Source organism: Humulus lupulus, chromosome 1 (genome assembly GCF_963169125.1).
Source record: "Humulus lupulus chromosome 1, drHumLupu1.1, whole genome shotgun sequence".
Classification (NCBI taxonomy): domain Eukaryota; kingdom Viridiplantae; phylum Streptophyta; class Magnoliopsida; order Rosales; family Cannabaceae; genus Humulus; species Humulus lupulus.
In genome coordinates, this window is record NC_084793.1 from 272,069,474 (window position 1) to 272,141,562 (window position 72,089).

Sequence of the window (72,089 nt, forward strand, 5' to 3'; positions counted from 1 at the left end):
GCTTTGCAGTAGGCTTTCAGAAGTTTTACCCTCTATTATTAGTCCTAATCAAGGAGCTTTTATTAGAGGGAGATCTCTTGCTCATAATATCCTTATTTTTCAGGATTTTATTAAGAATTACAATAGAAGGAATGATTCCCCAAAATGTGCTTTGAAGATAGATCTTAGTAAGGCCTATGATACTATTGATTGGGGTTTTTTAGAGAGATTATTAATTAGCTTGAGGTTTCCTACCAGATTTATTAATTGGGTGATGGTTTGTCTCAGAGGTACGTCCTATGCTGTTATGATGAATGGTAGATTGCAGGAGGGGTTTCAAGGAGTTAAGGGGCTTCGACAAGGAGATCCTATCTCTCCTTTACTTTTTTTCTTAGCTATGGAATATCTGTCTCGGCTGCTTCAACTTGGTGCTTTGCAACATGATTTTCGGTTTCACCCAATGTGTAAAAGTCTCAAAATCATCAACTTACGTTTTGCTGATGATTTAGTGATTTTTTGCAAAGCTAACCGAAGTTCTGTTCAGATTATACAGCAGATTTTTGAAGAATTTTGCCATAGTTCTGGAATAAAGCCCAATTTAAGCAAGTCTCAAGTTTTCTTTAGTGGTATTTCAGCTCAAGATAAATGCCAGTTACAGCAACTATTACAGTTAGAAGAGGGCACCTTCCCTCTCAAGTATCTTGGAGTCCCTATGAGACCTACAAAATGGAAAGAGGCTGACTGTGGAGAAATTCTTAAAAAAATAAAGCTTAGACTTCACACTTGGTCTAGTAGACATTTATCTTATGCAGGGAGGGTTTAGCTTATTTCCTCTGTTCTTTTGGGGCTGAGAAATTACTGGATGAATATTTTTTATTGCCTCAAAGTATAATCAAAGAAGTTGACAAGCTTTGTATGTGGTTTCTCTGGGGTAATAATGGTACAAGGAGCAATTTTCATCTTACATCCTGGACTACAGTTTGCTTGCCTAAAGCTTTTGGTGGATTGGGTTTTGGTGAAGGTTCTAAGTGGAACAAGGCAATGCTTAGTAAGTACATATGGGCTATTAGCCATCAGCGGGAAGCTTTATGGGTGAAATGGGTTCATGCAGTGTATTTAAAGGGGCAAAACTTTTGGCAATACCAACTTAAGGCTGATACCAGTTGGTATTGGCGTAAAATATGTCAATTGCGTAAGTTGTTTTCTCAAGAGGAGATTGAAAAAGCTGGAAGTCAAGGGAGGTTTAAAATTAGGCAGCTGTATACTGGTCTTATTCATCATATCCCTGTCAAATACCAGCAGTTTTTTTGGAACAGAGTGAGTGTTCCCAAGCATAGGTTTATCACTTGGCTAGCGGTCAATTCTAAGTTGTTAACAAGGGACCATTTACAACGAGTGGTTCAGCTTCTTGATTCAACTCTTTGTCCGGTTTGTGATCAAGGTGAGGAGAGCCATAGTCATTTGTTTTTTGGCTATTGCTTCTCCCAGCAGGTTGTCCATCAGGTTCATGATTGGTTAGGCTGTACATGGCCTCTAAACTTCTCGGACTGGTGCAGGTGGATAGAAGACATGAGGAAGGGGGTTAGAGCCTCTATAGTGGCAGCTGTGTTCTCATCTACTGTATATTATTTGTGGCATAATAGAAACACTTGTTTTGTCCATAATTACTCTCTTAGTGTTATGGCTGTAGTTGAATTGATTAAAAAAGACATTAAGTGTAGACTTAGTTATTTTCCTCTTCAGAAGATGTAAGGCCTTGAGCCTTTGTAATTGAGGTTGGGGTTCAGGTCTTGAGCCTGTGGTTTTGTTTGTCCGTTTGGATTGTTTGGTTGTATTGTGTTGTGATCAATAAAATCTCTTTTCTTGATAAAAAAAAACAAACACATATTATAAACATATTCCCAAATCAACATATTATTTATCTAGCCTAACATATATATAATTCAAAAACATATTTTATTTAACCTAACATATATACATTTCAAAATAAAAAATTAGTCTAACCTAACAATTTTCTTGAACTTATTATCAAATTAAGTATAAAATTAACAAGCATACAAATTTAATTTAAAAACTATTTATGTATACAAATTAAACAAAAAAATATTAAAAATTGGAAACAATACCAAAAAGCAAGAGATGATATCCAAAGAGTCCAATGTAATATGAAAAAACAACAAAAAATTTAACAAACATTTTGTTTGGGTTTTATGCCCTGATTAAAACTCAATTTCTTTGTAATCTCATTTATTATCAATAAAAGAATAGAAATCATTTTTTAACTTGGTCAATCATTTTGCTCACATTTTTTATTTTCATGATTATTTGTTTAATATAAACTTCTATTAAATCCCGAGCATAAAGCTAATCGTATTTGTAGTGACGTAATCACAGTGGAATATAAATAGGATTATATGTTCAAAATTAAGTTAGTCCTAAGATTAGTCAGTGCACAAGATTTACACTAACTTGCCAATCTTTGATATGATCTACATACACATTGTAGTGTTATGTTCTTTCCTAAACATTAGCAAAGTAGATAAGATCGGATGTATTTGTGACATCGGACTGGACCGATATTGACACTAGAAAGGATAAGAAAACATAGCATTATTATCTATTCTAGTCATATCATATAGTTGACCATAGGTCAATTCAATCTCAATTCTGAGTGGTTAGTATTCTAACTGATTGTATTATTTGAGTTCTTTGACTTGTTCGTTACTAGCTTACCCTATGGACTAGCCCATACTTACATCTTGGGAACTTGGTAGTATAATTGAGTGGGAGTGTTAATCATAGATATGAACTATAGCTTCTGACGAAGAAGTTAAATGATGGTTTCCTTTTAGTTTTTTTCAAAGTGATAAATGATAGAGATCTCATTTCAGTAATTAATATTAGTTTACTGAAATACCATTTACAAGGAACTATGTGTTTTAAGAATAAAATACAATGAGGGTAAAATAGTATTTTAGTCCCATCTCATTGCATATAGTCTATAGAGGATTGAGTGACAATTATGGTTGTAACAATGGATAATTAACAACGTATCTATATTGCTTATAGAGCGTTCTATGATTCAAGAGTGCAACTCTGAGTCTTTTTGTAATGCCCCAAGTTTCCTAATAAGGTTTGGGACCTTGATTAGGAGGCCGGGAGGGCCATAATTGATTTATTATGCTATTAAATGATTATATGCATGTTTAGGTGTATTAAATATGCAAGTGAAGCCATTTTTGATTAATTTGGTGATTTTCATATTTTGGCCATTTCGGGCATATTTGGCATATATGTGATATGTGTGTGGTGCTTTATTATTGTTTGGTTATGCTAGGGTTACTCAGCACAAGACGATCCTAGGAGGTAAGCTAGTGGGAAAGTCACAATGGGATTTATGCTTGACTTGGAGTGAGTCAAGGGGTATTTAGTTCATTATCGGGATATTGGGTAATAGGAATAAATATTTGATGATAAATTGGGAGTTAGTATGATCAGGGGGAAATTCTGGAGGTGTGACTATTTTGCCCTCGGGGACGTTTTCGGGACCCCGAGCGTTAGGATTTGTTTGAGGCTACTTATGTAGAGTCCAAGAACTTTACTTAGCTAGTTAGATAGTAGTATTATAGTATTAATAGTATTATTTTTATAACTCTGGATTTTTGGTTCAGACCGGGATTTATTTGGACACTCATAGTAGTACTTGTAGATTTTCTAAGTTTAATCTATAGTTTAAGAATATTAATTTTAACCTAAGGTTTGATTAATATGACTGATATTGAGGATAATATTTATTATACTATAAGGTTTAGATAAGAACCAATAGGATTTTAAGCACATGTTATGTATGGGTGATTAAGGATTAAGTATTTAGAGGATTAAATTTAATAAGGGTAAACTTTGAATGCTCTAAGGTCAGTCAGCAGCTTTGAATACGTTTGAGGGCTTAGTCAAGGCTGTTTACTCAATTTGAATTAAGTTAAAAATGTGTAATTTCTTGTTTAAATAATCAGCGTATGCCGATATATCGCAGCACGTAGATACGGAAAACACGAAACGATGCACATTTGCCTTGGGCATAATGGTCCAGGCGATATATCGCCTATAGGGGGCGATATATCGCCTCCTTCAGCATATTTTGAATGTTTTTGAAATCATTTTCCATTCAACCCTTCAACCTCTTGATAAGTCCAGCATCTTTTTGAACGAGTCTTCAGCCTCTGCTGAACGATAATTCAAATTATTTTCACTTAAAAAGCCATTATTTTTATTCAAGTTAAATTAAGATCCTTTCATTCCTAAACTCTATAAATAGGACCTAGTACCCATCCATTATTCATCTTTTGCTCTAAGTTCAGAGGCTGCAAGTTGCTAGGTGAGTGTGAGAGTGTAAACACTTGGGTTGGGAATCATAAGCTTGATCATCATAAGCTTATCAAACACTTGGGGAAGTAAGGTTTTATAGTATTTTTGTTCGAGGTTTAGATTGGTCTTACAAGTCTTCAAGGTATTTCCACACCTTAGTTCAGTGGTATTATTTTATTTTAAGTTCTCATAGTCTTCTACTCAGCCTTCTAACCTTAATCTTTATTTTGGTTAGGAAATCTAAGAACTTGCACATAAGTTTTTGGTTAGTATTTTCTCAATGGTTCAGTCCATCCATTCCTTTTGTTTCTCTTCTTCACTATACTCACTCTTTTTCAAATGGTTCTTAGGAGTGTTCCAAAGTCCCAACTCTGTCCTCTTATCCCGGTAATTTTGGCAAGGAAAATAGGATAGAATTCATATGTTATATGTTTTATATGTTATCTTATGTTTTTTTATGTTATGAAATGTGTTATGTTATGTATGTATGTAGGCTTGGGCATATGACCCATATGACTAACAAGCACCAAATGGATTATGGGCATATGACCTGCTTAGCTAGTAGGACCCCACTAATCTAATGGGCATATGACTTGTTTAGTCTATGGGACCCCAAGTAATAATGGCCATTATAGTATGTGTATGATATAAGTGTTATGTTATGTTATTATGTTTCTTATGAAATTTATGTATATGTACTATGTGTTAGATTTTCCTTGCTGGGCATTAGGCTCATTCCTTTTTGTTTATATGTGCAGGAAAATAGCTATAGTGGCGGGTAAGGTTCGTGGATGCTTGGGGAATGTGTATCGGTGATGAATGGATTCAAGGAGTCGAGAGTTCGATTTCGAGGATGTAGTCTTTATTTATGGTTTATGTGTATTTTTCTGCACCTATTTATGTAATCTCTTTTCATTTCAATTAAGATATGTTTTTTTTTTTAAAACAATGGGATCCCATATCCTGCTTTGAGTTTATGTAAGTTTAAACATTGGTTTTTACAAGTTTTTAATAAAGTATGATCTTTTTCACTTGTAAGCTCTATTAAAGATTAGGGTCTATGTATAGTTTTCGTTAATGGTCCAAAGTCTAGAGTAGTTGGGTCATTACAACTTAAGCTTGAAGTAACCTATTAGAATCATAAAATAATGTTCAGAACGTTCTCTCTCTCTTTCAAAGTTCAATTTTTGTCTCCTGATCGCATTTTCGAAGAAAACTTGAGTTCTAGGACTTGGAGTCAAGTGAGGATCGAGGCATAGCGATTCTAGCGAAGATTAGAAGCTTATTAGCTGAAGGATTTAGTTGGGAAACAACTCAATCGGAGGTAATCCAAGTTTTAAGTTCTAAGTTTTCACAGTTTTTAAGCTTGAATTGGACTTTGTGTTTTGATGAGTTTTTGATTGAATTGAAGCATGAGTTTTGTTGGTTTTGGATCATGGGGATGTTTGGAAACTTTGATTTTTGAGTTTGGAGATGTTTGGGTAGGTTTTAAAATGTTAAAAACGAGGAAAAATGGTTGGTTCGAGGTTGGGCTGCAGCCCTGTTCTAGGGCGCCGCGGCCTAAGCTTGCTGAAGAAGGAGGAAGGCTCTATCTGGGGGGCGGGCTGCAACATGGTGTATGGTGGGCCGCGACACTTAAGGAAATTTTTGCCCAGAATTATGTTTTTGTCATGGGAACTTAACTCTAAGGGCCTGGGATCGATCCTACTACCTAGTTGAGTCGGATTCGACATCACGGAGGCTTGGGTTGGGTTTGGAAGTATTTATTTACTCATTTTGATGAGGTTTTATATTATGGTTATGACTAGGTTATCACTAGGGGCTTGGAATCAGGATCGTGCTTGTGGCTCGTTTATTGGTAACCTGTGCTTGGACCAAAAGTAAGAAATCTGCACCCAGTATGTGATGCATGTGATGCATGAGAAATATGTGAATAGGCCATGCCATGAATGTTGAATATGAGATTAATCAGAGCTTAAGTCTCTATGTTTATGCATGATCATAATTATGCTAGCAACTGTTAAGTAAGCATGCTGAATGCCCTACATTTGGATATTTGACATATGATATATGCCTGGTAGCAATGCTTACTTGTGCATGCACTGACTAAATAGTCAGAATTGGCAATGGTATCAGTATTAACTGTGAAGTTGTGACAAGTTCAGCAGTAGTACTGAGCACTGGTCACATGGTATTGACTCATAAGTAATGAACGGTTTTAGCGTGTTTAACGTAAGCCAACAAAGATTAGATCTAATCGACATTTGCATTGAATGACTCAAATGAGCATTAGTGCCGGACCGACCTCAAGTTCGATGAAAACTAAAAAGCACTTGTCTAGCCTATGGCTAGTTACTTAGAGCCAGGACCAAAGAGCTCCAGTGACTGTTTAGTCACATGGCTATGGGTGTTGAGCCCGTTGTGACTTACCCAATAGTCATTCATTTGATTGGAACCAGGGCCAGAGAGCCCCAATGACTGTTTAGTCAAATGGCTATGGGTGCTGAGCTAGGTGACTGTTTAGTCATATGGCTATGGGTGTCGAGCCTATAGTGACTTGTTCGTCAGTCACTCATTTGATTAGAGCCATTGCCAGAAAGCCCAGGTGACTGTTTTGTCACATGGCTATGGGTGCTGAGCCCCATGGTGACTTGCTTGTCAGTCACTCATTATGGTTAAACTAAACCTCAAAGTGATATTCACTCATCTGTTCAGGGCTATACGCTTTGTATGATTATAATGATCATCAGTCACATGGCTTTGGGTGCTGAGCCCCGTAGTGACTTGCTCGTCAGTCACTCATTATGGTTAATGGAACCATAAAGTTTTAAATCACTCATCTGATTAGGATTGAATTGATAGTCATCCAATCAAGAGGACATGATTTCTTATCCTAGATTCCCCAGCATTATCTGAATTTAATTGCATGCTTGATAAGAGCTATATTTGCTAGGCATGCCAGATATGAGTTGATGACATGTTATTACTGTTCATGAGCATATTGAGTTTTCTTACTGGGCTTCAGCTCACGGGTGCTATGTGGTGCAGGTAAAGGCAGAAGAAAGCTGGACCATCCTTGAGTTTGAGAGCTTAGGTGACGATTTGTACATATGTGACTGCTCGACTGCCACGGCCAAGGGTTGAAAGAGGAACTAGGGTTAAACCCTATTTTGCCGCTTAGATCTGTTGGTTGTAAACATTTTATTGTAATGAACCTTTAAATTATATTTTTGGAAACCCAATGTATACCGTAAACGTTTCAGTGAAACGTTATATCTTAACCAAAAAATTTAATCCTAAATCGCTAATCATACTTTGTTACACAATTATGGCCAAATGACTCGATTAACAAGTTTAACACTGTTTAAAAGGCACATCGTATCGGTCCCTGGAGTTTAGGGCGTTACAACTTGGTATCAGAGTGAGCCAATGTTAAGGGTTCTTGAAGACAAGCTGGGCATATACACTCGTCACTCAAGATAGCTTCACTCAGGGAATGGTAACTATTTCTGTAGTTATGTGTTTAAATGCTTAGAAAGAATGTAAATGCTCTACCTGCACATTGTATTATGGAGCATGAGATTATGATAGAGCCTGGATCTTGACTATTTGATTACATGCTCCGTGAACATATATGAATGTGATCATATGATTACCTGCTCTATGAACATATATAATTGTGTTATTTGCATTCTGGAGTTGGAGGCATAGTGTGAATGTTGGAAGAGCAGGGATTATGATTGATGTATGAATGTCATGGGCATGTTTTTAGCATTGCAGTGATTTGTGAATGTGGTGTGGTAAGATTGTTTACGTGGGGAAAGCTCTTGATATGCTCATCATGATTAATGGGTCAGGTTATTGACTGCAGATTCAGTCAGCAAGTTTGTATCCAAGGCATATAATGAGGTCTGGTGGTGGTTATACAGAGGCTGGGAGTTTCAGCCAGGGGTTGAGTTCTTCATCTGCCCCTCAGAATTTTCAACAAATTTTTACAAATTTGCAATCAAGATTGCAGAGGCATGAAATTGATATTAGGTGTTTGAAGCAACAACAGAACCTGTCGGGAAACACCTCTTCCTTTGTTGTGCCAGGAGTGGCACCGGTTTTGGCTCAGCCTAGGGTTGAGAGCAGATGGGAATTTCTCTGTGGAAGATTCCAAGAATATTACCCTCAAGTTTTTTAGGGAGGCCTAGATCCATTCAGAACTAAGGAATGGATGGGCATGATCAATTCCATTCTTGAAAGCATGGGGCTGGTGGGTCACAATAGGGTGATCTGTGCTACATATGTATTGCAGGATGATGCCCGGACATGGTGGGAAGTAGTATCCCAAACGCGAGACACAACTGTGATGTACTGGAAATAATTTAGGCAGCTGTTCAATGAAAGGTATTACTGTGATGCAGCCAAGACTGCTAAGATGAATGAGTTTCTGAATCTCGTTCAGGGAAATGCAACGATAACCGAGTATGTTAACAGATTTAATGAGTTAGCCAAGTTTGCTTTTGATATGGTCCCCACAGACGTAGCTCGGAAAGAAAGGTTTATCCAAGGATTGAATTTCAGGATAGCTCAGGGCATTAGAGTTGCCCCAGTGCATGAGATCTCTACCTACGTCAGGTGGTAGGGAAGACTCTTATTGTTGAGAGCACAGGAAATCAAATTGAGCAAGAAAGTGCTGGAGAGCACGGAGCTCAGACAGTGATGCCTCCATTGGTTAGATCAAGCAAGAAGAAGGAGTGGAAGACTGACTTAGTATGTACTCGGTGCAAGAGGCGTCATCTGGGAGAATGCCGAGCAAGGGCATGTTTCTTATGTGACATGGTTGGGCATTTCAAGAAGGATTGCCCAAGGCTAAGAAAGGATGAGCAAAAGAGGATGGACAGCTTGACTCTAGCTCGAGTATTCGTTCTGATGCAGTCAGAATTTGAGACTGAGACTAGTTGCTCAGGGGTGGCAGGTCAGCTTTGTAGTTCTGATTTTTTTGTATTGTGCTGACTAGTTTTGATGCCATGCTGTTTCTTTGTTGGTTGCATCTAGAGAGGAGTAAAGATAATATGCAGATCACATGGTCATGTTATGATGGGAATGTAATAATGTATTAGTGATTTAAGAGATGAGTTAGGTTATGATAAAAAGGACTCATTAGTGATTTTGATAAAGTTGGTTATGACTGACTTCAGTATGACTTGGGATATGGATTGGTTAAGTAATTATGGGGCAATGCTAAATGGCAAGGAAATGATAGTAACTCTTGGCCTTGAGAGTGTAAAGCCTTGTGACAGTTGGCAATGTGCATGGATTTTGTATGCTTATGACATCTATATTGAGAGCTGGAGTTTTATTGCAGGGGGATGCATAGAACTCTTAGCTAGTGTGGTAGATACCACTTAGATTGTGCTAGTGGGATCAGGACAGATTGAATTAGTCTATGAAGTGCTGGATGTATATCCAGGGGATTTGTCAAGATTGCTTTCATCCAAAGAGATAAATGGTGATTGGATTGGTGCCAGGAATGGAATCAGATCTAGGGCACTATTTTGCACGACTTCAGCAATGTTGTAAGACCCAAGGGATTCAGTTATGGGATAAGATGGTACCTTGGATCTTTAATCTGGTTAGTTCCAACTAAAGATCAGGGAGAAGGATATGCAAAAGACTAACTATTGTATCAGATAAGGGCACTGGAAGTGCTGAGTATATTTTGACGATTTGGTTGATGCCAAGATTGTTTTGATGAATCAAATGAATAGAGTATTTAAGGATTATTTGAATGGGATTTGTGATATCTTTCTTGCGGAGATTTGCCAAGGTCAAGGAACGCCTCAGAGGGCAGGAGTTTCCTTGGATGGGCAGGATATCATATGTACTTTGTGGATGAGTTCTGAGTATTCATACAGATCAGAATCAGTTAGTAGATTGTTATGACACTTCAATGATAAGGAGAAGTGATTGCCTATGCAACAAGTTGGTTAAAGGTTCTGACAAGAACTAGAGTAGAGTTTCTGGTGGGCCGGGTGGCCAGTTTTATGCTTGAGATTACTATCTTAGAGAGGATTAAAAAGGAAAATAATTAAGTGAACCACATATAGGAAAGATTGAGTTGAAAGTCTTAGCTGGATTAGCTAAGGATTAAATAGTGTCAGGTATGAATTTATTGAGGTATAATGATCAGATTTGGAATCTGATGGACACTAAGATTAATTGGGAGATTATGGATGAATCTCATGTATTCTTTTATTCTCTTCATTCAGGCATCATGGAAGTGTAATAGGATATGAAAGCTTTATAGTGGTGGCTTGAGATGGAGAGGGGCATAATGGAATATGTGGCAAAGTTCTTCATCCTGCCCTACGCTACGCCTATATCTCCAGGTGCCAAGCGCCCCTACTCCTAAAATAAAAGGCATGTTAGCAGGTCAAATCAGAATATCAGAAATCAGTAAGGCCATTGTAACCTTGAGTATTCCATAGTGGAAATAAGAAAACATCGTGATGGGTTTCGCGGTGGGGCTACCCAGGATAGTGGGCCAGTATGAGTTGGCATTTGGTCATCATGGACCAGTATTCCAAGTGAGTTCATTTCTATCAGTAAGAACGAATAATACAGCTGATCAGTATTCAGATCTCTATGTGGGAGAGATAGTGCACCTTCGTTGAATTCAAGGTCTATCTTATCAGATGAGAACTCAATTTTTATTTCCAGGTTTTGGAAGGGTTAAAGAAGGCGATGAGTATATAGATGGAATTCAGTACAGTTCATTATGCTAAGACTGATGGTAAATCAGAGAGAGAGAGAGAGTTATCCAGTATTGGAAAGGTACCTTATAAGATGAGGTATGTTTTAGAATGTTATCACCCGTTCATTGGAATGAGATGGGTGAGGTGTTGATTTTGGATCCTGAGGTAGTTCAGGGGACCATTGAGATTATTAGAGGTTAGAGCTTGGATGCTCACTTCTCAGAGTAAATGAAAATGTCTTACTGAATTAAAAAGCAGGAACATGGAGTTCCAAGTAAAAGATTGTATCTTTCTTAAAAGTATCACCGTGGAAAGGGGTGAGGAGGTAAGGGCAAGTTAAGACCTAGATTAATATGACCATTTCAATCCTGGATAGGACCGGTCAGGTTGCCTTTGGGTTGACCTCAGTTTTGGCGCTGTCAGTTGTGTACAGTGTATTTATGTATTTCCATGCTGAAGACATGGGTTAAAAGAAACTCATGAGTTGAGCAATGAGAATCTGGGGATTTGAGGCTAAGTTATCCTATAAGGAATAACTAGTCCAGATATTAAACTGAAAGACTAAGGTTTTGAGGAACAAAGTTATACCTTGGGTTAAGGTATGTTATAGAGACAGTGAGGTCGAGGGAACGACCTGGGAAAACAGGTATCAGTTGTGCGGAATTTACATTCCGGGCTGTGCAGATAAATTTCGAGGAAGAAATTTCTGTAAGAAAGGGATATTTTTAATGCCCCAAATTTCCTAATAAGGTTTAGGACCTTATTTAGGAGGCCGGGATGGCAATAATTGATTTATTATGCTATTAAATGATTATATACATGTTTAGGTGTATTAAATATGCATGTGAACCCATTTTTGATTAGTTGGCTGATTTTAATATTTTGGCCATTTCGGGCATATTTGTCATATATGTGATATGTGTGTGGTGCTTTATTATTATTTGGTTATGCTAGGGTTACTTAGCACAAGACGATCCTAGGAGGTAAGCTAGTGGGAAAGTCACAACAGGATTTATGCTTGACTCGGAGTGAGTCAAGGGGTATTTAGTTCATTACTAGTATGATCAGGGGGAAATTCTGGAGGTTTTGACTATTTCGCCCCCGAAGATGTTTTCAGGACCTCGAGTGTTAGGATTTGTTTGAGTCTACTTAAGCTTGAAGTAACCTATTAGAATCATAAAAGAACGTTCTCTCTCTCCTTCAAAGTTCCATTTTTGTCTCCCGATCGCATTTTCAAAGAAAACTTGAGTTCTAGGACTCGGATTCAAGCGAGGATCGAGGCATAGCGATTCTAGGGAAAATTAGATGCTTATTAGCCGGCGGATTTAGTTGGGAAACAACTCAATCGGAGGTAATCCAAGTTTTAAGTTAATTTTTTAAAGTTTTTAAGCTTGAATTGGACTTTGTGTTTTGATGAGTTTTTGATTGAATTGAAGCTTGGGTTTTGTATGTTTTGGATCATGGGGATGTTTGGGAACTTTGATTTCTGAGTTTGGAGATGTTTGGGTAGGTCTTTGGAAGGTTTTAAATTGTTAAAAATGAGGAAAAATGGCTGGTTCGAGTTGGGCCGCGACCCTGTTCTACGGCACCGCGGCCCAAGCTTGCTGAAGAAGGAGGAAGGCTCTATCTGGGGGGCGGGCCGCGGTATGGTGCATGGTGGGCCGCGACACTTAAGGGAATTTTTGCCCAGAATTGTGTTTTTGTCTTGGGAACTTAACTCTAAGGGCCTGAGATCGATCGTACTACCTAGTTGAGTGGGATTCGACGTCCCGGAGGCTTGGTTTGGGTTTGGAAGTATTTATTTACTCATTTTGATGAGGTTTTATATTATGGTTGTGACTAGGTTATCACCAAGGGCTTGGAATCAAGATCGTGCTTGTGGCTCGTTTATTGGTAACCTGTGCTTGGGTCTCTATGTTTGTGCATGATCATAATTATGAGATTAATCAGAGCTTGAGTCTCTATGTTTGTGCATGATCATAATTATGCTAGCAACTGTTAAGTAAGCATGCTGAATGCCCTACTGTTGACGCGGTTCTTCGGCAACAGATAATTGTATGAATAAATGGGGTGGATTAGTGCTAAATGATGAACCGTAATATGTGAATAATCTCAAAGGAAGGTTATAACTCGTTTCCTCTTTTTAGGTGGTTCGAAGGTTCAAATCCCTCTTGTCCACCAGCCAATATTATTGATATATCTCTGGTATTCCTTACAAGGGTGTTTCCTTACAATTTTGAAGCCAAACCTTTGCAACACCCAGGGTCTCCATATTTATAGGGAGAGGACACCTGGGTGTTGGCGAAGGGGGTCATCCCGTGACCTTCTTACCCATCATGTCACTTCTGTGACATTCATGATTAATTCTTAAAACCTGACAATGAAGTGTGGTCTAATCAATAGGTAAAGGGGATAATGGGCCGCATGGCCCAAACCAGTCGTGGGGTGCCTGAATACGCACGTTTATGATGCGTGTCCGAGAATTCAGGAATGGAGTAGACACGTGATGTCTGATATGCGCACGTTTACATTGCCTGGTTGACTTTATAAAGGATCGGAGGTGTCAGCTCCAGGTCATACCTCGAACTTGATGTAGTCTCAGCTCGTGGTGTCCACACTGCTGACCCGATGCCTTTGAGTATTCTTACTAAACCTTTGGATACCTCGAGCTAAAGGGGTAGAGACTCGTAGCAGCAGCTCCGGGTGCTCCGGGTAGGTGGCTTCCACATGGCCGATAGGATTATGCCCTTCTCCAGCTCGCTAATAACCCGTGGATATTTAGGGCGTACATTTGCCCCCCAAGCCCCTGCTTGTGGCACATGACATTACCTGTGGCCACAGTGGGAGCTTTTAGGCTTCCTTGTCGACTCTTCATGTCCCGCCCATTACACTAGTATCGGATACATGGAGCATCGTTGTTGGTGACGGTCCGTCTTCCGAGAACCGCATTAAATGGCCTAGAATATCTTCGGCCGTCGTTTCGTCTTTCGAGTTGTGATCCTCGTATCCCACATCAAGACGGTCGAACGACCCTCATTCTTTTGCCTTTTACGTATATATAAGGTTGGCCACCTTTCGCATGAGCCACCTTTTTATTTGATTTTTTTTTTCTCATCTTCTTTCTTCTCTCTTCTCAGTTTCAAAACCCTTCTTTTCTTCTGGTCACTGTTCCAGACGTTCCTGAGTTCCAGACACGAGGGTTCTTTCATGACTCCGGTTCCAAAGATTCCACCAGGATTCCGACTCCAACGCTCTTTCCAGTCTTTACGCAGCAAAAAACTTCTGTAAGTCCTCTGTATGCTTTAAATGTTTCCATTTTTCTTTGCTTAGGTAAACTTCCTTCTTAGCTGCATACTGTAGGTTGTTTTTCTTTTGTTTTTCTCTGCTGGTATTTTGTGCGTAGGTTTTTATCCTAGGGGTATCGACTGTAGGAAAGAGAATGCTTAGGAACATGACTCATAGGACAAAATTCTGGGGTGATTTTTCTGGGTTATCTTTTTAAATGCCTGTTTGGAGAGGGGAAGGCAACAAGTTTCTGGGGTACAAAAACCGGGTAGGTTAGGGGCCACGCTTCACAGGCGGTTTTTCCTTTCGAAACTTTCCCTCTAAGGAAAACTTTATCCTGACCCTCCTGACACACGGATCCCGAGCAATCGGGGACCCGTTGGGAGCATAGGTACGTGTTCATAGAACCACGTGGTCTCACTCGCCGCGGGCTGAGATTTCCTCAGCCCGTGTAAAGGAAACCATTCTTCGTGCTAGATTCTTTCTTATGCTTAGGTCACCTTTTCTAAACTTTCTTCATCTTTGTTCGTTAGGCGACCAGATGGGACCCAGGATGAATATGCCCAAGAAGAGTGCCGACAGCTCATCATCCCAGCAGGCCAGCAAGGGGAAAGAGGTGGCAACAGACTCCCCTATTCCCCACTTCGGTCCCACCGTGGAGAAGGAGGTCGAGGTGGGACCTGATGCCTTCTTTGAGGCCGAGAGGATTGCCTCGAAGGTTACGACCCAGGGGAAAGTCAATAAGATTATGCTTTCCCACAATCTCAAGATAGGGAAGGGCGCCCTGGTCTTCCATCCTCTCATTAAGGGCGAGCGGAGCTGCGCACCACTCAATGAGGAGTTCGCAGCCTAGAGTGACGAACACCTCAAGGCTGGGGCCTTTCTCCCCCTGGACCAGTACTTCGCGGATTTCCTGAATTTCGTGAAGCTAGCCCCCTTTCAACTCCCCTCTAACTCCTACCGTCAGTTAGCGGGGTTGAAGTACTTGTTCCTGAAGCAGGAATGGAAGGTCCCCACACCAGTGGACATCCTCTACTTTTTCTGCCTCAAAGCCAGCCCGGACCAACGGGGGTGAGGTGATGGGTTCTACTACCTAATCTGTTTTCCCAACTCGGCCGCGGTCATCGAGCTGCCCAGCCACCCCAATGACTTCAAGGATCAATTCTTCATGTCAACGGGGTTTCGTAACTGCGAATACCATTACTTCAACCGTCCTCGTAAGTTCCTTCTAAATTTAGCTCGCAAGATCGTCGCTGATTAGTTTCTTTCCATTCGTTATTGACGCGAAAACTATTGTGCAGCTGTTTTTGCGAGGACGGCTAAGTCGGTGACCCTTGGGGGTCAGTACGAAACCTTGGTGGGGCTCCCCCCAAGTGAAAAAGACTACCGCCAGCTCGTGTCTGATAAGACGATGCTGGCGTGTAAGTTGATTTCTCCGGGCCAGACTCTGGCCTTGAGGAGGTCGCAGATCATCCCCGCAGTTTGTGAGATGGGGCCCATCCCCGAGGAGGAGGCCGCAGATGAGGACGAGGATGAGGTGGACGAGGTGCCCCTCGTGCACCGGAAGCGGGCTCTTGAGGTCGCCCAGGAGGTCAACACAGAGCGTACCCAGTCCGAGGCAGCAGCCGACCCCTCCGGCTAAGGTAACCCTTACTTGTTTAGGGATTTAGACAGGGCCGCCGCAGACCTACGGCTTGCTAGGCTTAACCCCAACCAACTCGTTCACCGCCACCAAAATGACCCAGATCGCAACATCACTCTACTCCAGTGTGTTGATCAGCTAGTGTTGCGTTATGACATGGGCCGCCCTAGGGGTACTGTAGTAGTAGATAATACCCTGGCCTTTAGGTCGGCCTTTTTTGAGGAATATGGGACCAACCTTAGGTCGTGGCCCTCCTTTCTGGAGGGTGTGGTAGCTCCGGGTCTTAGGTAGTATGTAGAGGAGTCCAGTCCTGAGGTGGATCCAGACCCAGAGCCTCCTCTCATTCGTGAAGTCATTATCTTAGACTCCCTCGTAGAAGCTCCGGGGCCGGAGGTCTTGACAATAGATTCCTCCTCTAGCTCGGAGGGTAGGACCTTTTTCAATACATACTTTAGCCTTTTTTTTTTGCAATCAAAATATTTCTACATGCATACTAATGATTCGCTGTCTTTGTTTCAGACGAGGAGATGTCGCAGCCTGGGGACAACGTTCTACGATCTATGTTCCAGGGGGGAAATCATTCCTCTGGGTCAACTGGACCCTTGGTGAAGAGGCTCCGGGTGACCAAGAAAACTCCTCCCCCCGGGACCAGCTCCAAGTCTCCTGCTAAGGGGAAAAGTCAGGGTCCTCCCGCCATAGAGAAGGTGCCTCCACCCCCTCCTGCAGTAGAGAAGATGGCTCCATCTCCCCTGCGACCTCCCGTCCCTAATCGGGAACAGGAGGTACCAACCGGGACCTTGTCAGCTCCGACTCCCGGCGTGCGCGTCCCGGTCAACCCTCATGCCTTGGAGAAAATCCCCGAGGTCTTTAGGGGGACGATTTATGAAACCGTGACCTACATGGTGGACCACTGCTACAACGCCACCTTGAGGGATTTGCGGGAGATCAAGACGAGGAGCCCCGAGCACGTGATGGAGTCTTCACTGGGGATGACCCTCACGGTAAGTTTTCTTTACCACTGGTTCTTTCTGTTGTTGTTTTTTTTCTAAGGCACTTGTCTTATTATCTTTTTGTCTTGCAGGCGACTTTGGCTCTCCACTGGAGCATATCTCAGTCCAGGGCCAAGATTGACGAGATCCGGGGCCAGCACCAGGCTGCCCAGGCCACCCTCGCGTCCGCTCGACAACAGGAGCAGGATGCCAAAGCTACCCTAGCGACTGCCCGGGAAAGCGAGAAGGTCGCGCAGGCCACCTCGGTTGCTGCGAAAGCTGACCTGGAGGCATCTCAGGCCAAGCTGCTGGAGGCTGAGGCTACTAAGGTCACCCTGGATGCCACGAAGGTTGAACTTGAAGAGGCCACGGCCGCCCTTGTGGCGGAGAGGGCATCATCGAGCTCCTCCATGGAGTCCATGCTGTACCATTGCTGGGCCTTCAACCCAGATGGTGACTTTTCCTTCCTGGGGCCGGAGGTGTGGGAGTCCTTCTTGGAGAAGTTCAAAGCTCGCCTTCCACAAGAGGCGCCCTCTGAGACTGGGGAGACTTCCACTGCAACCGAGCAGGATGCCGAGGGGGTGACTTCATCAGAGCGGCCTGGCGGGGGTTAGGATTTTCTGCTCCTTTTTCTCTTTATTTTATTTGTAAATTTATATTACAAGGTTTTTTATCCTCGAGACAATTGATTTCCTTATATTTATTTTAATCTATTTACATATATTTGGTTTGACCTTATTGTTGCTTCTCTTTAACGCATTTGGTGAGAACATAGTTTCTGTTGGTGTTATGATTTACATCTTATGCTTTTTAGGAAAAGACATCTGTTAATCAATTTGAACCAACTTCTAAGTCTTAGGACCTAGTTGTATCCATGACATTAATTTAAAAACTTAGTTCGTGTTAATCCTTTATCGATATCCCGTGCTTTTTAAGAAAAACATCGATCAATCAATTTGAACTAACCTCTAAGTTTTAGGACCTGGTTGTATCCAGGACATTAATTTTAAAAACTTAGTTCGCGTTAATCCTTTATCGATATCTTGTGCTTTTAAGAAAAACATCGATCAATCAATTTGAACTAACCTCTAAGTTTTAGCACTTGGTTGTATCCAGGACATTAATTTTGAAAACTTAGTTCACGTTAATCCTTTATCGATATCTCATGCTTTTCAAGAAAAACATCGATCAATCAATTTGAACTAACTTCTAAGTTCTCGGACCTTGTTATATCCAGGATATATGCCCCCCAAGTAATCAGGAAAGGGTCTTTCGTGGTTACTTGACGTTACATCCACAAACATATACAATAATGCAAAAAGATTAACTCTTATTACTTAATAAACAAAATATGGCTTTTCTAACTAAGCCTTACAAAGATATTATTGATAATATTTCTTTAAGTGTATAGCGTTCCAAGTTCGCGGGACTGCTTCTCCGTTAAGCCGAGCTAGCTTGTAGGATCCTTCTTTCACGACCTCGGTTATTTGATAGGGACCTTCCTAGTTTGGTCCCATAACTCTGTCCTTGGGATCCTTACTGGCTAGGAAGACTCTTCTGAGTACCAGGTCGCCAACGCTAAAGACGCGTTTCTTGACCTTTGAGTTGAAATAACGAGTGATCTTTTGCTAATAATGCGCGAGCTGCAGCTGTGAAGCTTCTCATTTTTTGTCAATTAGGTCGAGGGACGCGCAGAGCAGTTCATCATTCCAGTCTTGGTCAAATGCCTGGACTCTATGCGAGGCTACCTTTACTTCGACAGGAAGGACTGCCTCACTCTCGAAAGCTAGGGAGAAAGGAGTATGACCCGTCTGCATTCAATGTGAGGTCCGGTATGCCCACAGTACCTGGGGGAGCTGTTCGGGCCAGACTCCCTTGGCTTCATCCAATCTTTTCTTAAGGCTTGCCTTTAGCGTCTTATTGACAGCCTGGACCTACCCATTGGCCTGGGGATAGGCCACGGAGGAGAAGCTTTTAACAATGCCGTGCCTCTCGCAGAATTCAGTGAAGAGGCCGCTATCGAACTGCATTCCATTATCCGACACGATCTTCTTTGGCAGCCCGAATTAACAGATAATACTCTTGACCACGAAGTTGAGGAGTCTCTTTGAAGTGATCGTCGCCAGGGGCTCTGCTTCTGCCCACTTGGTGAAGTAGTCGATAGCCACCACCGTGTAGCGAACTCCTCCCTTTCCAGTAGGGAGGGCACCAACCAGGTCAATCCCCCAGATCGCGAATGGCCATGGGGACGAGATCTTCTTCAGCTCGACCGGGGGAGCCCGGGAAATTGTGGCGAATCGCTGGCACTTGTCACACTTTTTGACGTTGGAGATCGAGTCCTTTGACAAAGTGGGCCAATAATACCCTTGCCTTAGTATCTTTAGGGATAGGCTTTGCCCCTCAGTGTGATCTCAGCAAAAACCCTCGTGCACCTCTTACAAAACGGTCTTCGCCTCGTTTGGCAGAACGCACAGTAGGAGAGGTAAAGAGTGCCCACGCCGGTATAATATCCCATCTATTACTGTAGACCTTGGAGCCTGGTAAAGTACCCGCCTCGCGTCATTTCGCTCCTCGGGTAATTTTTCTGCTGTGAGATACTCGAGGATGGGAGTCATCCAAGTCGGTCTGGCATCAATCATCTCGACCTCCGCCTTGACTTCCTCTATGCTTGGTCTTTCCAAGAACTTTACCGGCACCAGCCCCAAAGTCTCCGCCTCCCCAGAGGTAGCGAGCTTTGCCAGGGCGTCCGCATTGGCATTCTGATCCCGAGGTATCTACTCGATTGAGTCACGCCCAAATGCGGATAGTTCTTTCTTTACCTTGGCCAGGTAAGCATCCATCTTGGTTCCCCGTGCTTGGTATTCCCCTAACACTTGGTTTACCACGAGCTAGGAATCGCTGTAACACTGGACGGAGCTGACCCTCAGCTCCTGGGCCACCCTTAGCCCCGCCAATAAAGCTTCGTATTCAGCCTCGTTGTTGGACACTTTGAACTCGAATCGTAACGCCGAGTGGAATCGATGTCCCTCTAGGAAGATCAATATGATTCCAACCCCGGAGCCGTTCTCGTTAGACGAGCCATCTACGAAGACCTTCCATGAGGCCTGAGCTGACTCTTCTACGGGATCTTCTCGGAACCCTGTGCACTCTACCACAAAATCAGCCAGGACCTGGCTTTTTATTGCAGTTTGCGGTATGTACAATATCTCAAATTGGCTGAGCTCGATAGCCCACTTCAACAGATGCCCCGATGCTTCAGGTTTCTGCAAAACCTGCCTTAAAGGCTGATCGGTTATGACGTGTATTGAGTGTGACTGGAAATATGGCCTGAGCTTTCGGGAGGCCGTAATGAGGCAGAAAGCCATCTTTTCCATCAATGGATACCGGGATTCAGCTCCGAGAAGCCTCTTGCTGATGTAATCGACTGGCTTTTGAGACCGGTCATCTTCTCGGACTACTACGGCGCTAGCTGCATCTTCCGTGACAGCTAGGTAAAGGAAAAGAGGCTCTCCTGCCGTTGGTTTGGATAATACGGGCAGCTCAGCTAAATGTGCTTTCAGGTCGAGGAAGGCACGTTCGCATTCCTCGGTCCACTCAAATTTTTATTTCCCCGGAGCAAGTTGTAGAATGGCAGACACTTGTCGGTAGATTTAGAAATAAACCGATTAAGGGCCGCCACCCTTCCTGTCAGACTTTGAACGTCTTTTCACGACCGGGGTGAGGGCATCTCGAGTAGCGGTCTGATCTTATCGGGGTTTTCTTCTATTCCTCTGGTATTGACAATGAAACCCAGGAATTTTCCTGACGCGACCCCGAAAGTACACTTTTGGGGGTTTAGCCTCATGCCGTATTCTCTCAATATCTTAAAGCATTCCTCTAGATCGGAGACATGGTTATTGGAAGTTTTTGACTTGACCAACATGTCGTCAACATACACTTCCATATTTTTCCCGATCTAATTGGTAAACATCTTATTTACCAACCTTTGGTATGTAGCTCCTGTGTTTTTTAGCCTGAAAGGCATGACCTTGTAGCAATAAACGTCAGTTGGGGTCATGAAGCTAGTGTGTTCCTGGTCTGCTGGATTCATGGTGATCTGGTTATAGCCCGAATATGCATCCATAAAAGACATGAGCTCGTGTCCCGCCATGGCATCTACCAATTGGTTGATCCTTGGCAAGGGGAAGCAATCTTTTGGGCAGGCTTTGTTCAGATCGGAAAAATCGATGCAGGTCCACCATTTCCCGTTGGGCTTCAGAACCAGCACAGGATTGGCGACCCAGATTGGGAACTTTGGTTTGCGGATAAAGCCGCACTTTAAGAGTCGGGCTACTTCTTCCTTTAGGGCCTCAGCTCCGGTAGTTCCTAGGCGCCTTTGTTTTTGGGATTTTGCAGGCACGCTTTTATCCAAGTGGAGGGTGTGCATGATGATGCTCGGGCTGATCCCTATCATGTCTCCATGGGACCAGGCGAACACATCTAGATTTTCTCAGAGAAACTTAATCAGCTCCGCCTTCCATTCGCTACATAGATTTTTCCCGAGCTTTACCACCTTCGAGGGGTCTTGTGGGTTGATGTTTACCTCCTCGAGCTCTTCGATGGCCTGGAGCTTGGATCTATCCTCGCCTACTCTGGGGTCGATATCATTATTTAAGATGATATCTTCCCTTCTGGCATTATGAGGTTTTTCAATCTCAAGATTAGGCACCATTTCCTGAGATTCCTCACTCTCGCCCGGGATGGTCATCGTCTGCTGCCCGGGTTTTGATTTTCCCTTCATAGAAATGCTATAGCACTCCCTAGCAGTGAGCTGATAACCTCGGACCGTGCATATCCCCGTGGAAGAAGGGAATTTTAGCGCGAGGTGGCGGATGGAGGTTATGGCTTCGAACGCAAACAATGTAGGTCGGCCCAAAATTGCATTGTACGCGGCGGGACAATCAATGACCACAAACTCGAGGAGTTTTGAGACAGTCCGGGGTCCCTCTCCTAAGGTGATCACTAGCTCGATTGTACCTATTGCTGCCAACCCTTCTCTAGAAAATCCATATAGCATCATGGAGGTGGCTTTCAACTCGGTGACAGATAAACCCATCTTTTCCAGCGTAGACCGGAACAACAGGTTCACCGAGCTCCCATTATCGACCAGTATCCTTCTAACTCTCTGGTTGGCGAGCTGGGCAGCTATGACCAGAGGGTAGTTATGAGGGAACTGGACGTGACTGGCATCTTCCTTGGTGAATGTGATTGGTTGCCTCTTCAATCATTGTTGTTTGGGTAGATGCTGCTCTAGGATGAACTCCACTACATTATGAGCTTTCAGTTCATTGACATATCGCTTCTGGGCACCTCTGCTCGTGCCGGCCAGATGGGGGCCTTCGAAGATCATGGAGATCTTTCCTCCTATCACAGGAGGAGGGGCGTCGTGATTTATCCGAGACCCGGGCTGACCTATCGGAGCTTCTGGAGCTGGTTGACCGGCGGGAACTCTATTCCGCGCATACTGAGCCAAAGGTCTGGCTCTGATGAGAGTCTCGATCTCATCCTTCAGAAGCCTACAATCGTCAGTGTTGTGGCCAATATCGTTGTGGAATCGACAAAACTTGGAGGGGTCCCGCTTAGCCTTCTGGTGCTTCAAAGGTTCCGGCTTCTTCCAGGGGAGGCGAGCAGAGTTCACTAGGAAAATGGTCTCCCTAGTGTTGGTGAGCTTAGTGTAAGTCACGTAGATTGGCTTAAACTTTTCTACAGACTTGTTCTTCTTCGGGCCGTGCTGGCTGCCTTCGCCGCTTCCTTTTCTCTTGCCTCCACCCAACTGGTTATTCTGTGTAACGGTTTGGGTCGTTGTCACGACATCCGTTCCCACTCCAGCGAGTTGCTCAGGGGATTGGTTGGTTCCTGCGGCCGAGGCTCGCGCCTCCTCCAGGTTTATCCATCCCTGGGCCCTATTTAGGAATTCGTTCACGGTGTTGACACCTTTTCTCTGTATCTCTTCCCAGAGTCCGCCTCCAACAAGGATCCCCATCCTCAAGGCCATAAGTTTGGAACTATCATCTGCGTCCCTGGCTCGAGCCGTGATGTTTGCGAATCTGCTCAGGTAAGCTTTCAAAGGTTCGTCGGGCTGTTGTCTTACGTTTGCCAGGGTGTCGGCTTTGACGCGGGCGGCCTGAGAAGCTCGTAATGCCCTCTTGAAGTCGACAGAAAAGGTTCCACGAGATGATGGACTGCTTTTTATTTTGTTTGAACCATTGCCTGGCCGGCCTAGTTAAGGTGGAAGGAAATATTAAACACCTCAGCTCGGGACCGATGTTGTGGGCCATCATCAGGGTGTTGAACATACCCAAATGATCTGACGGGTCCTCGTCTCTATTGAATTTGCACAAGTGAGGCATACGGAAACCAGGTGGATACGTCGTAGCTGCTATGCTGGGGGCGAAGAGTTCGAGTTCGTCCCCCGAGTCGTACTCATCCTTTCCTTTTTCCGATAAGAGCCTCCTCATCAGCTCCTCCATCTGAGCCAGTCGCTTTAGGGTTTGGTCTTTGCTTCCTTGGTTGTTCTGGGGCTGTTCAACAGCTCCAGTTCCATTGCATGCGTTAGGCGGGTTATAGTCCCTCCTATCTTGAGATAGGTTATGTGAGACATTCCCGCTGTCACATACTTCAGATAGGCCCTGCCCTTGGTGAGCACGGCTACCATTTCTAGCTGGGTCTCCTCTCTGAGAGTTGAGGCTATCTCGGAGGTCGGCCCTCGGGGTGGCCCGAGGGCTTTGAGCCGAACTCAAACGATGGCGCAGGTCTTGGCCGAACATGCCACTTTGATGACTCCCGATCCAGTAACTTCCATTCGAAAAGCTCGGATCCCGCCGCTGAGGGTGAGGATCCGGGATTTTCCTTGGCGCTCGGCTGTGGTGGGAAGGTCCGACGGAAGGACGATTTCTCTTGCTGCTCCCATGAGCCGGAATGTCTCGAACTGGACGGGGAGGAGATGGGTATCTTATTGGTGACAGAGGATGCCTGACTGGTGACGCGATCCTAGTCCCGTCGGGGCGGATTAAGCTAGGTCACGACTGCTCCGCTTTACCATCCCATGTGTCCTGCGCTCGGTGGTCTAATCGTGGTGCAGGACGGCTGGCCGAGGCGGGCTGTCATCGCAAGCCCTCCCCGGATCTCCTTCGCGAGCTTCCATAAGCCCTCTTGGGTGCATTCGAGGGTGGAACTGAGCTAGGAGTTGAGGTTCGGACCGATTGGATGAATTGCTGATCGGCCGTGGGAAGTTCCTCAAATACAGTTTCCTGGTGGTGCGACGTGGGAGTAGAATTTAATGTCGAGGGTCTGACCGACCAACTGGGCCTGGATCGGTTACCCCGGCAGGACTTACGAGTCCCACCATGTCTCTTTTCGACGTTAGCGCCGGTTGTAAGAGGGGGTAATCGGGCCAAAACCTCTTCGATCTGCTTGTTTGCTTTCGCCAGCTGACTCCTCTACTGTGCATTTTCCATTTCTACCGCCGTGTAGAAATTCGGGTTCGGATTGGGTGGCCGGGGAGCCGAACTTTCAGTTTCATCTTGGCCCATTGGCTGCTTTCCCGGTCGCTGCTGAACCTCAGGGTTTTGCTCATCGGATACGGCGGCATGGTGGGCCTCCTGCCCATCACGTTGATTCGCTTCGTTACCATGTCTCGAGTGAGTGACCACCATGGTTGGGTTTTTGCAATCTCAATGAAAGCACCAAACTGTTGACGCGGTTCTTCGGCAACAGATAATTGTATGAATAAATGGGGTGGATTAGTGCTAAATGATGAACCGTAATATGTGAATAATCTCAAAGGAAGGTTATAACTCGTTTACTCTTTTTAGGTGGTTCGAAGGTTAAAATCCCTCTAATCCACCAGTCAATATTATTGATATATCTCTGGTATTCCTTACAGGGGTGTTTCTTTACAATTTTGAAGCCAAACCTTTACAACACCCAGGGTCTCCATATTTATAGGGAGAGGACACCTGGGTGTTGGCGAAGGGGGTCATCCCGTGACCTTCTTACCCATCATGTCACTTCTGTGACATTCATGATTAATTCCTAAAACCTGGCAATGAAGTGTGGTCTAATCAATAGGTAAGGGGGATAATGGGCCGCATGGCCCAAACCAGTCGTGGGGTGCCTGAACACACACGTTTATGCTGCGTGTCTGAGAATTCAGGAATGGAGTAGACACGTGATGTCTGATATGCGCACGTTTACATTGCGTGGTTGACTTTATAAAGGATCGGAGGTGTCAGCTCCAGGTCATACCTCGAACTTGATGTAGTCTCAGCTTGTGGTGTCCACACTGCTAACTCGATGCCTTTGAGTATTCTTACTAAACCTTTGGCTACCTCGAGCTAAAGGGGTAGAGACTCGTAGCAGCAGCTCCGGGTAGGTGGCTTCCACATGGTCGATAGGATTATGCCCTTCTCCAGCTCTCTAATAACCCGTGGATATTTAGGGCGTACACCTACATTTGGATATTTAACATATGATATATGCTTGGTAGCATTGCTTACTTGTGTGTGGCATTGACTAAATAATCATAATTGACAATGGTGTCAATATTAACAGTGACGCTGTGACTCATTAGTCAAGTTCGGCAGTAGTACTGAGCACTGGTCACATGGTATTGACTCATAAGTCAAGAACAATTTTAGCGTGTTTAACTCAAGCAGACAAAGATTAGATCTAATCGATATCTACATTGAATGACTCAAATAAGCATTGATGTCGGACCGACCTCAAGTTTGATGAAAACTATAAAGCACTTGTCTAGCCTATGGCTAGTTACTTAGAGCCAGGACCAGAGAGCCCCAGTGACTGTTTAGTCACATGGCTATGGGTGTTGAGCCCGAAGTGACTTACCCATCAGTCACTCATTTGATTGGAGCCAGGGCCAGAGAGCCCCAGTGACTGTTTAGTCACATGGCTATGGGTGCTAAGCCCAGGTGACTATTTCATCATATGGCTGTGGGTGCCGAGCCCGTAGTGACTTGTTCGTCAGTCACTCATCTGATTAGAGCCATTGCCAGAAAGCCCAAGTGACTGTTTCGTCGCATGGCTATGGGTGCTGATCCCCGTGGTGACTTGCTTGTCAGTCACTCATTATGGTTAAACAGAACCTCAAAGTGATATTCACTCATCTGTTCAGGGCTATAAGCTTTTTATGATTATAATGATCATCAATTACATGGCTGTGGGTGCTGAGCCCCGTAGTGACTTGCTCGTCAGTCACTCATTATGGTTAGTGGAACCACAAAGTGTTAAATCACTCATCTGATTAGGATTGACTTGATAGTCATCCAATCAAGAGGGCAGGATTTCTAATCCTAGATTCCCCAACATTATCTGAATTTAATTGCATTCTTTATTAGAGCTATATTTGTTAGGCATGTCAGATATGAGTTGATGACATGTTATTACTGTTCATGAGCATATTGAGTTTTCTTGCTGGGCTTTAGCTCACGGGTGCTATGTGGTGCAGGTAAAGGCAGAAGAAAGTTGGAGAGCTTAAGTGACAATGTGTACATATGCGGCTGCTCGACCACCATGGCCGAGGGTTGAAAGAGGAATTAGGGTTAAACCCTACTTTGCCGCTTAGATCAGCTGGTTGTAAACATTTTCTTGTAATGAGCCATTAAATTATATTTTTGGGATTCCAATGTATACAGTAAATGTTTTAGTGAAACCTTATATCTTAACCAAAAAATTTAATCATAAACCGCTAATCATACTTAGTTACACAATTATGGCCAAATGACTTGATTAGAGAGTTTAACACTATTTAAAAGGCACACCGTAACGGTCCCTGGAGTTTAGGGCGTTACACTTTTGTGGAGTCACGAGGAATTAATAAGTTAGTAAATTTATTTGTTAGATTTATGATAACTTATTGGAGCTTGAATTCATAGGCCCATGGTCCCCACTGTACCTTGGATAAAATCATCTAGATAGTCTCAGTTAATTGATTTAATTATCAATTAGAATTATCAAAGTTGACCAAGTCAATTTTGGATAGTTTCACAAAGTTATACAATTTAGAGAAGAAAAGAGAAATTATGGCAGATTTATTAATTAGGATAAATTGGTATTTAAATTAATAAATAAGTTTAAATCAAGGTTCAAATTATAAATAATTAATATGATATAGTATTTGAATAATTATTTAATTAATTAAATCAATAGAAAATAACACATGCCTTGATTTTAAGTCCAACATGCTTATAATTAAATGGGAAATTTCACGGGCCTAAAGCCTGTGGTAATTTTGACCTAGGGATGATTATTGGCTATTATTTTATTGACTTTTTAATTAAATAAGTGACCTAATTGAGTCTATAAAATGAATGTTAAGTGAGAGTTGAAATCAGATTTTGAATCACAAGTTTCTTATAAGTTTTAGATTCTCTCTACTACATAAGTTCTTTTCTAAGCCTCATTGTTCTTTTCTCTTCTTTTTTCTGTATCTATCTCATGTGTTGAGAATTGCCCACCCTAGTCTAGGCGATTCTAAGGATACTTTGGAAGACTGTGAAGAAAATTGAAGAATAGTTTAGTTTCTTGGTAATACTCTACGACAGAAAGGATACAAGGGTTAGAGAAACTGAAGGAAGGACTCAATCACTCTGCTGCTAAATAACGTAAGTGTTCTTATCATTATCTCTGTATGAATTCAATTTTAGAAACATGTTTTAGGTTTTCTTATATTAATTCGTTTAATATAAGATTTACATGAAAATAAATAAGTTCTTGTATAAGTTTTCCCAACACATTTATCAATTAATATACTAATCAATCACAAAACAAAAAATAAATAAAGATTACAAACAATACCAAAAGCTCGGGATGATATCAATGAATTGAGAAAAGGCTTGGGATGCTCCAATACATTCTGAAAAAAAAATATCAATAAAATGTTTAACAAACCCATTACGACAACATGCAAAATACACACAAATAATCATAAAAAAAACTTAGTTTAAAATAAATAACTTGATTATTAGGGTATAAATGAACTAACCTTAAAAATAGAGGGCCAAAATGGCATCGGAACTCGTTGAGCGACGAAGAAAACACAGAGAATCTTCTCTGTGTTCGAAGAAAACTGAAGCAAAATGAAGAAGAAAGGCTCTTCCTAGGGGGTTATATCGATGTGACCTATAGACATGTCATTGCTATAGGTAATAAGATAGTCGTGGCCAAGGTTGAACGCACCATTTCAATCAAAAGGTAAGACACCATAGTGACGACATGAATAGTACACGAATCGTTTCATTTACTATGCATCCAGTCATGTCGTCGCTATAGCTACTGAAAATTTGACTGAAATTTTTGGCGGTCCACTTTCCCTCTATTATTTTTGGGACCCCATAGCGATGACGACGACATGTCGTCGTTATACACTAAAATTTTAACTGCTCACTGGATTAAATGGGTCTCTATAGAGACGACATGTCATTGCTATAGGGAGCAAGAATTGACAACCAACTTTTGGCGGTCAAGTTCCCTCCGTACCCTATAGCGATGAGATGTCGTCGCTATAGACAAGATATTTCCCTCTTTTTTTCCGACGAGGACTCTAGTCGTCGCCGTAGAGTCAGTTCCCACCTCTTTTTCCCTTCAAATTCTTGGTACCCTACAATGACGACATATTGTCGTTGTAGGGTAACAGGGTCATTGTAGGGTAACAGGAATTTGGAAGGCCTGGTCATGCGTTGTTCACGACCCTACAGCGATGACATATCGTTGCTATAGCTCATTCATTTTAATAAATTAAAAAAATGATTTTTTTCATGGATTTTTACTACATACAGCAACGACTTTATAGTAGTCGCAATAGATGTCGTCGGTATAGAGTCATTTTCTTGCAGTGATTTATGAAGCATATGCTATAAATATATATACCCTTTTTATAGGTATTTTCAATAAAAGTACATGCATTGTTTATGTTTGCAATAAAAATATATTATTTCTTTAAGTATTTACAACAAAAGTATACCAAATCACAATAAGCTATAGGATACTAAAATTCAAGATATCATATACCAAAATTATAATATATGATGTTTTAAGTTTTTAAATAAATGGATGGACTAAAATGAATTTATTTTGTAAAAAACTTAACATGTAGAACTTTTGGGCAAAATGAGATTCTAGAAATTATTTTCCTCATTCTATCTGTTTTCTTAACCAGTACCCTTCTCCCTAACTTTCTTTCTTTCTTTCTTTTATCTACCTCACGACAATCACCACCACCATAGACCATCGAATCTGGCGACCCACATGCACCCCACCAGCCCATTCGACGTCAATGAATGACACAATACCAAACTTTTGCTGCAAGCCACACTTAAAAGGCTTTTGCCTCCACCTGGTTGTTTCAGCCACTATTATCGTTTGAGCTCCCCACTGGCCAAGGAGAATTACCATCATGATCCTCATTTTAAGATCTATCACTTCCACCCATGGGATACTGCAAAGTTTTCCAAATAGTGGTGGATCAAATTGATCTTATGAAAAAAGCCACCTAGATCGCTAAAAACCACTACTATTGTTGTCATCTATACACCTCAATTGAGTTATAAGTTGCTTTGGGTGTAAAAATTGACATTAAGTAAGTGTTATTATGGACTTATTTTGACAAATTGAATTAATATGAAACTTTTAATTGCTATGTAAATTAAACTATATTATACTATTCTGGGAGATGTATTTCAAAGTTGCTCACAAGTTTAAAAAAATTTGGGATAATATTATTATAGTCATCATGTTGTTGGAATTTTTCTAGAAAAAAATTAATATAAATTATATTTATAAAATGATTTATGGTTTTACAGAGGAGTTATGAATGGTTAGGAAATACAACCTTAGTAGTTATTACAATCATAGTCATGCATTTATGTGATTGTGAAGTGTGGTTTACTGGATAAAGTATAGATTGGTACACCCTTAGTATATTTAATTTATGGAAAATTGACCATTGGTACTTGTGTTTTTTCAAAGTATCATTTTTGTACCCTCTAATACAAATAATTCTCACTTGGTACCCCCATATTTGAAAATCAGTTAAAAATAGTACCTACCAGTCGGATTTGGTCAACAGATTTTTCATAATGACCATATTGCCTTCCATGTTTGATTTTAATTTATTTTTTTTATTTCCAAATGAATTAAATTTTGTTTTTATAAAATAAAAAAAACTAAAATTAAAAATTGTATCTTTATAAAATTAAAGGAATAAAAAACAGCCTTTAGTCACTACCCTTCGTGTGTCTCCATGACGTATGTCTGAATCTCTTTGCGTTCTTCTCCATGCCCTAGGTCTGAATCTCGTTGCCTTCTTCTTCTCCATGGTGTAGTTGTGAAGGTATGCTCTCTCCAATATTCTTCTCCATGCCCTAGATCTGAAGGTTGCTTTATTGTCACAGTTCTTCTTCTGGCTCCATTTTTCTTCTATATTTTGTCGGTGATGGCTTCATACAATAGCAACTCAGTTAGCAGAAATGGTGTAAGGTTTAAAGATAGAAAATGTGGGTGTGGAAGAAAATTTGTTTTGAAAATCACTAAGACAAAGAGAAATCCAAATATACTTTTCTATCGATGTCCATATGGAGCAAAAGGATGTAACTACTTCGCTTGGTGGGACAAAGAACCTTGGAACGAAAGTAATGATGAAGGATATTGGGAGGAAGAAGAAACTTCAAGCCCATGGGAGTCAAAGATGGTTGAACGTGTACATAGCTTAGAGAGAAAATTATCCATTGGAAAGTTTCTGATAAAGAGTTTATGTGTGTTTTGTATGTTTATGATGGTTTTGGTTATCTATATAATCTGGAAGATGTAATTGAGGCTATGGGTCCAAATTTGTTGCAATGTAATTATGTTTCTAATTATCCAAATTTGTTACATTTTTTTAGGCTTTGGAAAAAAATGTCGTATTCTAAAATTTGGTAGAATATCAAAAGGATTTGCAAAATGAAATTCATTGTTTGTTTCATCATAAGACCACAACCTAATATGAAGTCAATGTTTCAAAATAAACAAGCAAACCAACATCCATAATCTAGTTCCATTACATCAAAATAAGATACCTACAAAAAAAATGCTGCGCTTCTCTTTGCTTTTAAAATAAAGCCAACAACATCACATCAAAATAAATAGCAACCATATATGGATTTTGTAACGCCCTGGGTGACCAAGACCGTTATACTGTGTATTTAAAATAGTGCAAGACTTGTTAATCAAGTCATTTGAACATAAACGTGTTTCTAAAGTCAAGTGACAAGTTAAAGTTAAAAGATTTTAATCATAAAATGGCTGACTTTCATTAAACTAAGAGTTTGATACATGGGATCCCAAAAATAATTTTTACAAGACAGTTACAACCCTCAAAAGTAAATACAAATGCAGCTAGCCTAAATGGCAAAAATACAAAATTTGGCTTTAGTCCCTGTAAATCCCTCGGTCGTGGCGGTCGTGCAGCTGCCGATGTACACACTGCCCCCAAAGCTCTCCAACTCATGGTTGGTCCAGCTTTCCCTAGCCTTTACCTGCACCACGTAGCACCCATGAGCCAATGCTCATCAAGAAAACTAAATTCAACAAGCATAGGCAAAAACAGAGTGTGCATAGTAAACTTAGATCAACCAATTCAACTTAGGTTGAGCTGTGTTTAGTACGCTTAACATCAGACCCGACTCCCTTAGGTCGGACTTTCACATCAAACATAGCAGACGTACAAGTTGCGAATCACACAATCGAAAGAAGCATGAGCTAACCTGCCTATCTAGATATTTCCAATCACAAATACATTTATAATCTCACATATATTCATTACAGGGGATCTCGACCCCAATCACAACTCGGGTGCAGTTTTCTTACCTTGGGTCCCGAGCTGAAGATATATAGCCGTCCCGAGCACGATCCTCAATTTCGAGCCTTAACGGTAACCCTAGTCACAAGTGAAAATGGATAGCTATTAAAATCTAATCCAATTAAATGCTTTGGAATAAAATATTAGTCTCTGGGACCTCAAATTATACTAAACTGGGTAGTAGAATTCATCCCAAGAAATTAGGTTTAAGTTCCCAAGCCCAAAAGCCTATTTTGGCTAAGGCTTCCTAGGCAGACCGTGACCTGGCCCTAAGGGTCTTGACGCGCCCCCTTAGTTAGAGGTGCTAGGCGCTAGCCCTAAATCCTAATGGTAGGTGGGCCGTAACTTGCCCCTTTAGGGCCATGGTGCACTCACGATACAGCAAGCCCCCAGGGCTTCTGGGGTCACACGGGCCGCGACGCCCATGAACTAGGTCGTGGCGCGCCCCCGTGAACCCAGAAATCCTGGGGCTTTTCCAACGTTTTCTCCCAACCTAATTCATCAAAAGTCCCTTGAAACCCTGAACCAAACCCATAGTTGAGTCTAGGACTCTTAACTACACAACCTAGGCATTATACTCACCCAAAAACCTACTGCAATTGCCACCCTAATTCAGCAATCAATCAACATCCAAAAACCCAGTCAAAACTTATCCTAACAGTATGAATTTCCAGAAGAATCAAGAAAAATTCTTACCTCAGTTAATGGCTTTGATCCTCAGCTGCTCCTACCTTATTTCCCCAAATTTACCAGCTCAATTCCTAAGATATTCCTTCAGCAACTTCCCTAAGCTTCCAAGAAAAAAAAGAGGGAGAGAGAGAGAGAACGCGTAAGAGAGAGAGAGAGAGAGAGAGAGAGAGAGTTTTCTGATATGTTCTGGTTTAATCCTGAAACTTTCCTAACTATATCCCTTAACTTAAAGATCGAAATGCCCCTAAGGATAACCCAACCCCTTTATTACCCATAAGGGCAAAACGATCATTTGCCCCATTTCCCGCTAATTCCTCGAATCGTCCAAAAATTCCCATTTAATAGCGACATGCCCAACTAATTACGAAATACTTACCCGTTACTCAATAAATCCCAAATATACATTAAGTTTCCCAAAATACCCCTAGGCTCACCCCGAGCCGGGTATTAAACCTTGTTGTGACTATTCCGCCAATCCGCTCACTATGATCGCCTCAAGCCGAATACTGCAAATATATCCACATAATAATGTGGTCTCAATCGTTTAACGCATATAATCACACTTATGCCCTTAACAGGCCAAATTTACAAATATGCCCTTATAAACTAGAACGGGCCCATATGCATATTTAATACTCATAAACATGCATATAAATATACTCATATTATCATATAAATCTTGCATGCCACATAGTCATGCATTTAATCAATTAATCACACATATATCCAATTATGCCCTCCTGGCACTCTAATAAAGGCACTAAACCTTATTAGCATTTTTGGGACGTTACAGTTTTTGCTATACAAAATGAATAACAAAAGTGACATATAACCTAAAACAAAGTAAACTTGTTCTTCAAAAGTTGTTATTTGGGTTGTGGTTCTAGTGAGTATCCTGGGTTGAGAATAGATTTACTTGTGTGCCAGTTAAGTGCATCTCCTCAGCATATTGCTCTGAGCTCCCAAATGGAACTTGAGACATTGCATTTTAAATCCATGGCCACCTTAGATTCATCAGATTGAAAATTACAAATCAATAATCTTGTGTACCTTAGAAGATGTGGGGCCCCTGCTTGTTGGTGTTGGTGCAGTTCTTTTGCCCCTTCCTATCAATAATGGAAGGCTTGTAGCGATGCTCCTCCATCCAATCATTAAATGACTCAAGAAAAAAGTGTTTGTGAGGTGTCAAACCTTTGCTCTTGTGTCAAACTTGCTCAAAGTCCAATGGCCAAAGTCTATATTTGACCGCCACTCATGTGCCTCTATATTGAATTGCTTTATCATGACCATTATATGCTTGAAATTGTCAAAATTCGCTGTCTTAGCTACTGCCCAAACCATGCCTCTAAGTTATGATGTGCCAAATTTTTTTTATCATGTTGTTCTCGGTATGAAAACAACAATAACGATGTTCTGCATTTGGGATGGCTGCCACAATCTCAGTCAAACCCTACAAACAACAAAAATAAACTTTAAAATAAGCACAAAAATCAACTTTGAAGTGTGTGAATATAAATCCAAATATAGCTGAAGATATAACACTAACCTTGGTAGACTTGGTGCTGGTGGTGGACCACTGTCTTCACCAGATTCCACAATTTCAACAACATCATTAGGATTAGAAGTTTTTGGAAATACAACACTTATTCCCTTTACCTCTATCATATATCAACATTTCGATAGATGATTTTTTTTTCTCATCTTCACTGATAGAAAACATGAACATTAGTGACTCATCATCATGTACCTCCTTCTCAATATGTCCCTCTCCAATTAGAGCCATAATCTTAAAATTAATTGTTTTACCTATGGCATTGTTTATATCCCCAACAATGTCTTCAATCAAGGACTTTTGTAAATCCATCACGTTGTGATGTTCAGAATCAACACGAAATAGTTTCAATGCATGTCCATCGTGCAACACTTGCTAGGTATGCACAGTCATGTTTCTACACCATTGCACAAGTAAAACTCACACTCATCAGACCAAATAACTAAGAAAAGTTCAAAAGCCTAACATAAAATACATTTCCAATAAAAAGATCAAAAAATAAAAAGCTTAAACTTTAGACATAAATAAATAAAACACATACAATCCCAAATATAAATCCTCAACAAAACCCACAAAACAACGACTCCAACTAAAAATTGATACTCAAAATTGAAACCTAGAAAACAATTAAAAAAGTAAGCAAATATAAATCCCCAATAAAACCCATAAAGAAGAAAAATAATATATATATAGAACTGACTAACCTTGTGAGGTGTACTAGAAGCAACAACGGCAGTCTCTCACGGACCTACAATTTTCACTTTGATCGTCGTCTCCAACTGTCTTTGTCTTCTCCGTTCAAGGTGACTCTCGTTTCTTCATCTTCTCACTCAGTCGCTTAGTGTGTAAGAAAAGCCAAGAAATATCTTTATCAACACCCAAGTCCCGCCTTTACATACTTAATTTTATAAAAATAATTTTTAATTCATTTAGAAATAACAAAAACAAATTAAAATAAAATATAGAGGGAAATTTGGTCGTTATCAAAAAATCTATTGACCAAATCCGAGCATGAGGTGCCATTTTTAACTAATTTTTAAACATGGGGTACAAAATGAGAATTATTCATATTAAAGGGTACCAAAACGATACTTTCACAAAATACAGGGTACCAAATGGACACCTACCCTTAATTTATTTATTTAGGCACATGTTATGACTGTTAAAAAAGTTCCAGATTTTGGTTCCTTATTTGATATAGATTACAATCTTGTAAATTTGGTTTTATAATAGCAAAAGTTGCAGATGGAAAGAATTTATAAGTAAAACTATTTATTTTTGGATTACCAGTTTATGAAAGATCCCAATCATGCATGATTAAAAAATTATTCAAATTGTAAAGGTCAAACTCCTACTGAGGTTCTTAGCTTACTCTTTTTTATCTTTCTCATGTTAGGAGATTGTCGATATCAAATAGGACATCGTCTAGCAAAGTAGGAGGCTAGGTTGAAGTTAAAAGTAAATTTAGTATTAACTTAGGCCTTAGGTTTTGATTTTTTATTACCTAATGCAAAAGATGTTGAGACACTTGAATTTGGAATTGAAAGGATTTAGTTTCTATTATTGTATGTCAACTCCTACTACAAGAAAACATGTCTTTAGGGGCTATTCATGGTTTCTCCTAATAACCCTATTACTAGAGGCGACAAGCATGGGGTTGTGGCTAATATTTAAACTTACATTAGGGGCGACAAAAAATATTATTAGTGGAGACAAGAATTTTGAATTTTTACCCAAATTAAACGTGGGTAATTTTCTAGTTTCACTTTGCTAACACGATCTGTTTTAATATTAGTAGTGAGACGCACTCCTAATATGTTGACGTGTCGTCACTAATAACTCTATATACCCAGCCCACTTCGTCATCTCCATCATTTCCCTTTGAAGCTCAAAAAAATCCCCCTAAAAAACTAGAGAATCCCCAACCAGTTTATTCTTTTCTCCTCCTCAATCTCCAATCCTCTTCTAAAATTCTCTCATTCTCTTCCTCACCTCCAAAGTCATCTACCTCACCATCACCATCACCATTGTCCTCCCATTTCTCTCTCTCCCTCACCGATATATCCATTGCCACCACCACGTGCCACCACCGATCGTCCCTGTTTCTCACAGTATATATACTTATATATATATATTAGTTTTTTTATAATTATATATGTATGTGTGTGCATACATATATATATGTATATTAATATATATATGTGTGTCCATGTATATATATGTGTATATGTATATATGTATGTGTGTATATATACGTGTGTGTCCATGTATGTATGTGTGTGGATATATATATATGTCCGTGTATGTATGATTATATATACATTTATTGATGTTTTTTTCTATCAATTTCAGTGAAATGAGAAACTTAGGTTTGTGTCTACCGAATTGGGTGTCTCTCTTGGCTTGATATGTGTATTCATTTTAATCAAAAGTTTTGTATATGTGTATTTGACATTTGAAATTGGATATATATGTGAGCTTGAATCTTGTTAGTAGTGTAATTTGTTGTCATCATTAGGTTAATAATATGAATATATAAATAATAAAAAAGAGTTGTGTTTGTATATAAAATTAAATGAAATTAATCCGAATTTTGGAATAATTTAGTGTTGTTTGATTATTTACAAATATTATTTGTGATATTGTGAATGCTCTGGGATTTTTTTAGTGTTATTTGTAGGCTTTTAAAAGTTGGGATAGGTTAGATTATAGTTGTTATGTTGTCAAAATTTTGATAGAATTAGGGGACAAAATTAAATAATAAATAATACTAATTACTAATAATTCAATATTAATTTAAAAACTAGATAAGTTATTAATTAATTTTTATAAATAAATATTTTGTTAAAATTTGATTACCAAAGATAGGATTTAAGTGTTATATTATAAATTAATATTTTTCTTGGATTGTTAATTGCAAGAGGTATGTCTCTTATTTCTTGTTTTAATATTATTAGTACTATACCATACAATTGTTAGAGGAGTTTGAATATCATAAATATTCATCCATAGTGAAGTGGGATATGAGATACATATTGTGTGTTGTGGTGGTAACAGAAGGTTAAGAAATGGTGTATATTAGTGAGTAGGTTCTGGGAAATTTTTTTGTGCTACGGAGATATAAAGAAGAAACTTATTGTGTGTTGTTTGAATTATTATTTTTTCACTATTCCCGGATGGCTAGGTTATTAGTATAGGGGAAATACTGTCCAAATTTTGTAGATTAATGTATTAATTTATAATATTTAAATTTTTGGAGGTCAGGGTCGTGGGTAGGAGTCAGGGTTCTGGGAAGGAGTCAGGGTTGTGGGTTAGGGTCGGGGTAGGTGTTGGGGAAGGGATCATTGGCAGGGGCCATGGGTCGGGATAGGGGTCGGGGGTCGGGGTCATGGGTCGCGATAGGGTCGGGGGTTGGGGTCATGGGTTGAGGTCGGGGTCATAGGTCGAGATAGAGGTCATGGTTGGGGTCTTGGGTGTTGGGGTTTTATGCCCTAATTAAAACCCAAATTCTTTGTGATCTCATTTTATTATCAATAAAAGAATAGAAGTAATTTTTTGACTTGCTTAATCACTTTGCTCACATGTTTTATTTTCATGATTATTTGTTTAATATAAACTTCTATTAAACCCCGAGCATATAGCTAATCTTATTTATAGTGACGTAATCACTGTGGAATATAAATATGATTATTTGTTCAAAATAAGTTAGTCCTAAGATTAGTCAGTGCACAGGATTTACACTGACTTGCCAATCTGCGATATGATCTACTTACACATTACAGTGTTATGTACTTTCCAGAACATTAGTAGAGTAGATAAGATTGGATGTATTTGTTACATCGGACTGGACCGATATTGACAGTTGATAAGATAAGTAAACATACCATTATTATCTATTCTAGTCACATCATATAGTTCACCATAGGTCAATTCAATCTCAATTCTGAGTGGTTAATATTCTAACTGATTGTATTATTTGAGTTCTTTGACTTGTTCGTTACCAGCTTACCGTACGAACTAGCCCATACTTACATCTTGTGAACTCGGTAGTATAATTGAGTGGGAGTGTTAATCATAGATATGAACATCTATAGCTTCTGATGAATAAGTGAAACGATGGTTTCCTTTTAGTTTGGTTCAAGGTGTTAAATGATAGAGATCTCATTTCAGTAATTAAATTAGTTTACTAAAATATCATTTACAAGGAACTAAGTGTTTTAAGGATAAAATACAATGAGGGGTAAAACGGTATTTTAGTCCTATCTCATTGTAGACCGTCTATAGAGGATTGAGTGACAATTATGGTTGTAACAATGGATAATTAATAAGTTAGTAAATTTATTTGTTAGATTTATGATAACTTATTGGAGCTTGATTTCATAGGCCCATAGTCCCCATTTTACCTTAGATAAAAACATCTAGATAGTCTCAATTAATTGATTTAATCATCAATTAGAATTATCAAATTTGACCAGGTCAATTTTGGATAGTTTCACAGAGTTGTGTAATTTTGAGAAGAAAAGAAAAATTATGGCAGATTTATTAATTAAGATAAATTGGTATCTAAATTAATAAATAAATTTAAATCAAGGTTCAAATTATAAATAGTTGATTTGATAAAGGATTTAAATAATTATTTAATTAATTAAATCAATAGAAAATAGTACATGCCTTGATTTTAAGTCCAATGGGCTTATAATCAAATGAGAAATTTTACGGGCCTATATAGCCCATGATAATTTCGACCTAGGGCTTCAAAATGGCTATTATTTTATTGATTTTTTAATTAAATTAAATGACCTAATTGAGTCTATAAAAGGAGTGCTTAGAGAGAACTCAAAAGATAAGTCACAAGTCAAATTTTCTGATAGTTTTAGATTCTCTCTAAACACAAGTCATTTTCTAAGCCTCTTTGCTATTTTCTTTTCTTCTCTCTATATCTATCTCATGTGTTGATAATTTCCCACACTAGTCTAGGTGGTTCTAAGGATACATTGGAAGATTGTGAAGAAAATAGAAGATCGGTTCAGTTTCTTTATAATACTCTGCGACAGAGAGGATACAAGAGTTAGAGAAACTGAAGGAATGACTCTTTAATTCCGCTGCATATACTGTAAGTATTCTATTCTTTGTTTCTCTTTGAATTCAATTTTAGAAACATGTTTTAGGCTATCTCGTATTAATTTGTTTAATATTAGACATACATGAAAATAAATAAAGATCCTGTATAAGCTAATCCAACAACTGGTCTCAGAGCCTTTGGTAATCTTTATTTCCATGCATGAACATTATGTTTAAAATTGGATTATTTGATATGTTTGAATAATTGGACGGTCTTCATGTTTTTATGAACATATTGATTTTATGTGAATTTTTGCAATTTTTAGGTTATTTTGTTGTGTTTTCCATGTTATAAATTTTTATATGTGCTTTATTTTGTGTAAAACATGTTAAAAATTAATTAGAAAATAGTTTTGGTTTGAAAAATTGCTCAAAAAAAATCAAAATTTTTTTTTTGCACTGGCTCCCATGCGCACCAGCGCGCGTGCCACCAGTAGCCCAGCCAGTGAACAGTACCCGATTGAACGGGGTACTATTCATCATTTTTTTTAAGAAAATTAAGAATTGTAAAAAAAATTATTATTTATAATCAAAGCTACTACAAAATTGACATGGGACGATGGTTTTAAACCGTCGTATGGACCTTCGTACGTCGGATCTAATATCGTCGTCTCATGCAATGTCATGCCACGTAAAGCATAAAACGACGGTTTAAATAAAAGCGTCATCTTCTGTCGTACCTGAGACGATGGTTCCTATACAAGCATTGTCTCTTGTGGTACATGAAGCGACAGTTTCTATGCAAACATCATCCACTATAGTAAATGAGATGACAGTTCCTACTCAAGCGTCGTCCTCCTGCAGTACATGAGATGACAATTTATGTGCAAGCATCGTCCCTGTAATACATAAGACGATGGTTTTTTGGAGACCGACGTCTGATGTAGAATATGAGAATTTTTTTCATTTCTCTATTTTCAAACACTATATTCATTCATAATTTTTTGTGTAATTACAACATAGTTCAGACAGATTCAATAGGGAGACAAAATCAATAGAACTTATTATGTTCCAAATCTAAAAATTACAAGATCAAAATATACACTTGCAAAAACTATGTAAGTACTAACTAAAAACTACAATTAGTATATTTTTTAATTCTGATTTCAAAAGTTACTCTAGTTATGACTCACTCGCTCAAGAAGCTTGGCTGCCCATTCATTTTGAGTTTCATCAATTTCGTCAAGTGTATATGTATTCTTCCCACCACACTACAAAACACAAAATAAAAAACTAAGTAAAAAATTAAATTCAATAGAATTGTAGTTCAATAATTATAAATACACTTACATTACTAGTTAGCCATCACATGAGTGTCTCATTCAAGCAATAGTCCTTCATCATCCTTATGATATAAAAGCTGCAATCTACTGACGATGTTTGACGAGGTCAATTGGCTATTTTCCACTTGTAATTTTTTTCATTCCTTCCTGTCTTTCGCTTAATGTGTGAAGAGACACTATATATACATCAATATGAAGAGCATATTAATTTTTTATTTCCATATCAAATAACCATATATCCAATTTTTTCAAATTAGAACACTTGTGACATGGACAATGAACTCTCTTAGGATCCACTGTATTTTTCAAGGCTATTTGTATAAAACTCTCAACTCCATCTTCATATTCTTTTGATAACCTATCTTTCGCCATCCAACTCCTACCCATTTTTTGAAAATTTGGGCGAAACCTTACCTATAAGTTTGACTAAAACCTTCTTGCATGCATAAAATTCTGAGGACACATGTTCAATTACAACATATCAACATAATGATCATCAATTAGTTTAATAATTAGGCACCATCTCCCCTATATATTGTATAAAAACTTCCTGCACACAGAAAATTTCCAGAACAATACATAATATAATCACGTATTCAAAGTAAAATTCCCAAAACAATACATAATGTGCACCTTAAATAAAATCAAAGTAAATTCATAGTTTAGTAAACTTACCAAAAGAATGCTAATTTTATTCTTTTATGCCCAAACCAATCTTCAATACAAGTTTTTGTTTCTCAACCTAACTATATTAAACACGAAGCATAAATTAGATGTTACAAATAATTCAACTATATAAGTCATTTTATGTATAGGTAAAATGGATATTTTATAAACATTTTCACTCTCACAAATAAATCACAAGTAATAAAACACCACATTCAAAGAAACACATATTCAACAAAATCATTAATATTCAATCAAATTTATTGAAACCAAAAACTCATTATAGAAAAAAAAATCACAGTAACCAATTGTTCTATGCTTTTGTAGTAATTTGAGGAAATGATTTTTTCAAAAATTTCCTTATGAATGTTAGTCTAATTAAAATGTGTCAAAATTAATCCAGCTTAGAGAGTAGCAGAACACACCACATAATACAAAAATAAAAATTGGAATTCCTAGACTAATGAGATAAACACACTCAAATCTCAATATAATAAGGAAATGTAGAAATTAAGATCCCTTAATGAGCACGTGGAAGTTAGATCTATTATTTCAAAATTAAAATTAATAATAAAAGAACTCATTTTTACTTTTTTTAAGAATTCTTAAATGACTTCCCTAAATTTTTAAGATAGTAAAAGATCCAAAATTACATGTTCACATTAATAAGGATGTCACACAAAACCATGGTTAAAAGAACTAAGTTCCATACCAAGAATAGGCTTAACTGCAGAGACCTCTACAAGGCTGAATGAACCATAAGCTGCAACAGCAATAATAAAAGTAATTCAAAGTAATTAATCAATATCATTTTATATCAAACATTTAAATACTTAAGTTGTGCCACCATTGAATAATGTCAACTCATTCTTCTAATTATGTCTTATTTTACTATGAATAACTCTAGTGGTTTCTCTAGTAATTGTTATTTTCATGCCTTGACAGATTGTTGATATCTGCAGTTAAGATACTTTAGCTTGAATATCTACAACATTAATGTAGTGTCCAAGAACTTTACTTAGCTAAGTTAGATAGTAGTATAATAGTAATAATAGTATTATCTTTATGACTGTGGATTTTTGGTTCAGACCGGGATTTATTTGGACACTCATAGTAGTACTTGTAGATTTTCTAAGTTTAACCTATAGTTTACGAATATTGATTTTAACCTAAGGTTTGATTAATGTGACTAATATTGAGGATAATATTTATTATGCTATAAGGTTTAGATAAGAACCAATAAGATAATAGCACATGTCATGTATAGGTTTATTAATGATTAAGTATTTGGAGGATTAAATTTATTAAGGTTAAAATTTGAATACCCTAAGGTCAGTTAGCAGTTTTGAAAACGTTAGAGGGCTTAGTCAAGGCTGTTTACTCAATTCAAATTAAGCTAAAAATGTGTAATTACGTGTTTAAATAATCAGCATATGCCGATATATCGCAGCTATAGGGGGCGATATATCGCAGCACGAAGATACGAAAAACACGAAACGTTGCACGATTGCCTCAGGCATAATGGCCCAGGCGATATATCGCCTATAGGGGGCGATATATCACCTCTCTCAGCATATTTTGAAATTTTTCAAAAATGTTCTCCATTCAAACCTTCAACCTCTTGATAAGTCCAACATCTTTTTGAACGAGTCTTCAGCCTCTGCTGAACGATAATTCAAATTATTTTCACTTAAAAAGCCATTATTTTTATTCAAGTTAAATGAAGATCTTTTCATTCCTAAACTCTATAAATAGGACCTAGTACCCAACCATTTATTCATCTATTACTCTAAGTTCAGAGGCTGCAAGTTCCTAGGTGAGTGTGAGAGTGTAAACACTTGGGTTGGGAATTATAAGCTTGATCACTATAAGCTTATCAAACACTTGGGAAAGTAAGGTTTATTCACATTTCGGTTCAAGGTTTAGATTGGTCATATATGTCTTCAAGGTATTTCCAAACTCTAGTCCATTTCTGTATTATGTTCTTTAAAATTCTCATAGTCTTCTACTCATTCTAACCTTATTCTTATTCTTGGTTAGGAAATCCAACTTCTTAAGCACAAGGTTTTTGGTAAGTATATTTTGATAGCATAGTCCCTTTTTCACTTTCATCCCTTTTCTTCAATATACTCACCATATTATAAATGGCTTTTAGGAGTGTTCCAAGGTCCCAAATCAGTTCTCATATCCCGATTATTTTGGTAAGGAAAATATGATAGGATTTATGTGTTATATGCTTTTATATGTTATCTTATGATTTTATGTTTTGTAATATGTTATGTTAAGTATGATTGTAGACTTGGGCATATGACTTATATGACTAACAAGCCCCGAATAGATTATGGGCATATGACTTGCTTAGCTAGCAAGACCCCACTAATCTAATGGGCATATGACTTGTTTAGTTTATGGGACCCCAAGTAATAATGGTCATTATAGTATGTATGTGACATAAGTGTTATAGTATGTTTTTATGTTGCATTATGAATTTTTATGTATATGGCTATATGTTAGATTTTCCTTGCTGGGCATTAGGCTCACTCCTTTTTGTTTATATGTGCAGGAAAATAGCTATAGTGGCGGGAAAGGTTCGTGGATGCTTGGGGAATGTGTATTGAGGCGGAATGGATTCAAAGAGCCGAAAGTTTCGATTCGAGGATGTATTTTTTGTTCTTATGGTTTTTATATGTATTTTTCCGCATTTTATTATGTAATCTCTTTTTAATTATCATTGTGTCATGTTTTTGTTTTAAAACAATGGGATCCCATATCCTTAACTTAAATTTTATGTAAGTTTGACCTTTGTTTTTTTCAAGTTTTAATAAAGTTATGATCTTATCACTTGTAAGTGTTATTAAGAATTAGTGTTTATGTATAGTTTTCGTTAATGGTCCAAAGGTCTAGAGTAGTTGGGTCATTACAATTAACAATTGTAGAAAAGAAACACATCGAACAATCCAAGTTACTAAGCATGACAGAGAAAATGAAGTATGAATTCTTCATAGACCAGCAAAGCTAATATTAGCTCTTCACGAGTCTGCATACTAGGCCACCATGACTTGTCTTTTAAGTTGCCATGACCGACCTCTTTGAGCTCCTTCCACCATGCTTGGAGTTCTTTGTCTTTTTGAACAACTTCATCAGTTTTGCAGTAGTAAGAACAATACTCTTGAACCCATTGTTTTATTGCAGCCCAGATTTCAAGTCCATCGACAGCATATGGATAGTCCTCTATCAATAGGCGAAGGCCATGTGGTGAACTTGGATCCTTCACTGCCACCCCTCTGAAACATAAAACAAAATATATAAGACATTATTTTCCATTTTTCTGTTTTATACTTATCTCATTTGAAAGAATTAATACCTCTTAATGAGATCAGCTGGGTGCGCCTGTTCAGCTAAATTCCAGTTCTTATAAGCAGCTGAAGATAATATTTTTTGGGACATACCACAGACTCAATAATACCCCCACCATTTACATGAATTTGTCTAGTAAGTGAATTGACATTCATGTTATCATGGAAGTGAGGGTGCAACAGTTTGTAAATTGGGTGTAACACACTAAGCTGCCTGTTTGTTTCTAGCACAAATGACTTAGCTATTGCATGAGTGTTCAACCTATACGACCAATGAAAATTGAATTAATATTTAGAACCATCACAAAACATAAACTAAAGTTATATGATCTACTTTTTCTGACAGAGATATACCAATGGCTAACTAGTTGGTGATGGCAATAGTCATTAACAACGACATAAGCTTTAGCAAGTTGCCCAACGGTACTTTCTACGCCTTGTTGGGCTGGTGTAATAACTTTGCTAACAACGCCTAATTCATCACCATTTGGATGTGGCAGACTTAGTTCAATTTCCAGAGGCCTCAAGGTGCCATCATTGGTTAAAAACAGAAGTGTTCTAGTTGCATAAATTTTTGATGAAATTGTGTCGTTGATTCGCCTCATGAATGGCATAAAAGTATCATGGTGAACCAATATATAAATCTTGTTTTCATAAAGGGCCTGATTAAAAGCAAGAATTTAGTCATCATGGCCTACACATTCATTATATACATATATACTCGAGAAAAACATAGATAGGAAAATTGATCACCTCATACATTGATTGCCCATCCAAGTTGTTGCTTATCTGTTCTTCAGTGATTGTACTAGTTTGATTACCATAGATTGAAGAGTCAAGCTGGTTGGTTGGTGGGAATTCCTATAGTTAAATCACAAGTAAGATCATCAAAGATGACGCTTTAAAGAAACTTGCATTAGACCACTTTGAAGATATTTATAGGAAAGAAAAAGTTAGTACTTGGAGACGAAAAATGACGACAGGGTTCACTCTAGCCAACATCTCTCTTGCAAATTCTTCATCGGTCATCCATGCTGACTTGTCATCTGCTCAAAACCAAAGAAAGAAGAGTTTAAAATTCAATCTCAAAGTAGAAAACCAATTAGATTAGATAGCAATGGCAGTGTATAATTATGTAACATACTTTTGATCACATGAGGCATGGGATATCTGAGGAACTGAGTACCATCAGCTCAAAACATACTGCAGAAATATTGAAATGGAACATTCTTTTAAATTTAACCTCCAGCAACAAAATAAGAAAAATCCAAGTCAAATGTTATGATCCACTCAACAACATTATTCAAGCTGCTTAAGTCTAAAAAAATCAACAAGCAACAAACTCTTCACCACACCAGTAAGCATATTTAAGCAAGTTCCAGAGCCTCCAGAAACACATAAAAAAACAACAAATTTAAGTCTTAAACAACAGAAACAGGAAGCTCCAACGACACCAAACATAACAAGCTCCAGTAGCAACTCCTAACAACAAATAGAAAAATAATAAGTAGTCAAATGATGTTACTAATTGATAATCCCTCTTTTTGTTGTCATTTCTTACTCACCAAACCAAACACGGCAGTACAATATATAAATATATATATTTGGTTTTGATGAAAGTATAATATTTGAATGATCATCTCATTCTTCAAATATAAAATGCCTACATCATTTTTTAAGTAAATTATTTTATGATATCTTAATATGTGCTTAACTAAGCTCTATACAACATATGGTGAGATCATGTATATATATATAATATATATTTATGTTTGTATGATCTTAATATATATATGACTTTAAACTAACATTTACAATTCTTAACTTTGAAAGAATCAACATGTACCAAATTAAGAAAGGATGCCTATAAGACAAACAAGAAAGTGGAAGAGACCAAACGAGAAGAAAGAAACAAAGAAAAAAAGAAAATAAAGCAAACAATGTGCTGCAAGTGAAAACTTATATGACACTGTTAGACAAAATAATCTGTAAGAGTCATGAAGAACAATAGCTTTCTTTCTATTAAGACGCCAGCTTGCACTTGTACACATTTGCCACAAAACATGGTCTCCATAAAATTTGGTTATATAAGGTGGTAGTCAACCACGAGAACAAAAAGAGAGCTCCAGAATGATAGATATGAAAAGAGTACTCTTTCTCTCACTTAACATTCTCTCTCATATGTATATATATATATATATATATATATTTGTGTGTAACTAATTAAACATGCATGTAAACAAATTACATCATAGTTTTATTAAGTATAGATATGAAAAGAGTACTGTTCTATATATATATTTCCTTAATAATATATCATCAACTAAGACAAACATTTCCTTTAACTCAATATACTCCTGTCCCCAAGTAATATCATAAAAATATATTAATTTAACAACCAGTAGTCTAAATTGAAGCAATTGAAAATATAACAACAGTCAAAAACTCAGTTAAATATCAAAAACATATAATCTAAAATTAATAAAAACTCAGTTTATCACATCAAAGGAATGTCTAGACATGAAATTTTAAATTTTAATGGCTGCAGCAACAAAGAAACTAATTAAATAGAATAAAACTGTATTAGAATATTTAATTTTCTTGGTCTTTAATTTCACAAGTCAATCATTCATTTATGCATTGCCAAATTAAGAAAGGATTCAATGCCAAGAATCAAATTTACTCATTCATAAACAATTACTCATATATCTCACTGAATATTACTTCAAGAAAGTAAGCAAGACCATCACAAGTAGTCAACCTAAAATACTTACAGATAAATCGATACAAACATTAATTAACAGAAATATACTCTATAAATATATATAGGAGTTTTGTCTACATACAGGCATTCATTCTTATTCAAAAACATACCAAATGGAATAGAGATCCCTATTACATAAAATAATAAAATTCTTGTCGTGGGTATAATCTATTTCTATTGGGTTTAGTTAGTGCAGAGAGTGTTAACGTTCCATGTAATAAAATAAATTTAACAAATGCAAGCCTCTGTTTTGAAAAGAAAAACAACTCTTAAATAACAGAATCCCCTGCTATTTTCCCCCCTTTTTAGGTTTTGTTTGTGTCGGTGTGTAACATGGAGAAAGAAAAAATTATTGGTATATAAAAATAAATTGGATGTATTTGTTAGATTAGATTAGATTAGATTGGATTGGATATATTTGTTACATCGGACTGGACCGATATTGGCAGTTGATAAGATAAGTAAACATACCGTTATTATCTATTCTAGTCATATCATATAGTTGACCATAGGTCAATTCAATCTCAATTCTGAGTGGTTAGTATTCTAACTGATTGTATTATTTGAGTTCTTTGACTTGTTCGTTACCAGCTTACCCTACGGACTAGCCCATACTTACATCTTGGGAACTCGGTAGTATAATTGAGTGGGAGTGTTAATCATAGATATGAACATCTATAGCTTCTGATGAAGAAGTGAAATGATGGTTTCCTTTTATTTTGGTTGAAGGTGTTAAATGATAGAGATCTCATTTCAGTAATTAAATTAGTTTACTGAAATATCATTTACAAGGAACTAAGTGTTTTAAGGATAAAATACAATGAGGGGTAAAACAATATTTTAGTTCTATCTCATTGTAGACCGTTTATAGAGGATTGAGTGACAATTATGGTTGTAACAATGGATAATTAATAGCGTATCTATATTTGTTATAGAGCATTCTATGAATTCAAGAGTACAATTCCGAGTCTATAGTGGAGTCACGAGGAATTAATAAGTTAGTAAATTTATCTGTTAGATTTATGATAACTTATTGGAGCTTGATTTCATAGGCCCATGGTCCCCATTGTACCTTGGATAAAATCATCTAGATAGTCTCAATTAATTTATTTAATCATCAATCAGAATCATCATAGTTGACTAGGTCAATTTTGGATAGTTTCACAGAGTTGTGTAATTTTGAGAAGAAAAGAGAAATTATGGCAGTTTTATTAATTAAGATAAATTGGTATCTAAGTTAATAAATAAATTTAAATCAATGTTCAAATTATAAATAATTAATTTGATAAAGGATTTAAATAATTAAATCAATAGAAAATAATACATGCCTTGATTTTAAGTCCAATGAGCTTATAATCAAATGGGAAATTTCACGGGCCTATAGCCCATGATAATTTCGACCTAGGGCTTCAAAATGGCTATTATTTTATTGATTTTTTAATTAAATTAAATGGCCTAATTGAGTCTATAAAAGGAGTGCTTAGAGAGAAGTCAAAATATAAGTCACAAGTCAAATTTTCTGATAGTTTTAGATTCTCTCTAAACACAAGTCCTTTTCTAAGCCTCTTTGTTATTTTCTCTTCTTCTCTCTTTATCTATCTCATGTGTTGAGAATTTCCCACACTAGTCTAGGTGGTTCTAAGGATACATTGTGTTATCCAGATTTCCGGATAGCGTTTAGATGGATAGCCTCGGGGAAGCAGAATTATCAAAGTCTTTCACAAAGGGTGACCAGGGCTCGCGGATGGACAGAAAGGCTTCGCCTCTCCCGTTTAGTGTCTAGCACACTCTTTCAAGCAACCGCGACCCGGAAGCTCGTCAATTCTCCCAGACTCCCGAAGGGATATCCTTCAGGGAAGGTCCTTCCAGGAGAAGCTCTTCAGGGTACCTTCACGGATACAGTTCCGTGCCTCGCACGGAAGAAAACCAAGCGGTCGAGTCACGGAGGAGGCATAGTTGGAATGATACTCACCTGACACAGGATCCCGCCTGACAGGTCAAGGCCGCACACATCCCAGCACGCCTAAAAGTGCCTTTCCGCCTACTGTTCCGCTGACAGCCTGGAAAAGACAGCTGCCTTTTGACATTCCCCATATTTTCATGTAATTATACCTACGTAGAGCCTTGTAGCCATGCTACTAGGGTAATTGTATCCCCTATTTACGGCTGGTGTAATTAAGACTCGTGGGGGTAGAGTAAAACCCTAATCCAAAACCCTAGCTATAAAGACCTCCTCATTTTACGATAGGGGAGAGGGCCAACAAGTTACAGAGCAAGAACTCTGCCAAAATCTCTCTAGCTTCATCTTCTTCAAGAGAACCCGAGAGAAACATTGTGAGTTTGTGAGGTTCTTGTACACCAGCCATTTTACTGTAATTCTCTACAAGTATAATAACATCGACTCGTGGACTAGGGCTCGTTAACGCCTGAACCACGTATAAAACATGTTTGTCTATTTATATTTCTGCACTTCTACAGTTCTTATCTTTTTATTATTTTGTTTGTATTCGTTTCCGAAAAACTCGGTAAACATTTTGGTGCTTTCATTGAGAGCTGTAGGGAGTTGTTAGTCAGCTCTTTTTCTGTGTACGTTTTTTGTATTCACTCCGTACTGAAAAGATGGTGACTACGAGAAAATCCGCGGTTGACAAGAATGCTAGGGTCAACCCCGATACTATGATGGAAGATGCGGTACAAAACGAACCCTCGGTAGCCCAGACCGAAGGAGAAAGTACTCACGACTCGGACTACCAAGGTGAAGACCCGACATCACGCCAGGATCGGGTCAGTACTGAAGATACGACATACTTAGAAAACGAAGAAGAGTATGTCCGAGACGGTTACTACAAAGATGGCTACTACTACGAGAAGGATCCAGAACTGGTCCAAGTAGCCGAAGAACTGGTGGCCACTAAGGTCAAGCTTGCTGAGCAGGAGCGCGTCTCCGAAAAAATGCAGCGCATGATGGAGCGCCTCCAAAGCAAGTTCGGAGATCTAGGCGACTCGGACGAGGACGCCTCTGTTTTAGGTGGTGCTGATGCCACCATGCCGGATCCAGCCGCTGCTGGACCATCCAAAGCCGCCCCTAACAAGGGCAAAGAAAAAGTTGGGGAGCCTGTGCGCACTAACGCCCCTACACCTCCTAAAGGCGTGAATCACCAGGCCGACTGCCCCCCCCCCCCCCCGCGCGCAGAAGGTCTCTGGCGCTCCTAAGCCCAGACGTCCTTCAGCCCCAAGGGGGCACTCTGTGCCTAGAGGGCCCGGTGCTAAGGCACCCAGGCCTAGGGGAAGGAACAACCGCCCCAGTGATTCCGTCAACCAGGACGGTCGAGCTGCAGACACGCACTCCGAAGATAGCTGGTCCACTGTGGACCTAAGAAGAAGGTTGGAGGCCAAGTATGAAAAGGCCAAAGGAGAAAAGGCCCGGCCTCGCGGAGATGACCTGCGAAATCATCTCAACGACAAGCTCCGGGGACGTGACCTCCCGGAGAGCGATATAAAGAGGCTCGAGGAACAGATCGCTGCCTTGACCAAGCTGGTCCGGAAGCAAAGTGGGGCCCTGTCAGACTCTGAGGAGGAAGACCCGGAACCATGTATTCGGAGGATCGCGGAAACGCCCCTCCCGGAGAACTTCAAAATGCCTCATATAGAATTATATGAGGGGAGGAAAGACCCGCGCACCCATCTAGCTAAATACAACAAGATGATGCAAGTGGCGCGCGTCAGTGAGGATGCCAAATGCATGTGCTTCTCACTCACCCTTACCAAGTCCGCGGAGGACTGGTGGAAAAGATTAGCTCCCGGATCCATCCACAGTTGGAAGGAGCTACAGTCCGCATTCAGGAGGCAGTTCATTGCTGCCCGGGACCACGACATGGAGGTTGGTTCCTTAACCAACATCAAGCAGCTACCCAATGAGAGCCTCAAAGCTTTCATTCAAAGAATGATGGAAGCTGCTGCTAAGACCAAGGTCAGCGATGACATGAAGCTGATCGCCCTTCAATCGGGGCTTACCGTCGGCTCCCTGCTATGGGGAGAAATGCAAAGGAGACGAGCAGAAACTTTGTCCGAATTCATATCAAAAGCTCAGGGAATCATCAACCTTGAGGATGCCTACCAACAGGCCTTTGGAGTTCCCCCAGCTCTGACGCCCTCCGTGACTGCACCGAGCTTTGCTTCGCAAGCTCCCGCACCAGCCCTCACGCTTCCAGGAGCCCAGTTCACTCCAAGCGTGTATGGGCCTTCCGTGTCTGCTCAGACGCCGAGTCAAACCCATTTCTCTGGGTACGGAGCTGTACAAACCGGATGTAGTATCGCTCCCGGCCCGTCGCAACCGCAAGCGGAAGGCCCAGAACAAAATCTGAGCCAATCGCGGAATAAACGAGGCGGAAGAAACTCCAACCGGGGGGACCATTCAAAGAAACCCCGGAAGGACTATGAGCCCAAGTTCACGGAGTACACCAGTTTGATAGACTCACGAGAGAAGGTCTATCGGGCGACCTGTAATATGGTCAACTACAGGAAGCCCCCGAAAGTGTCTCACGGGGGAAGCCTCGCGGATCTTGCCATGCATTACTGTATGAGACCCGGAGCTGAATCTTGCGAAGCAAAGCTTTACAGCGGTCACGGAGTATGCTGCAAAGGACTTGTCAGGAAGTTGGGGGTGTTCCGGCGTAGCTCTCTGAATGTGCCTCAACCCCCAGTCCTGTTCATCGCTGGGCTACACAGGAGATAATTTTCATGATGCATAATGGCAGACATTTTCATGGAAATTTTCACATAACCACATAATGCACACATGACACGTAATGCAAATATGTTCATGGCAACAAATCAACCTAAGTTTAACAATTTAAAATTTTCAAACACAATGCTAACACATAAGTGGTGTTCTCTGTATGTTTTGTTCAAGGGGCATATCGCTATGCCTTAGCCATGTATACCCCCCCAAGTGAGCGTGGGGTCCGGACGTCTCCGGACCGCGTGGTCACTTGTTAAAACGCAGCTTGGAACAAATGGATAAAAAATGCAGTAAAAGCGGAGTGAATCTCTCCGTGTTTTATTAAATTAGCCTGTTAGGCATGTGTTTTACAGCTGGGAGGATTATCTCCATACTTTACATTTTTGCTACGTCCACCAAGGACTTTCGACTAGATAGTCAGAGGCCTACTGATAGTAACGGCGGAGGTGCTCCGCGTTCCAGGCGCGCGGTACTTTAGATCCATCGAGTCTCTTTAAGTGATACGTCCCATGGCCCACTTTTTCTTGGACTTCATAGGGGCCTTCCCAGTTGGGTCCGAGGACTCCCACTCCCGGACCCTGCGTAGCAGGAAATACTCTCCGTAGGACAAGGTCCCCAACTTTGAATGCACGGCTCTTGACTCTTGTGTTGAAGTGTCGGGCTATCTTGCCTTGGTACATTTTGAGTTGGACCTGTGACTGCTCCCGGAGCTCTTCGATCATGTCCAGGGACTCCTGGAGAAGGGCGTGGTTCCGGGTAGGGTCGTAGGTGTCCTGCCTGTGAGAGGGGATCATAGTTTCTACTGGGATGACGGCCTCGCAACCGAAGGTCATGGAATAAGGTGTGTGCCCCGTTGAAGTTCTCTCTGTTGTGCGGTAGGCCCAAAGTACTCGCAGAAGCTCTTCCGGCCAGTGAGCCTTGCATGCTTGGAGTTTTTTCTTCAACGTGGTCTTTAAGATTTTGTTCACTGCTTCCACTTGCCCATTAGCTTGAGGTCTGGCGACTGCGGAAAAGCTTTTGATGATTCCATGCGAAGCACAGAAGTCCGTGAAATGCTCACTATCAAATTGCTTCCCGTTGTCGGACACAATTTTTCGTGGAAGCCCGAAACGACACACTATATTCTTGATGACAAAGTCCAGTGCTTTCTTAGACGTGACCGTGTTCATAGGTTCAGCTTCAGCCCATTTGGTGAAGTAGTCTACCGCGACTATGGCATACTTCACTCCACCTCTTCCAGTTGGAAGGGAACCTACTAGGTCAATGCCCCAAACAGCGAACGGCCAAGGGCTGGTCATTAAGGTAATTTCTGTAGGCGGCGCTCGCGGAACCTTGGCGTACCTCTGGCACTGCTCACATTTTCTGACATAATCCACACAATCCTTCTTCATGGTGGGCCAGAAGTATCCTTGACGAAGGATCTTTTTGGAGAGGCTCAGCCCGGAGGTATGGTCGCCACAGAAGCCTCCGTGAATCTCATGGATGATGGTGCTGATTTCGGTTCCGGAAACACACCTAAGGAAGGGTATGGACAACCCCCTGTGGTAAAGCTTTCCATCCATAACCACGTATCGGGGAGCTTGATATTGGAGCTTTCTTGCGTCAGCTTTATCAGTGGGGAGCTCTCCGGTGGTGAGAAATCTGAGGATGGGTCCTATCCAGGAATGGGAATGGTCGATGATGGCATTTACCCTCTGTGTCTCAGTACTAGGTGCTTCTAAGTGCCCGATGGGCACTAGGCCATATTGTTCAATCTCCGGGTCTGTTGCAAGCTTGGCCAGTGTGTCCGCGAGTGAATTCTGGTCCCGGGGGACCTGGCGGATTTGGTAGCCTTTGAAATGCTGCAGGAGGCCACGGGAGAGAGACACGTAGGCAGCCATTTTTTCGCCTTTCGTCTGGTATTCTCCAGATATTTGGTTTACCACAAGTAGGGAGTCGCTGTATACTTCGATTTTTTGGGCTCCGACTTCTCTGGCCAGTTGTAATCCAGCTAGCATGGCTTCGTGTTCTGCCTCGTTGTTGGATGCTAGGAACGTGAAACGGATGGCGCTCTGGAGCTGATGTCCTTGGGGAGAAATTAGGATAACCCCTGCTCCAGCTCCTTTTTCATTTGAGGCTCCGTCTACATAGACCTTCCATGTGGGAAGTTCCGGGACAGGATCCTCCGGGAGGTCATTCATTCCTGAGCATTCCACAATAAAGTCCGCGAGAGCTTGGCCTTTTATGGAAACACATGGCTGGTAGCGGATGTCAAACTGGCTCAGTTCCATGGCCCATTTAAGTAATCTGCCAGAAGACTCGGGCTTCTGCAAGACTTGCCGGAGAGGGTGGTTGGTGAGTACTCTGATGGTGTGCGCCTGGAAATAGGGCCTTAGCTTCCGCGAAGCGATTAGCAAGCAGAGGGAGAGTTTCTCGATCATTGTATATCTGGACTCGGCGTCCAGTAACCTCTTGCTCACGTAATACACAGGGAGCTGGAGACGGCCGTCTTCCCGGACGAGAGCGGCACTTACGGCATGCTTTGTCACAGCTAAGTACAAGAACAACGCCTCTCCTTCGACAGGTTTGGACAGAATGGGAGCTCGAGTTAGATGTTCCTTGAGGTGTTGGAAGGCTGCTTCGCATTCGGGGGTCCACTCGAACCTCTTGTTTCCTCGCAACACATTGAAGAAAGGGACACATTTGTCAGTGGCCTTAGATACGAAGCGGCTGAGAGCAGCTATCCTTCCGGTAACGCTTTGGACATCCTTATGCTTTCGGGGAGAAGGCATATCTATGAACGCCTTAATTTTCTCAAGGTTGGCCTCCACTCCGCGGGAGCTGACAATGAAACCGAGGAACTTCCCAGACGAGACCCCGAAAGTACATTTCTTCGGATTCAGTTTCATTCCGTACTTTCGGATCACAGCGAAAGCTTCCTCAAGGTCGTCACTGTGGTCCCCAGAGGTCTTGTATTTCACCAACATGTCGTCTACATACACCTCCATGTTCCTCCCCAGCTGGTCCTTGAACATCTTGTTTACTAGACGCTGGTATGTCGCCCCAGCATTCTTCAAACCGAAAGGCATGACCACGTAACAGTAGACACCCTTGTCCGTGAGGAAGCTGGTGTGTTCCTGGTCCGCGACATGCATCTTGATCTGGTTGTATCCGGAGTATGCATCCATGAAGGATAAGAGTTCATACCCGGAAGTAGCGTCTACCATCTGATCGATTCGCGGAAGAGGGAAACAGTCTTTTGGGCAGGCTTTGTTCAGGTCCGTGAAGTCAATACACATTCTCCAGGACCCATTGGGTTTCGGGACCAGAACCGGGTTGGCCAACCACACGGGATAGAGTGACTCCTGGAGAAAGCCTATGGACATCAGCTTGTCCACTTCAGCTTTGACTGCTTCGGCAATCACTGGGTCCAACGGCCTCCTCTTTTGGCGAACTGGAGTTGCAGATGGGTCTATGTTGAGTGCGTGGCACGCAACATTAGGATTAATCCCCGTCATATCAGCGTGGCACCATGCCAGGATATCCTGATTATTCTTCACAGTGGCCACGATCTTTTCTCGAATGGCCGATGGAAGGTTTTTCCCCACCTGAATGACTTTGGTGGGATCTCCCGAGTTGAGGATCACCTCTTCGACTTCCTCCATCGGCTCTATCGCCCTCTCGACCCCCACACTAGGGTCGAGTTCGTCAACGTATGCCCCTTGGGCACCCCCAGTTTCTGGTAAATCCTCTGCCAAAGGTGTGGCAACAATCGCCTCCTGGACCGTGTAGACGGATCGGACGGAGACGTTATAACAGCTTCGTGCACTTCGTTGGTCTCCCCGGAGGGTGCCGATACGCCCGTTGTCGCATGGAAACTTCAAGCATAAGTGGCGTATCGAGGTTATGGCCCCAACCTCGATTAGGACCGGTCGGCCTAGGATGGTATTATACGCCGTGGGGCAGTCGACCACCACGAATGTGCAGTGCTTGAAGGCACAAGCGTCGTGGTCTCTTCTGAGGGTGACTGGAAGTTGAATTTTGCCTAAGGGCATGAGTGCATCCCCATTGAACCCCTGAAGCTGGATGGGGCATGGGGTCAGATCTATCTCGGTTAATCTGATCGCTTGGAAGGCAGCTTTGAAGAGGATGTTTACGGAGCTTCCATTATCGACTAGGATCCGTGACACCTTCTTATTGGCGATCTGGGCTTCCACGACGAGGGGATCGTTGTGGGGGAAGTGCACATGTCGGGCATCATCTTCCGTGAAGGTGATGGGAAGATCCATCATTTGGGGACGCTAAGCAGGTGACTGAACCAAGGCGCACATCTCCCCGGTGTGTTCTAACTCCCTCAAGTACCTTTTCTGGGAGTTGCGGGTGCTTCCGGCAAGGTGCGGTCCTCCGGAAATGGTGGCTACGTGTCCGTCAACGGGTGGTGGAGCAAGGCCAGGCGGATATGGTTTTCCGGGTCCTGGAGTCAACACGGCAATGGGTGCCGAAGAGGTCGGAGCAGGAAGCGCTGGGAACTGAGATCCAGGAGCTTGGGGGTGACCGGCTCCAGGAGCACTAGCGGTCCCCCTCTGTCCCGGAGAGTACGCAGCTCCGTGAACTACTCCCTGTCCGGGATAGATTATGGGTATCCTCACCCATTGACCGAGGTGTCCCGCTCTTGCCAGGGACTCGATCTCATCCTTCAGCTGAAGGCATTCGTTTGTGGTGTGCCCCACGTCTCCGTGGAACTCACACCTCTTATTTGAGTCTCGCGGACGCCTTCCCCCGTGAGACACTTTCGGGGGCTTCCTGTAGTTGACCATATTACAGGTCGCCCGATAGACCTTCTCTCGTGAGTCTATCAAACTGGTGTACTCCGTGAACTTGGGCTCATAGTCCTTTCGGGGTTTCTTTGAATGGTCCCCCCGGTTGGAGTTTCTTCTGCCTCGTTTATTCCGCGATTGGCTCAGATTTTGTTCTGGGCCTTCCGCTTGCGGTTGCGACGGGCCGAGAGCGATACTACATCCGGTTTGTACAGCTCCGTACCCAGAGAAATGGGTTTGACTCGGCGTCTGAGCAGACACGGAAGGCCCATACACGCTTGGAGTGAACTGGGCTCCTGGAAGCGTGAGGGCTGGTGTGGGAGCTTGCGAAGCAAAGCTTGGTGCAGTCACGGAGGGCGTCGGAGCTGGGGGAACTCCAAAGGCCTGTTGGTAGGCATCCTCAAGGTTGATGATTCCCTGAGCTTTTGATATGAATTCGGACAAAGTTTCTGCTCGTCTCCTTTGCATTTCTCCCCATAGCAGGGAGCCGACGGTAAGCCCCAATTGAAGGGCGATCAGCTTCATGTCATCGCTGACCTTGGTCTTAGCAGCAGCTTCCATCATTCTTTGAATGAAAGCTTTGAGGCTCTCATTGGGTAGCTGCTTGATGTTGGTTAAGGAACCAACCTCCATGTCGTGGTCCCGGGCAGCAATGAACTGCCTCCTGAATGCGGACTGTAGCTCCTTCCAACTGTGGATGGATCCGGGAGCTAATCTTTTCCACCAGTCCTCCGCGGACTTGGTAAGGGTGAGTGAGAAGCACATGCATTTGGCATCCTCACTGACGCGCGCCACTTGCATCATCTTGTTGTATTTAGCTAGATGGGTGCGCGGGTCTGTCCTCCCCTCATATAATTCTATATGAGGCATTTTGAAGTTCTCTGGGAGGGGACGCCTTCCGCTGAAAGCTTTGCTTCGCAAGCTCCAGCTCCGGGTCCCGCAAGGCAAAAGATGGCAAGATCCGCGACCGCTGTAAGCTTTGCTTCGCAGGCTTCAGCTCCGGGTCTCACAAAATAATGCATGGCGAGCTCCTAGAAACCACTGCAAGCTTCGCTTTGCAAGCTTCAACTCTGGGAGCAGATATAATCGATCCCCTAATTACAGCGGGCCTTGCTTCGCAAAGCCCCTGCTCCAGGATCGCACATGGTAGGCGTGACGATTTCCCCGACCGCAACGAACCTTGCCTCGCAAGGCTTCATGCCAAGTCCCTGAAGTCGGCCACCGTGAGGTCCGCAACGACAGTTAGTTTTGCTTCGCAAAGATCTATCCCTAAGTCTAGCAACGCTCACGAAAAGAACTCCCGTTCCGGCACCATCCCGCGGAATCGTATTAAGTGTTTGCCTCGCAAGCTTTGTAAAGATCACGATGGGGAGATGGAACGGGTCACCTTAGCCATCCCAGCGAATGGTATAACTACCAGTCCCGGGATTGGCTATTTACCTTAGGAAAGCTGAGTACAATGAAAGAGGGAGTCTGGCCGTTGGAACCAAGAACCCTCCGTAACCTAGAAACTACGTGGGAAAAGACATAAGCCGTTAGAGCTTCAAGTTAGAAATGCATAGGTTCTGGCCGTTGGAACCAAAACCTCATGCGCCCCTACAGTAGTTTCTACCGTATAAAAGTCTCTACCCTAAGCACAAAATTAAACAAGGAACTCAGCAGAAAAGGAAAGAAGAAGTCTACAATTATTACAATGAAGGCCCTGCGGACCGGGCATCTGCAATGTTCCCGCAATTAAAAAAGAGTACAGGGAGCTTCGCCCCAAAGGAAAATAAAGAATAAGACCCCTTCAAGCACTGGGGGTGGCAGCGGCTTCCACGACCAGGGCCTCGGAGACAGCGGTTTCAACTGGGGCTGGCGGAGTCAGCTCATTGGAAGGTGGAACTTCATCACTGGCAGGTTCAGAGGTCCCCGCCTCTTTGGGATTTTCTGCCTCAGGGGCTCCAGCATGCTCGTCGATGTTATAAGTCTGGACGTACACCTCTGAGCTTTGATCCCACGCCTGTATCTTTTCCCTCATGGCGGCGGCGTCCTCTCCCAGGTAGACTACTACCTCCGGTTTATTTTCCAAAGTTGGTGCATGAGGACCACGTGGGTAGATTAATCATTCTATTCAGCACCACCTCGGCATCTTCCTTCTCCTTCAAACGCTCCGCCTCAGAGGTCGCCAACTTTGCCTCCGCGACAGCCAATTGAGCCCTCAGTTTTTCCAGCTCGGCCATGGATGCATCCCGCTCTCCCTTAAGGGAATCAATCTCCTTGCGCTGCACCTTATTTTGATCCAGCAAGGATTGCTTCTCGGTCACATGCCCCCTGACAGTGAATTGCAAGGCTCCAATCTGTTTATCCTTCTCAGCAAGCCCCAACTCCTGCATAGACGCGAGATCCTTGCTCCTCTTGTGATCTTGCTCCTCCTCGTACAGCCTATTCTGAAGAGTGGCATATTCCTCGTTCTGCTTAAGGAGGAGATTATTTTTCGATTGCAAGCGGGCATCCAGGGTATCCTTCTCCTCCCTGGCCTGGGATAGCTCTTCCTGGAGCTTGGAGTTCTTGGCCTTCAAGTCATCCGACCGCTGCTTGAACTCATTTTCCGCGCTGGCCCGGTACTCTTGATATTTGGCAAGATATTTCTTGTCCGCCTCTTCTTCAGCCTTGCGCCGGGCCTGGTTAATCTTCTCCACAGCCTCCCCCTTTATGCTCTCGACCTGTTGGGTCAGTTTCTGCTTCTCCGCCTCCAAGGCCTTGCGAGCCACCTGGCTCTCCTCCAGCTGAACCAGAACTGCACCCACCTCCCGGAACGAGCGTTCCGCGATGAGAGAGGCCTGCGAGGAAAGACAACAGAATGAGTTACGCAGAACCAAATGTACTAAGACGAATGATCCCAGAACACAACAACTGACAGCTTACCCCAGAAAGTTGCTGCTTTACGGCATGTGTCAGCAACAGCGGATCCTTACTACTGCTGATGGCCAATTTCTCAGAATTGAGCTCGCACAAGCTCAGGGCCATGTCCTCCATCATCTCCGCTCTGAACGGCGCCAATGCACGTCCGATCCTAGGCACCAGCCTCTTCTCCAAGGCTGGGCCATCCAAAACCGCTCCAGCCGGGTGAAGGGATCTCACCCCTTCTGCCAGCTCAGCTCTCTTCATGGCAGACAGGTTGTCTGCCCTTCCTTGAGTAACAGCCTTCTCGGCCTCCAACCGCCTCTTCAAAAAATTATCAGCCCGTCTTACACCCTCCAGGAGGGCAGCGGGGAAATGGGTCGGTTTCTGAGGGAAGTGGAACTTCAGGCCAGGCTGAGGAAGGCTTGTTTGTTGAGAAAGTGGAAGAGAAGGAGAAGAAGGAGACCCCGAAAGGGTGGACTCCCTTTGGACTGGAGGAGGAAGTAGACGGGGTATTAGGGACGGTAGCGAAGACACTACCGCCCCGGTTTGTTATTGCTGCTGATGTTGCTGTTGTTTTTGCTGCTGCTGTGGCGGTGTTGTTTGTCTTTGTTGTTGTTGTTGTTGTTGTTGTTGTTGTGGCTTTTGCTGTTGGGGTTGTGGTTGCTGATGGGTGGGGGTAGTATGGCGGGGACTGCGCGCAGCCCGGAGGTCTCCATCACCTCCGGGAGAAGAATGTCTAAGGCGTTTCTTCTTGTCGCCCTCAGCCTCTCCTCCGGAGCGCTTGCTCACCCCGGTCATCTTCGCGGGGAACACAAGACCTTCCCCCTCGCTGCTACTACTCGAGACCACCATGTTCTCGGAAGGCCCCTTGACAGGAGGCTTCTCCACCACGGGCACGATTGCCCTCTCCACCACCGGAGACCCTTGCGCCTCGCCACTTGTCTTCTTGGGTGTGGCAGCTTTACCTCCCCTACCAGCTCAGGCCTTTCGTCCTTTCCCCTTGGACAGGTCTTGGCTGGTGGCGGCCTTCTTGATAAGTGAGGTAGCTCTCCCCAACATCTTTGCTTCGGGATGTTCTGCAAGAAATGTACGAAGCAAGGTTAACCAACCAGCAAGCGATGTGAAAAAAGATAAGCAGAAAACAAAACAAGCAACAACATAAAAGCACAAACAAGTCCACCAGCAGGGAACAAGAAACAAAAAAAGAGAAAAGTTTGAAAGGGACGACCATGCACGAAAAACGTGGATGGCCTTCCCCAAGAAAAACAAGACACCGCTTCCTGCTCCAGGAAGCTCCCGTACTCCTTGAAGTCTGGGAATGACATGCTGAGGGAAGAAGGGTCAACCATGGTGACACCTTCTGGCAAACTACCGTCACTCGAACACCCGAGGAGCTCATCTACCCTATCGCAATATCTGTCAAAGGGTATCCTACGCGGATCTAGCCTAAGGAAGCGGGGATCGAACCCCACTTGAGAAGTCCGGGAAACCTCAGACAGGCTGGGGGTGTGGATCAATTGAAAGCTAGTCTTACCTTTCCCGGAGGTACCAGCTCCCGGAGTCCCTTCATTAGGGTAAGCTGCGGCGTGGCGAGCCTCGATTTCTTCTTCCTCCGACTGGGGGTCGGGGAACCTCTCCGCCCAACTGGGGGATAAATTATTCTCGTCCTGGGCGGCCTGGCAGATCACCTTGGACAGCTTCAGGGCAATCTGCTCCCAGACGTCAGCTGACACCTGACTTTGCCCCCTGCCACTCACTGGCTCAATATTTTGGAAAGAGGCGAGTAGCCCATACTCCCTCAAAGATTCGGTGGTCACAAGTCCTTCCACCTTTAGCTCTTCCTCCGAGAGCCCCTCGTAGAAGTTTGACCTCCTTATCATCTCCGCACAGCGAGGTGTCCGCGGGACGGCTTCTACAAAATCCAAACACGAGTGTTAGAGATCCTCCCGGAAGGCAAACCAAACGTAAAGAAACAAAGTTAAAAAAAAGAGAGGAAGGAGCACTTACCAGGGACTTTGAAGTCCAAAGATAGAGTTGGCACCCTCTTCAATGGGAAGCCAGTCGTCAGGAACCAGTACTCCCGGAGATCTGGAACCCTCGCAGTATGACATGTGGGACACATCACGTCCGGATACCTCTCCAGCCTATAAAACCCCACCTTGTCTGCATGACCTCTCATGGGCTGAGACTTCAGCCCATAGAAGTATAGCACCTCCTCCGGGGTAGGGGCCTCCAGGTCCCGGGACTTGCAAAAGATATACCACCCCGCTAGAAGCTTGTAGCTGGGGGGAATCAACTGGAAGGGGGCAATCCCCGCCTTCACGCAGAAGTTGGCAAAATAACTTCTTAGGGGCAAGTGTGCCCCACACACTATGTGTGCCCAGCTCCAGGCACCAAAACCCTCGTGACTTTGACTGGCAGACTCACCCAGCACCGACAGACAGTGCCACATCAGGACTGGGATGTTCTTCAGGCCTGCCTCTGAGGAATACAGCTCCAGCATGCCGTAGTTCCTGAACAGGTTCGGCTTCTGGTCCATCTCCCAGATGGAACTGTTGATAGTCGGTGGGTTAGCCGCGGCCACCTTAGTTTTTGCTTTCCCCTTTGCGCCGGCAACAGGGGAACCTTGCTCCTGGGCAGATTCAGCCTCTACCACAGCGATGATTTGTTCCTTTGAGGTGTTCATCACTGAGCAAAAGAAACAAAGAAGAAAACACTCCAAGCAGTCAGCACCCTTGTCGTACCCTAACGGTATTAAAGGCGTCGGGGAGACCCTCCCCGAAAACTGCTTGGAGAGGCTCCCACCGAGCTTGCCGAGGGGTTGGCACCATGCCACCCAGAGGACAGCAAGGAACCAAATTCAAACTTCGAGCCTAAGCCCGCCGAGAGAAGCGTTTTCCCAGGGGAAGACACCCTAAAGGCGTTCACGCTTATGCCCTAAAATAACAAACCAGAACAGCACAAGCAGACGAGAAACAACTTTCCAAAAGCAAAACGTCAAAGCATGCAAAGAAATGACTTATTGACTCACATCAGTCACATGCGTATCAAAGCCCTATCCACGCATGCATAAAGATGACACCGGCAGAAAACTCAACCCTAACAACTACCAACAATCTGAGGTTTAGGAGGAAAAAGCAAAGTAAAAATACTTACTGGTATTCGAGTAGTTGAAGATTGAGGGAGTAGCCGGGTCACGGCACCGCACGAACACATGAAGTAAAGGCTGCAAAGACAAGCAACGATTCAAACCTAGAACTTCGGCGAACAAACCTACTGCCAAATCGAAAGAAAAGTTTCTGGATTCCTTACCAAAAGAAGTGGCGAATTCGTAGGAAAGGAAGCTTGGAAGCTTGAGAGTTCGAGGATTTGGGAATCTGAGAATCTGAAAGCTCGAGAATTTGAAAGCGTAAAGAGGAAGAAGGATCTGTTCCCTCGTTTTTATAGCAGGAACGAAATCATTTCGAATTCCACAAATGGACGATCCCAATCTTCCCATACCACATGCATCAGATCCGATGGCTGGGGATGAAGTGCCGGTCTCATTTATGACTCCTCGGATGGGAATAAAGTATTTATTTCCCATCATTATACCATCTCGGGCCTGGTGTACCATTAAATACCGTCAAATCACTACTCAGACGCCTGACGCACGCACACTCAACCAGTCGCCTCACGCACACGTCTTGGTCACAGAGCCATTCCCTGCATGACGCGTGGCCCTTGCCACACTTGAGTACTTGAGTTCAAGCAGAAGAAATTTCCTTTTTTTCGTACTAACACTCAGACGGGAAAAGGAACCCTTCCAGGAACACAGGAAGTGACCCCTCGCCTAATCTAGAGACCAGAATACCCGGAGGACTGTACAAGCTCCCAGACCTCTCAAGCTCCGTGACCTTGGGGGGTAAATGTTATCCAAATTTCCGGATAGCGTTTAGATGGATAGCCTCGAGGAAGCAGAATTATCAAAGTCTTTCACGAAGGGTGACCAGGGCTCGCGGATGGACAGAAAGGCTTCGCCTCTCCCGTTCAGTGTCTAGCACACTCTTTCAAGCAACCGCGACCCGGAAGCTCGTCAATTCTCCCAGACTCCCGAAGGGATATCCTTCGGGGAAGGTCCTTCCAGGAGAAGCTCTTCAGGTTACCTTCACGGATACAGTTCCGTGCCTCACACGGAAGAAGACCAAGCGGTCGAGTCACGGAGGAGGCATAGTTGGAATGATACTCACCTGACACAGGATCCCGCCTGACAGGTCAAGGCCGCACACATCCCAGCACGCCTAAAAGTGCCTTTCCGCCTACTGTTCCGCTGACAGCCTGGAAAAGACAGCTGCCTTTTGACATTCCCCATATTTTCATGTAATTATACCTACGTAGAGCCTTGTAGCCATGCTACTAGGGTAATTGTATCCCCTATTTACGGCTGGTGTAATTAAGACTCGTGGGGGTAGAGTAAAACCCTAATCCAAAACCCTAGCTATAAAGACCTCCTCATTTTACGATAGGGGAGAGGGCCAACAAGTTACACAGCAAGAACTTTGCCAAAATCTCTCTAGCTTCATCTTCTTCAAGAGAACCCGAGAGAAACATTGTGAGTTTGTGAGGTTCTTGTACACTAGCCATTTTACTGTAATTCTCTACAAGTATAATAACATCGACTCGTGGACTAGGGCTCGTTAACGCCTGAACCACGTAAAAAACCTGTTTGTCTATTTATATTTCTGCACTTCTACAGTTCTTATCTTTTTATTATTTTGTTTGTATTCGTTTCCGAAAAACTCGGTAAACACATTGGAAGATTGTGAAGAAAATAGAAGATCGGTTCAGTTTCTTGATAATACTCTGCGACAGAGAGGATACAAGAGTTAGAGAAACTGAAGGAATGACTCTTTAATTCTGCTGCGTATACTGAAAGTATTCTATTCTTTGTTTCTCTTTGAATTCAATTTTAGAAACATGTTTTAGGCTATCTCGTATTAATTTATTTAATATTAGATAAACATGAAAATAAATAAGATCCTGTATAAGCTAATCCAACATTGGGTAGGGGTCAATGTTGGTGTCTTGGGTAAGGGTCGGGGTAGGTCTCGAAGTCGTTGGTAAGGGTCATGGATCGGGATAGGGGCCCGGATCGGGCTCATTGGTAAGGGTCGGGATTGGGGTCAGGATATGGGTCAGGGGTTGGGGTCGTGGTCATTTGTAAGGTCGAGGTCGAGGTTATAAGTCGGTGTAGAGGTCAGGGTTGGGGTCGTTGGTAAGGGTCATGGATCAGGATAAGTTTAAATAAGATTTCATGATTTGATGTGGATTTCATAAATTATCATAAGACATCATAAAATGACATAATATTTTACTTTTGTAGTTTTTGTTTGGTATTACCAAATATAGGATAGGGTGATTATTATCACATAGTGATAATTTTTATTTTTTTATTATTTCTAATTACAATAAGCCATAGACCCGTTTGGAGAAGCTGAGTTAATAAGGACTCTTATATATGTTTCTCCAAATTATCTAGGACTCGCATGGATAGTTTGGGTTTGTTGTATGTCTATAGTTTGATCTAGTATTACTCATTTTATTGTTTCATTAGTAAATGTTTTAGTATGTGTCTCCCTATTTGTTCTCATAGGTGGGCAGACTTAATTTTAGTCTATGCACTTATGAGAACCATGGGGAGGTGCTGCGGAAATTTTTTCAAATTTGAAATAATGAAAATAGTCTAGATCATACTATATGTATACAGCAAACCCGAATGGGACAGATTCTTTACCCTTATAGAAATAGAGTGAAAAGGTAGAATAGGACACACACTTAGTTAATATTTTTTAATAGTATTTTTTATATTTACCATAGATGGCGATCGATAAGTCCTGCACAAATTTGAGAAATCGTGCCACTGATGCTTATCCATGAGAGTTGGACGAAAATTATATATTGGAAATATTGAACAACTTATGGATTTGTTATACTGTGGATGTTTTGGAATTTTTTCTAATAATTACAACTATATATTCATAAATAATATATATGTGATATTTATACTAACAAACAAATTTGTCATATTTAGTTTAAAGATGTCAGCAGATGTAGCTTCATACCATGGTGGAGATGGTGGTGGTCAAGATTTGTCGAATCCTACAAAAATCACAACCAGTTACGAGTCAGGTATTTTAATTTTTATCCTTTATGTATTTCTAATGGGATCCTATTATACAACATAATAACGTATTTGTTTTGCTTATTTAAAACAATACAAAAACTCCACCAAAAAGAAAAGGTTATGGGGCTGCCTTTGGGAATAAATTAGAGGACAGAAGGTGAGATGTTGGACATCCACTCCCCATAATGGTTGAACCCATCACGTACAAGATGATGCTTTATGTAACGACCCGAAATCACTAATAAGGCTTAAGGGCCTTGATTAGCATGTCGGGAGGGCATAATTGGTTTTGGTGTGATTTAAATGGTTAAATACATGATTATGTGATGTACATGATTATATGATTATATGGATATGTGAAATGCATGTTTATGAGTATTAATATGCATGTAGGCCTGTTTAGCTTATAAGGGCATATTTGTAATTTTGGCCCGTTGAGGGCATAAATGTGATTATGTGATTAATTGTTGAGACCACATTATTATGTGGATATATTTGTAGCATATGGCTCGAGACGGTTCTAGTAGGCGGATTGGCGAAATAGTGATGACGGGGATTTATACCCGACTCGGGGGAGCCTAAGGGTATTTTTCCGGAACTTAGAAAATATATTGGGGATTATTAGACATTGGGAAAAATAATCAGTAATTAATTGGGTGGCGGGATTAATTGGTGGATTTTAGGAACACTCGAGGAATTAGCGGGAATTGGGAGCAATGACCATTATACCCCTAGATTGAGTTAAAAATTAGTTTTATTTGGGATGGTAAAATAGTCTTTTCCTATGTCTAAGGATATACTCAGCCTTTTCTTAGAAAAAAATAGAAAGTTTTGGAAAACTGAAGGAAAGAAAGAAAAAGGGAAAACTCTCTCTCAACTCACCTCTCTTTCTCCCACGTATCTCTCTCTCCCTCACTTCCATTTGGACATTGAAGCTTAGCATCAAAGGGGGTGCATATGCTAAGCTTGGGCTGGGGAAATCTTTGAAGTAATTGAAGGGAAATTAAGCTTGAATTGTGGCTGGAAATCAGAGGAAAAGTCAGAGTTTTGGCGCTGAGTTGGTGTGAGGATTCAGCTGGAAATTGAGCTCCTAAATTGAGGTAAGAACTTTGACCTTAATAATCTGAATTTTGATGGATTTGTTTAGGTAAACTATGGGTTCTTGAGTATGAGAGTTTATGCTGTGCTAGACTGAGATTATGGGGTAATTATGGATAGTGAATTGGGATATAGATTGTGTATTGTAGCTAAGATTTTTGGTGATTAAAATGTGTAATTTACTTCTGAATTCGTAGTTGAATTGGTGTTGAATTGAAGGGATAAGTTGGGAAAATTCTGGGTAAAACTTGAGTGTTTTTGGCTGGGAGAAGGAGGAGAAAACCCAGGTTTTCTCTGGGTTCGAAGGGCACGCCGCGACCCAGCCTGGGGTGCCGCGGCGCGTATGGCCCTTCAGGCTTGGGTTGCTCTCTAACTTGGGGTAAGTCGTGACCCGCTTGGGAATTTTGTCCTTGGAAGTGTTTCTAGAATTATAAGGGCCCAGGGGTTCGAACCTAGGTGCTCAGGACAACTTCTACTACCCGGTTTAGTAGAAATTGAGATCGAGGAGGCTAGTTTCCGTCTCCTAGGTATTTTATTTCTGATTGGAAGTTGATTGATATCAATGGCCCTTGTGACTGGGTTTATCGCCGAGGCCCGAGGCTAAGGACCGTGCTCGAAACCAGTTCACCTTCTCCGCTCGGAATCAAAGGTAAGAAAACTACACATGTTTATGTGGCTATGTTGGGACTAGGATTCCCTATATTTGCATACAATACTGTATGATTGTGATATGCCATGTGAGCATGAAATAAACAGCCTAAGAGTGTCGGATTTGATATTTGTGCATAGGACGCGGCTCGGCCATTGAGAGCTGAGGTTAGCTAAATAATCATTGAGCTCGGCCTAAGCAAGTCGGAGTCAGTGGGTTAAATAGAGGGTTCGGCCTAAGGGCGTCGACCCTGGATATTTTATGATGACTATGATATGTTTACAGTTGTTAAGTTGTTGCTTATATCTTGTTGAATATTGGTTTAAATGGCTTGTGATTCGTTGAATTCCAGCACTGGTTATGTGTTTGTTATAATGTGATGAATATCTGGTTAATTGCTCTATGGATCATTTTGATTGTCTGTATTGTTTATGCTCTGCGTTATGGTTTTCTTGCTGGGCCTTGGCCCACGGGTGCTACGTGGTGCAGGTAAAGGCAATGGTAAGGTGGACCAATCCTGAGTTGGAGAACTCTGGGGGTAGGATGTACATAGTCAGCTGCTCGTCCGCCACGACCGAGGGATAGTACAGGGACAGGAAAACCCTAAATGCTTATTTGGCCATTAGAATGGCTTGTGATTGTATATAACTTTTGAAATTTTGTAAACTGTCGTTTAAACCCTATTTTTGGGATCCCATGTACCAAATGTTTATTTAAATGAAATTTATCTATTTATGACCAAAATCTTTTAACCCTAACTCGATTATGGTTCTAGTGTCACAATTTTTAACTAAACGACTTGATTAGCAAGTTTTGCACCTTTATAAATACACAATGTAACGGTCTTGGTTATCCAGGACGTTACACTTTAGTTCGCCTTTTGGGCACCAAATTCACGACTTCTTGTCCAGGAAATTACAAGGATTGAGCACAAGTCCCAAAATAGTTTATGGACCAAGTCATGAAAAATGTGAAGGTAAAAATTATAGAATTTACTTTAAAAATAATTGTGTTATAATTCTAATATTATTAACATGTTTTTTTTTTATTGTAGTACTATTACCAAATAGATGGGCAGGATGATGACACCCTCATGGAGGTTATCAATGTTGAGATGGCCGAGAGATACCGAGATAGGAAAACTAGGTGGCACACACACTTTAAACATTTCTACAAAGGACTAGATGATTGAGATCAGGTCCTAGAGAATCCACCCAATGATGTCAACAAAGTGTTAGGAACTGTTCCTAGTGCGCAACATAAATTACGGTAATGGTAGTATTGTATACAATAAACTTTTTTTTTCATATAAACAATTTTATATGAGGATCCTTTAATATGCAATATGTTAATCAATATATAATATTTATATGTAAAAATAATACAAAATGAATTACATCTTGTAGCCTATCAAGAATCCTTGAATCTTTTTGTATACATTTCAATCTTCCTATCCTCGCTAGAGCACTCACACCTAAATCTTCCAAGTCATTTTCTACACCTCAAGATGTGGGTGGGCACATAGAGAACAATAATCAATTTTGTGAATTAAAAGTATTCTCAACACATGAGACTCTTGATTATAGGCTAGAGAGAAATGTTTTTCTTTTGTGAAAAAGATGATAGATTTTCTTCTCTGTAAAAACTTGTTTCTATTTTCTATCGTATAGAACATGTAGACATTATTATCATAATAATAATAATAATAAATAAAATAATAATCATCTTTAATAATAATAATAATAATAAAAGACAAAGTCTTACATTTCATTTTAAAATATTTTATTAATTAATTAAAAATAAAATAAAAAACTAATAATTGATCACATCAGTAGTGGTACACGCATAGACGAGTCCAAGCCATATGTGTGTGACACTATCCCTGAAAATGAGACTTGATTTTTCATGTGTTTTTATTTTAATTAATTAATAATTAGAAATTCAAATTAGGTATCATCTTTTTAAGGAAAAGATAACAACTGAAATTTCAAAATTCAAAATTCAAAATTTGAAATTCCATTATCATCTTATTATTAATTAAATAAATATAATAATCAAAACTAATTTTGAATATCCATATTTATCTATTCACATTTAAATAAAATAATTGATTAAAATAAATTTCTTCTATTTCTACATAATATCAAAAATTGCACAAATGCAATAATGAATTGTGCAACTTCAATTATCACATAATTGCACATTTATCCCGAAGAATAAATATTATCTCAAATAGCCCATTCACAGTTTGAACCTTGTATCAACTCTTACCTTGATTAGTGTTGATAGAGTCGCCCCAGGGACCTATGGATTGATAATTCCAAGCTCCAATAAATAAAATATTATTAACCAAAAATATTTTGATTCAATAATCATATTTATTAATCTCATGATTATTCTTCTATAAATATGAGACTGAACTCTTGAGAATTAAAGACATATATTTACTAAGTACTTTATTGTAACCATAAAGTGTCCATTGATATAATCATTACATACAAATTAATCCTCTATTGATGATTCATAATTAAGTGGGAATAAAATTAGCATTTTACCAATTTAATTTTATCTTGATTCCTAGTGTGCCATTGACTTCACTAGTGAAGGTTAATTCATAATCTGATTATGAATTTGACGTCAATAACCGTTTAAGTTCCAAAAGCCAACCCAATGGGGAATTATTATTCAATCTATAAGAAGGTATAGATTCTATATCTGTTAAGCTATGTCCCCAACCATATACATCATTGAGTCCCCAAAAAAATAGTTCTTAGCCTGATCATTCTGACAAACCGTAACGCATGAATCAAAGGATCAAATGACATATATAGGAGTTCATAGTAACTTAGGATTAAGATTAGTTTGTATATGATCATTAGTTGATGTGTTTTATAATACTACGAAATGATATTTAAACAAATATTAATAAATCACATCTGGTCCAGTTCTACATACTCCCAGCATGCAAAGCACCTCCACTAAAGTGTCCTACTACACTAGTAACCCGGATCTAGGTCACATGTATTCATAATACTAGCGGACCGTACTAGCAGTAATTAATCTAAAGATTCCATAAGTTAAGTTTATCTTACTGCGAACTATTTAAGTTTATTATCTCAATCTCGATCCTCTCATACCAATATGAGATTGAGACCACATAGATGAACTTGGGAATTTTCTGATATTTACTTAATATTATTAACAATAATAAAGTACATAAGCTACATATATACAAGAATTCAATTCATTCATTTTTTTTTATTAAAACCATTGTCAACTACAATTGCTTTAAGGGCACAATTCCCAACACAAAGATCACTGGAAAGAAATTTGTAAGTTTTTCATGACTCTATAGTTTATTGTGTGATCCGAAAAAAGAACAAAATAAACCGAGACAAAATGAAGTATCCTACAACACAAGGCACAAAATCATTAGTGGCCACTTGTCAAGTAAAATTTAGTGAAAACGTCAACTTAATTAAGTTGTATTAAACTATAAGTTCTCTAACATTATCATTTTCTTTATTTGGTGAACCCGAACCTCATTGAGGAATAGAAGCAATATCACTGGATGAAAAAGAATGAGAAGTTTGTCAATGATTGTAACGCCCTACTTCCTTAGAGCCGTTACTAAGTGAGATAAAAACGTGCTTCTAACTTGCTAACCGAGGTTTTAAGTCAAACAGTGTAACTACGCCATAAACAGAGGAAAACTTTAGAAATAATTCTATTTTATTGAAAATCATAAAAAGTTTACCACTTGGGATCCCAAAATACAGTTTAGAAATATTTACAACATACAAATTAAACCAAGTCAACGAAACGACAAAATCTAGGTTTGTTTACAAACATCTCCCAAATCCATTGGCTGTGGCAGCCAGGCTGGCCAAACATGTACACGTCGCTTCATGCCTGCTACACTCATGGTTGGTTGACTCTCTCCTTTCCCTTACCTGCACCACAGAGCATCTGTGAGCTGAAGCCTAGCAAGAAAACCCACAAACAAATAACATATGCAAAATATACTCCAAGTATACAAACTGGCCTTCAATAGGCTAAACACATACGGCCTAGCCGACCCAGGCGCTTTACCAGGCCCTGGGTTCAGGGTCCACACCGTGAGGATAACCCAGGTATCCTTTAGGGACTCGCCCTGGCAACTCGCACTCCACGCGCTCAATGCTGCTCCCGGCCCCTTGCCGTACTCGGCCTTGCACTCAACGTGCCTAACGCCGTTCCCGGCCCTTTGCCATTCCCGGCCCTTGCCGACCTCGGCCTACACCATTCCCGGCTCTTGCCGATCATTCACATAATTGCATTCATAGCATAACAAACATATATTTAATACTAACCAATCCAATCAAAGGGCTATGCCCTGCAATTCAAACACATTGGGCTCAGTCCTGCACACAAGCTCTATGGGAACAA

General features: G+C 41.1%; 1 pseudogene; it reads right to left on the bottom strand.

The window, feature by feature from the left end:
- Positions 1-44,136: 44,136 nt before the first annotated feature.
- LOC133834665 (probable linoleate 9S-lipoxygenase 5) lies at positions 44,137-45,727 on the bottom strand (annotated as a pseudogene).
- Between the last annotated feature and the right edge of the window lie 26,362 nt (positions 45,728-72,089).